This window comes from Rhincodon typus, chromosome 14 (genome assembly GCF_021869965.1).
Source record: "Rhincodon typus isolate 14 chromosome 14, sRhiTyp1.1, whole genome shotgun sequence".
Classification (NCBI taxonomy): domain Eukaryota; kingdom Metazoa; phylum Chordata; class Chondrichthyes; order Orectolobiformes; family Rhincodontidae; genus Rhincodon; species Rhincodon typus.
In genome coordinates, this window is record NC_063345.1 from 44,442,734 (window position 1) to 44,509,237 (window position 66,504).

Sequence of the window (66,504 nt, forward strand, 5' to 3'; positions counted from 1 at the left end):
AACCCCCTTCCCCTCCCCCTTTTCTGATGAAGGGTCTAGGCCCGAAACGTCAGCCTCTCTGCTCCTATGATGCTGCTTGGCCTGCTGTGTTCATCCAGCCCTGCACCTTGTTGTCTCTATAGTTCTAAGAAAACTAGTTATCCTCTGATAACGCACCTAAGTAGCCACTTTCTATGCTGCAGTGTAGGTAGTAATGTTTAAAGGATAGTCAAAGAGGCTGGGCCTGATCATTTCCTCCCTCAATATTCAATGATGAATACTTCCCAATTGGAGTCAATAATAGGGTTCAAGAAAGAGAACTGTGCCTGATTATTTCCCTTCTACATTTCAACTACCATGCCTTTTACCATAACTCAAGTTTATTTCAGCTAACCTACAAAGATCAGGTTTTGCAGTGTCCAGAACCACAGTGGGTGAACATATATAGAATGTCATTGAGAAAGACCTGTTTTAATTTTCATGATGACAACAAAGTAACCATTTAATACAGCCAAAGGCACAAATTCAATCCAGTATATGCTAAATATACACAGACTACACAAAATAATCTGATCATTTCAATGCCTGTCAGTGTATTTATGTTGATAGCTAGTAGAATTCTGTTATATAAACATAACAGTATACTAACAGATAAAAAAAAGTTGCAAAATGGCAAAGTCTATAATCGAAACTCGTGTCTTGGATCACAGAGTGCATCCAAGTGGTTCTTTTCAGGTTTGGTTAAACGTCGTTAAGAGAAGGCTCGACAACAGCAATTTGCTCAAATACGAACATTTATCGTGTAATAATAAAGGATGACAGACGATAAAAGAAAGGAACATTTATTAAGTAAATAAAACGAAAAAGAGAAGAAAAAATAAAATAAGTCCTTCTGCCTGTTAGGGTCCCCTCGATCGACGGGTGGTCTGGAGATTGAGGTTGTTCCTGGCATCGTTCACGATCCCGGTCTGAGGTGAAGTCCAGCGACTTGGAACAAAACTCTCTCTCTCTTATACAGTGTAACAAACAGCCAGTACAAAGAAAACAGATACAGCAGACAAAACTACTATATAGTACAGAAAACACAGCTACAGAAAAAACAAGCTGCTGGTGCTATCTTCAGCCTGTATAGAAATGTTCACAGGACTCATCCAGCTTGTTGAGTATCATCAACAATTTTAGCCCTTCAGCTCATCCTATACAATCTATTTTCTGTCAAATATCATCATTAACTTTTTGACTTTTGGCCCATCCTATACATTCCACCCCGATGATATTTGACAGCGCATGTTACAATTAAAGACGCTGATGCAAATCAGTGATCGCTGTGCAAGAACGTATAATAAGATTATGTAACCTACTCTAGAAGGTTACTACTACAATGAAAACTACAATGCAAACATCTAGCATCAATACAAAAATAGGGTGTATCATCAAATTATTGATTGTACTGGCCTTTGGGGACTGACCCTTAAATATATATAACCCACCCCTGGTGTACAGTCAAAGCCATGATGGAACCAGCAAGTAGTGCCACCTGAATGAGGTGACCAGATTATTGTCTATATTCTTTTTCAGTTAATCTACTTACATAATTTCCTCTAAAATTCCATATGTTCCAGATTCAGTATCCTTAATTTGTGTTTTTTTTTAAATTCTCCAGTTCCCTATCCACAGACTCCTGCATCACCTGTGTCTTAGCTCAGTCTATTTTCACATACACTATCTGTCCTAGCACATTACAATTTCACCAACTGGTTTAGTCATACAAATGCCCAAGATGGGGTATCTGTATGTCATCCCATGGGCCCTTTCACTCAGTCCACCATTACTTCTCCATATTCTTTCATTTCTGTAACATTTTGACATAATAGCCAATCACACTGTTTATTTTGATTGTAATTCTTTTTACATCCCTTTTACTAACACTACTTTCAGTGTTTTAAAGTCAGTTTCTCTATGGATTTTGTCTTAGTGTCTTATCGATTAAACTATGTTTTTGCGCTCTTCCAAGTCACACTAATCTTTTTGTCAAGTAGGTGTACATATCTGAGACCCGTTCTTCAGTGCATGTTTTTTACTGTCTCATGTTTGTTACCTCTGAGGTAACATTCACTTTTGCACACTTTTATCAGTATCCCAAGACCATGTCATGCTTTCTTGACTCCCACATAATCTTATCAAATGACCTATGAGGTTTTACTTATCTCTCCATGTATGGTCCCGATGTCTCAGATAGTGGCTTGATTACCAAATCAGTTCTCTTAAAAGGAAAGACAAGGACACAAACATAACCAAGAGAAAGCTATCAGTTTTGTGCTCTCATTTAAGCCTCCTTTTCACAACTGTAACATTTTAACTGGATTGCCGCTTCTATTTATTTTTACTTTCTGCCACCAGTCTCCACCCTTAATTACTTCATCTCATCCAATTTTGCAACTTAACTATTACCAAAATAACTAATTCCAGACATCTGTAGAGATTTGTAGTCCATGGAACACAATCTTATAATATTTTAAAACAGAAGTTAAATATTTGTTTGATTTAGGCACAACTACTTCGTTCTTTCTCTCAGATGACCCACATTTTTTGTGAAGTTACTTGATGACTCATTCCAGATATGTTAACATATCTCTAAGTAAATTTGTCACATTCAATATTCTGTTTACTCCATTGAATTCACTAACCATCTTCATATATTGAAACCATTGAGACTGTGTGCATGCACTTTATCATTTCCCAGAATCCCTTTAAATTTTCAGGTAACAATTTCATTTAAAAGTTTTAGAATACCAGGGCATGTGAGTTGTAATGTAGTCTTTGTCATGATGTGTTTAAGTGTACCCAGGCTCAGTGGTTTTGAAATTCCTGACACTCACCACAATTAATATTTCTACAGCACTTCCCCAACACTGAAATGTGTTATTGATGAATGGCTTGATGGGTTGAGGGTGTCTCATCCATCACTGTATTGCAGCATTGAAATTCTGTAAACGGGTTCAGCCTTCAGTGTCTCTAATTTCTCAAAAAAAACAAACAAGCTCCATCCATTCCACATCAAGCAGAATGGGTTAATTGGTATTAATCTTCTATGAATTCAAAAAAGGGGATGGGGCGTAAACTCTTGCATGTAACTATATCAACTGTCTCTCCTCCTCCTTGAGAGAAAGAAAAGCCCATCCCTTTGTTAAATTTGCCTTCCCAAACTCCTTGCACACAGGGAGTTACAATTTCAACATTCCAATTTCCTTATTACTTCAATGTTAACAATGAGTCAATCTTATCATCCGGAATTAAAGCTTTGTTCATTTTAAATTGTTTTTGGAAGATCACTCTGGCCAGAAAATGAAATTCCAAACATGGTAATTTCTGGGATTAAAATTTACCCATGTCTAAATACAACATGGAGCCAATTCCAAAAGATAAATTTTTACCAAGTTTTACAAACTAAATTTTTGAATCAACATTTCACAGATTTTTGCTTTACACAACCACTGATTGTTTCTTAAAAAGAACATTACATTAACCATACGTGCTCCACACAGATACAGGCACACAACACTTTCAAAACACCAGACATTTCCAAAATGCAAACTATAACTTCAAAGTATCCCCAGATCTCAAGCTCCAGGGAACAAAAAGACACAAATTATACAGGATGACATTTAGCAACCAACACACCAAGGTGCATTCAAACCAGACCACAAAGAGTTAACACTTCGACAAGGTTCTCTGCACTTGCACAGTGCAGAAACCTAGCCTCCAGTTCTCTCTTTTTCCGGTTATAAGTGTCCCCCATCCTTCTGTGGGTCCTAATCGTGCTAGCATATTAGCCACAGATCCAAATCCAGAGTCTGCCACATTCCACCCTGGAATACTGAAGGACTCTGCAGCATCAGGTTGCTTTTTCCTTCTCTTACATCATTTTCCCAAATAACATCCTCATTACCAAAAATGTCTTGGATCATAGAATGCATCCAAACGGTTCTTTTCTGATTTAGTTAAATGTAGATAAGAGAAGGCTCAACAATTTGCAAAGGAAAGGAACACTTATTAAGTAAATAAAAAGAATGAAAAAGAGAACAAAAAATAAAATAAGTGTCACTCCCTTCGAGCTGTGGGGGACCTCTCGATCAATGGCTGGTCTGGAGGTTGAGGTTGTTCCTGGCACCGTTCACGATCCCGGTCTGAGGTGAAGTCCAGTGACTTGGAACAAAATTCTCTTTCTCTTATACAGTGTAACAAACAGCCAACACATAGAAAACAGATACAGTAGACAAAACTACTGTATAGTACAGAAAACACAGCTACAGAAAAAACAAGCTGCTGGTGGCATCTTCGGCCCAGAAAGGAATGCTCACAGGACTCATGCAACTTGTCGAGTATCATCAACAATTTTAGCCCTTCAGCCCATCCTATACAATCTATTTTCTCATGCAGCTGTCGAATATCATCATTAACGTTTAGACCTTTGGCCCATCCTATACAACTTGTTGTATGAATAAAGTTACTAAAGCAACACAAAAAGAAGAAAATCAAGTTCATTTTTATTAGCTTCTTTAACACCTTCACTGTTGGCATGCATGGAGGTGTAAAGTGCACATACTCAGGTAGTCAAGATGCCAGAACATCTGATCAACATTCTGAAATACAGAACCCTTGGGGTGATTGTAATTGGTTCCCTTTGAACCTTAGCAACCTCTTTAATCTTCATTTTCCCTGTTCTCTGTGGTTGATAGCTGGTGGCTGCTGTTTAATTCTATTTGGCCAGTTTTCTGTCTGGCCTGATTTTACTAGCTGTGGGTCAATTTAGAATGTCTAATTTTGGGCATGTGGTCACTTTACTACAGGGTCATTAATGTCCTTTCAAGAGGAAGGATGTCAGCCTAATCTATGACTCCAGTCACAGTTGACAGTAAAGAAGGTTATCTAAGATTTCAAAGTGATCTTGATCAACTGAGCCAATGGGCTGAGGAGTGGCAGACAGAGTTTGATTTGGTATTGTAGTTTGGTAAAACAAACAAGGGCAGGACTTATACAGCTAATAGTGGGGCCCTGGATTGTGTTGTCAAAAAGAGAGATGCAGGTGTTCAGGTACATAGTTCTTTAAAAGTTACATCACAGGTAGCATGGTTAAGAAAGCATTTACCATGCTTGCTTTCATTGCTCTGACCAGTGAGTACAGGAATTGGGACGTCGTGTTGAGGTTGTACACGATATCAGTGAGGCCACTTTTGGAGTACTGTGCACAGTTTTGATCACACTATTATAGGAAGGATATTATTAAATTGGAAAGGGTTCAGAAAGATTTACCAGAATATTGCTGGGACTGGAGGGTTTGAGTTACAAGGATAGGCTGGATAAAGTCGTAGGGTAATTTAGCATGGAAATAGACCCTTCGGTCCAACTTGTCCATACCGACCAGATTCCTAAATTTATCTATTCACATTTACCAGCATTTCACCCATATCCCTCTAAACCCCTCTTATTCATGTACCCACCCAGATGCCTTTTAAATGTTTTAATTGTACCAGCCTCCTTCACTTTGTCTGGCAGCTCATTCCATACACGCACTGCCTGGTGCATGAAAAAATTGCCCTTTAGATCCATTTTAAATCTTTCCCCTCTGACCTTAAACCTATGCCCTCTAGTTTTGGACTCCGCTACCCTAGGGAAAAGGCTTTGTAGTAGATCTCATATTTTCCAATGAGAGTCTGAGTCGCAGGGCGGTGTCAAGTGACTTTTATTTTCAGTACAGCTTCTTTCTCAGTCCAATAAAGCACACAAAAACCTTCAGAATGCCTTAACTTATACAGTTTAAACTTAGAGTGCACATGCACCCCCCTCCCAACTCTTTGATTACTATTGGTCAGTGGTGCTGAGTTATCCCTTTGTAATTGGTTCTCTGGTACAACATCCGACATATTTCAAGCTTGCCTCAGCAATTTAAATTAATTTTCAATTAAGCTAATCATATCACTGAACGACAAAGAGATGGACAGACTTGTGGTCCACCCCCAGTCCTTCATGATGTTTTCCCAACTTTTTTATCTTTCTTCTTGAGGCTTTTCACAATGGATACTGAATTTGAGTAACATTTGCCAGTTACACTGTGTTAAACACCAATTAATTGGATACTTGCCTATCGCTTCAGAAACCTTTAAATTCCTCATTACAGGAAATACAAAAGAATATTAATTTTTGATCAGTTCCAACAAAGTTATGTGGTTACACCTAATGTTAGAATTCTTTAGCTAACAAGTTGTGTCTTAATGTCTTCATTCAATCCACATCCCAAAAACTGCTAAACTCTGTACCTATGATTCATTCCTCCCTGTAATGATATGGGGAATGCTGTTACTGTTTGAAACTGGATTGAATCTTTTCCTCTAATGCTTTTCGTGATTCTTTTTGTATATATGTGGATCTTTAACTACTTTGGGATCTACATCTATGATTATCTGAGGAATCTTAACTAAAAGCATCTCTTAATATTGTAACGGATCAATTAAATAATTCAAGAGAAACAACAAGTTAGTGTGAAATGTTCTTATCTATGTAAGCAACTACAGCTGCACATTCTATCTTGGTTCAGTAAACTTGATTATACAGAGCTACTATTGTTCTACTTGTGAACACTACATTAAGCAAATATTTTCCCAAGTGCTCTAACTACTGTCAGCCATATTCTGCTGCATTAGCCATGGGTAGTCGTCGGCCATTTTGTGCCACTCAGTCATGGGCAGCACTAACATTTTGATCATTCACCCTATCTATGCCCCTCATGATCTTATAAACTTCTATAAGATCACCCTTCAGCATCTGATGCTCCAGGGAAAATAGCCCCAGCCTATTCACCCTCTCCTCAAATCCTCCAACCCTCCCAACATCCTTGTAAAGGCTGGGACTTACTTCACTGGAGCTTGGGAGGTTGAGGGGTGACCTTATAGAGGTTTATAAAATCATGAGGAGCATAGATAAGGTGAATAGCAAAGATCTTTTCCCTAGGGTCGGTAAGTTCAAAACTAGGGGCCATATTTTTAAGGTCAGATGAGAAAGATTTAAAAGGGACCTGAGGGGCAACTTTTTCACAAAGAGGGTGGTCCATGAGTGGAATAGACTACCAGAGGAAGTGGAGATGCAGATATAGTTATAAGATTTAAAAGTCATTTGGACAAGTACATGAATAGGAAAGGTTTAGAGGGGTGGCCTATCAAATGCAGACAAGTGGGACTAGTTTAGTTTGGGAAACTTGGTCAGCATGGATGAGTTGGACTGAAGCGTCTGTTTCCATGCTGTATGATTCTATAAAATTGTACTAAATCTTGTAATTGCAAACTATAGTTAATTTTGTGAGAAATGTGAGAAAGGTAATTATATGTGTACTTACTTTCCGGGATTTGCATTTTTCAATCAACACAGCATTTTCTGCAGAGGTCATTTTCAGTCTGAATCAGAATGATCTCAATTGAAGGTGATGACCTACAATTTATTCTCATGACTGTTTTAATTCAGTGCAAGTGCCATGCAATATTACATTAACAGCTTAAGATAAGCACGAGGCTTTCTTTCCAAAGGGTAGAAGAGTGACACTAACCCTAGATTACATCAGCTGAGTTAAGGCCTCTTGTGAAGCACAGCCTCAAAGATATTTTATTCAGAACAGCAAAGGGCTTTTTTTTGCAACATATGCAATCACTTAATTGCTATGAAGACTAAACTTTGAACTGTAACATCATTGGCGATAATTCATAGAATCATAGATATTCATAGTACACAAATGCCATTCAGCCCATCATGTCTGTACTGGCTCCAGAAAGAGCTACCCAGCTAATCCCATTCTCCAGCCCTATCTCTGTAGACCTACAATTTTCTCTGTCAAATGTTTATCCAGCTCTCTTTTGAGAAGTCTAATAGAATCTGCCTCCACCACTCCCACAGACAGCATATTCTAAATCCTAATAACTCACTCAGTTAAGAAGTTTCACATCTCACTCCTAGTTCTCTTGCTGACAATCTTAAAATTGTGACCCCTAGTTACTAACATACCAACTAGTGGAAACAGAATATTGTTCTTTAGCCTGCCAATATTGATAATAATTTTGAATACCTCAATAATGTCACCTCTTAATCTTCTCTACTCCAAAGGGAATAAGTCCAATTTCTCTAATCTTTCCTTGTATCTAAAATCCCTGATTCCTGGTATCATTCTAGTAAATCTCCTTTGAACTCTCTTTGAACAGCTTTAATATTCTTCCTTACTTAAGATGTCCAGAACCAATCACAATACTTCAAATGTAGTCTTACCAATGATTTGTAAAGGTGTAGTATCACTTCCTTGCTTTTATAGTCTATGCCTCTATTTATAAACCCGAGGATCTTAAAAGCTTTCTTAACCACTATTTCAACTTGCCTGGTCACCTTCAGAGAATAATGCAATTGAACTCTGAGGTCCCTCTGCTCCTATACTCCCCTCAAAGATGTACCAAGTGTACAATAGGTGACTAAAGAAGCATCCTGGTTTATATCATATTCATATAAAGTTATATTGTGGCTAAAAATATCATATGATGTTTAAGCCATCACGAGGACAAGCCTCATCTAGTACCTTTGAACTAATCAAAAGAGCTTAATTTATAGGTCTTTCAAAGTGCCATAGGTAGGTACAATTCACAAGGTGCAGGGGGCTAATGGCAAAGTGGTAGTGTCCTTGCCTCTGAGCCTGGAGGCCCAGGTTCAAGTTCCACCTGCTCTAGATATGTATCATACTATCTCTGAACAGGTTGGCTAAGAAAATGCCTTAGTATAATTGACAGAATCTCATGCTGATTAATACCAATCTGGCCTGTTTCCTGCACAATGCTTTTCAAACCAGGCTAAACAGACTTTGGACAGCATGATGGTCAGCACTGCTGCCTCATAGCGCCAGGGACCAGGGTTTGATTCCAGCCTCAAGTGACTGTCTGTGTGCAGCTTGTCTGTGTGGGTTTCCTCTGGGTGCTCTGATTTCTTCCCACAGTCCAAAGATGTGCAGGTTAGGTGGATTGGCCATCCTTAAATTTCCCATAGTGTCCAGGGATGTGCATCCTATGTGGATTAGCCATGGAAAATATAGGGATGGGGTGGGTCTGGGTGGGATGCTCATCAATGTGGACTTGATGGGCTGAGTGACCTGCTTCCACACTGTAGGGATTCTATGGTTCCATAAAAGATCTATAAAATTTGAGTGTGCAAAACATAACTTATAGATGAAATCTGATCTTCTTTTACGTCAGTCTGTCCAATTTTGAATGAATTGCACTCCATCTTATGCAAACATAACAAGTTTAGAGTTTAATAATAGTCAATTGGCATCCTCAAAGTACCTAAATAATGTTATCATTGCGTGCATATGTTGTTCCTCCAAATGATTACATGTAAGGTGATAAATCCATCTGCACTTATCAATCCCTTATTATTTATAACATTTCTTTTTCTACTGAAAATTACAACAAACTCATGCGATGATCCTTTTGGAGCCTTGTGAACTGACTGGATCTTTCCAGGCCATCAGACCTACAACATAATTACGCATGAAGACAAATTACAGAAAGATTGAGATAAACCCTTTTTAAGCGATTTTATTACAGTTATCAATGTAAATAGATGATAGTATTGTGCATGTATAATTATCTAATCAGAATTGATTTATTTCATTACTTATAATTTAAATTAGAATTTCCATGATACTTCAATTTTCATTAGTTTATTAAACACAGTTCTGATGTAGAGTAAGCATCTTCAACAACAATAATTAGTCGAAGTGTGACACTGGCATAAGTGCCTTTCGATTAAAATTCCAAGATCTAATCAGCAAAATAATTTTAGAACAACTCCCTTGTTTTCAAAATCAAGTCTTCGAAGATACTGAGATGGAGTTTTCACTTGTTCTCCAGTTGTAAAGCAAATATTGTGTCAACTTAACATTAGTTTTATGAGAGGAAAGTTGAAAATTTATCTTTTGGCTCAAATAATACAATAGCTTCCTTTGTGTTGTATTTTAAAGACAACATCCCATAATGTGAATCCTATGTAACCAATGGCATCATTAGCATCTTTTAAGACTAGCACCCAGGAGGCATATGGCAGCTCGAATATCCATCTCTTCCTGTGGGTAATAGTGAATTTGTTGCCAGTAACATAGTAATGTCAGCAGAACCTATCATGGAAAAATAATGCGCCTCACAGTGCAGCTGTGTTATAGGAAGACTATTTCCAATATCTACTGGTGAATGCAGGAGAACAGCATTGTTAGTTCACTCTTCAAAAAGGCAGACAGCAGGAAAAAAAAAGCTTATATCTCATGGAATGTATGCAATTGATAGTTAGAAAAACATCAGTGCTCTATACTCATGATGATGGTTATAAAATGACAGTAATTGTATCCTCCTCTTCCATTCCCTCCCCAAGTAAACACCCAGACCACCATCACAACCCTCCTCACACCATTCCCACAACCCTCCTCACACCATTCCCACAACCCTCCTCACACCATTCCCACAACCCTTCTCATACCACCCTCAGCCTTCTTCGCCACGTCATTTCCTGGCAGAGCCAAAAGGAAGGAAAAAGCAAGGCTAAGTAAAAAGTAATGCTCGTAAAATTCTCTCAAATACCTTCATACACTTGAAAGCCATCTCTGATCATGTCCTTGTATCACTCACCACTCATTTCACATTCCATGCACCAATCTAATTGCATTTTATATCCATCCCTGGAAAAAGCGAATTTAGATATAACTGCACTTTCAAAGCCCCAATTATCCAGCAGTTTGCCATGTTTCTGAAGCAACTGATTTACTAAATCATACTTTCTCCTCTATTTTAGACATACCAGTCCCTAAAAAAAATTACTTACTCTCACAACTATACCCTCATGTCTACTCACCTCAGTCCAAAGGAGATAGTCCCAGATTTGCTTAGACTAATGGGGACTCCATGGTAGGTGGGACCCTGATGTGGTAGTCCCATCCATAGATCTAACAGATCCATTTGAGCTGGTAGAGGAAAGTGGGGGCAGGAGTGGCTCACACATTAGGGAAACCCAAACTCAGAAGGACTATTTGAACTGACTGCTAAATTCAGACAGATTCCATTTTGCTGTAACAAGGCCCTCAATCTGCAAAGTGTGAGATATCAAAATTTTAGTGTGGCTGAACCTCAGAGCTGCAGCCATTTAACTAGGAGACTTGTTAGCTCATTTGGCTAAATCACTATTGAGTGATGCTAACACTGTTTGTTCAATTCCTTCACCAGATGAATTTACTGAAGAACTCTCTTTCTCTACATTTTCCCTCATCAAGACACGATGACTCTCAGGTTAACCCATTTCTCTCGCAAATGAGAGACAATGGTGGCTTTATTTAAATAGACAGTACTTTAAACATTTAAAAAAAAAATAGGTACCTATGTCAGTGTGAGTTTAAAAATAATAGTTTTAGCAATTACAGTAACTGTTGACACTTTCTCAAGGGTAATCATTCTAGGAGATATAATTACCTCAGGTGGGGTCTTCACAGGCTTGTAAGTTGCTCTTGTTGAAACTAGTCTATGAAATTAATGGATCCAATCCCTCTTCCGTACCTACACCGGCCCTAAACCCCACCTCTTCCTCCGTTACATTGATGACTGTATCGGCGCCGCCTCGTGCTCCCACGAGGAGCTCGAACAGTTCATACACTTCACTTCATACACCCCAACCTTAAGTTTACCTGGACCATCTCTAACACCTCTCTCCCCTTCCTGGACCTCTCTGTCTCCATATCGGGCAACCACCTCGAAACCGATATTCATTTCAAGCCCACCGACTCCCACAGCTACCTAGAATACTCCTCCTCCCACCCACCTTCCTGCAAAAATGCTATCCCCTATTCCCAATTCCTTCGACTCCACCGCATCTGCTCCCAGGATGAGGCATTCCACTCCCGTACATCTCAGTTGTCCTTGTTTTTCAAGGACCGTAACTTTCCCCCCTCGGTGGTCGAGAACACCCTCAACCGTGTCTCCCACATCTCCCGCACCTTATCCCTCACACCCCGTCCATGCAATAAGAACCAAAAAAGAATCCCCCTCGTCCTCACGTACCACCCCACCAACCTCCGGATCCAACGCATCATCCTCCGACACTTCCGCCATCTGCAATCCGACCCCACCACCAAAGACATCTTTCCCTCCCCACCCTTATCTGCTTTCCGGAGGGACCACTCTCTCCGTGACTCCCTTGTCCGCTCCACACTCCCCTCCAGCTCCACCACACCCGGCACTTTTCCCTGCAACCGCAGGAAGTGCTACACCTGCCCCCATACTTCCTCCCTCACCCCCATCCCAGGCCCCAAGAAGACTTTCCACATCAAGCAGATGTTCACCTGCACATCTGCCAATGTGGTATACTGCATCCGCTGTACCCGGTGTGGCTTCCTCTACATCGGGGAAACCAAGCGGAGGCTCGGGGACCGCTTTGCAGAACACCTACGCTCGGTTCGCAATAAACAACTGCACCTCCCAGTCGTGAACCATTTCAACTCCCCCTCCCATTCCTCAGATGACATGTCCACCCTGGGCCTCCTGCAGTGCCACAATGATGCCACCCGAAGGTTGCAGGAACAGCAACTCATATTCCGCTTGGGAACCCTGCAGCCCAATGGTATCAATGTGGATTTCACAAGTTTCAAAATCTCCCCTCCACCTACCGCATCCCAAAACCAGTCCAGCTCGTCCCTGCCTCCCTAACCTGTTCTTCCTCCCACCTATCCCCTCCTCCCACCTCAAGCCGCACCTCCATCTCCGACCGACCAACCTCATCCCGCCCCCTTGACCTGTCCGTCCTCCCTGGACTGACCTATCCCCTCCCTAACTCCCCACCTACGCTCACCTTTACTGGCTCCATCCCCGCCTCTTCGACCTGTTTGTTTCCTCTCCACCTATCCTTTCCTCTATCCATCTTCTATCTGCCTCCCACTCTCTCCCTATTTATTTCAGAACCCCCTTCCCCTCCCCCTTTTCTGATGAAGGGTCTAGGCCCGAAACGTCAGCCTTTCTGCTCCTATGATGCTGCTTGGCCTGCTGTATTCATCCAGCCCTGCACCTTGTTGTCTTGGATTCTCCAGCATCTGCAGTTCCTACTATCTCTGATCCATAAAGTCTATTTGATTACTGTTCTGGATCCCTTTTGAAAGCTTGCACGGAGACAACAGCCACCACACCAATCTGCAATACTTTCCAGACAATCAGTATTATTTGGGAAAATAATAACCATCAAACAACCAGTCTGTTCTTATTCTTGCTTTTAGTCTTCCTAAATCCATTCAACTGCAAACAACATTTTTCTTCATTTTTTAAGATAGGAAATGGTTGTAAATTGTTTTCCAAGCAAACCATTTCAGAGATAATTTCAGTAAGGACATTTAAGACAAACAAAGTAATAAGGCAATTCAATCATTTCTATCAGTACCAGACAAATATAATTTTAAAATATGCTTCACAGTACTGTTGCGACTAAAAGAATTAGCTTAACTTTTAGAGCCAAACTGTGCAACTAAACTCAATTAGTAGAAATTCCCATAAGCAATTAATTCATCCTGAAGCTTTAGCTTATCTTATGGCTGAAGTAATCTTGTAGTATGATGTCCTTTAAACTAGAGCAAAAGATTACAGGAACCCAATTTGCATTGAGTAGAATTTGTACTGAAAGTTCCAATCTTTCATGCTAGTTAACACTGATTTCAGCTTAAATATGTTTGAAAAGCACAAACAAGTGAAATAGTGCTCTATTACTTTTATCGTATGTAGTATACTATAGTAATTGATTGTTACATGTATTAAGTTGCCATAATTAACCTGGCACCATGTTAATTACATAAATTTTAAGAAAGAAATAATGCATACAAAGTTAAGACTAATTTCATTTTTTGTCCCAACCACGGCTTCTTGATTTCATAAGAGGCTAAGGGATGCACCTTGCTCCACAGCTGCCAAAACAGTCCCAAAAGCCACAATACCAGTGAGGAAGTACGTTGAAGCAGCTCCCGCTGCCATTGAGAGCCACAGAATATCAACTCTGCCAAGCGCTGATGGGTTTTATACTTTTGATTTCCCTGCAAGCTGCTCACCATCCTGACTTGAAAATATATTGCCGTTCTTTTACTGTTCCTGGAAATCCCTTCCTAATGGCATTGTGGATCCACCTATACCACATGGACTGCTATGGTTCAAGTAGGCAGATCATCACCTTCTCGAGGGTAACCAGGGATAGGCAATAAATGTTGGCCAACCAGAGATGCCCACATCCCACAACTGATTTAAGAAAAAAGGATGCTGCACAGTTAAGATATGCCTGTTTGATATCTGGACACAATTTTGGTCCTAATTGCTAATTACCATAATTTGAGTTTGCCTGGACACTGTACCCTGTACATTTAGTACCAAATTGTTGATGATACAATTTTCACGGAACAGTATATGTGGACTCCTCACACCCATTTCCACCAGAGGCATGGTGTGTACTAATTGACACTCTGAGGCTAGAAGCAAAGAAGAAACAAAGATTTTCAAAGGTAACACTGGAGGTTCTGATGGATGAAAATCCAGAGTGGAAGAGATGAGTGGTGCCTTTAGGGAAGAATGCTATCTTACGCATTTGCCCTTGAGCCCCTCTATCCTGTAGCAGTTAGTGCTGTTTTAGTTGGCCCATATTCCCAGCCCATTCCTCAATCCCACTTAGGGGGAAAATCTGGCAAGATGCCCATGGCTTAAGCACTTGCCTTCTCCTAGTGACTCTAATAAGGCACCCAAAACATTAGAGTAGTACTTTTTTTTAGATGAAACCCTCAGAGAAATTCTGAACATGTATTGCTTCAGTGTTGGTCAACTCTTGTCACAGTTTATCAAACAATCTCACAGTTCCAGCAGCAAGTGAGCATGAAATGGTGAATATTCCTTTCAAATTTTATATTAATACTGTCTTTGCATCTAATAAGCATCTAATAAGCTTCTGGGTGATCATTCAAGTGCATATTTCAACTGCTTTACCAATAAATGCTCAGCTAACCATTGACTGAGTCAGCATTTTAGCTCAAGAACTCATCTTGACCACCTCAGTCTTTTAAGTGCCTGAACACAATATTAGTATTATTCCTATAAGCTTTCTGATTTTACAGCAAATTTCCAATGCAGTTTTCAAACAACAGTTCAAATTCCCTTAAGTTTGATCTGACAATAACAGCTCTTGAAGAGAACAAACTTTTCCCCCTCTTCTGAAATTGGTAATGATCTTTGAAGGAGTTTCTTTCCCTTTAGAAATACAAGTCAATCTGCATTTACTATTTATTGTGGGTGGAATCTCATAGGCTACAGCTGAGAACTGTGGCAGAATTGGATAAGAAGTCTAATGAGGGCTATCTCAACGTTGGGAGCATCTAGGCACACGTTTTGCGATTTTGCTGAGAAGAACAGTAACCTTCTTGCTAGGCAGCAGGTGATTTGCCAGTTAAGGATCATTATAGCTTGTTAAGTTCCTTATTAATGCCACAACTCATTTCATTTACATTCAGCTTCCCATCTTGACAAATAGATTCAATATCGAGAAATCTCAAAATTGGCATCAGAGTGGGTACCTGGTGATTAGCTTCTCACTTGCTCCGGATGATCTCCATACAAGGAACTGGGCATCAACATCTGCAGGGTACATCCCATGGCCAACAGGCACACACACTCCACAGCCACGGACACTGGCATCTGACATGTGCCAGCCGTTAAGGACTCCCAAAGCATTTACAGAACATTTCTGCATTTCAATGCTGCATCTTGGTCTACACCAGCAACTTTAATTGCAATCTGCTGCAAGGACTCACTGTGCTCAGGGACACACACTGAGCTCATGGCCTGGACCAGGCTGCATCTTCTCCGGGCTCTTCGCTCACTGGCATAGCACTTACCCATTCTGAGACTACCTGGATTCTCACAGCAACTTTGCATTGCCTTGCCTTACCTTTTTATGCTTTGCCCCTTCAGCAGAGGTACTAGGCTCATTTTACTTCTGGCTTGCCTTGCCATTTAGTCATGGTTGTCAGCAGGTCTCAGTTAAGTCAAGGTGGAATAGCCTTCACTCACGGGCTCCCAGACCAGTAAATGCAGGGCAGCCTCTGATGCCATTTCAGGTGCTTGGACACAGTCAGTAAGCTGCTAGGGGCAGTCATAGAGTTGTACAGCATGGAAACAGATCTTTGGTCCAACTCATCCATGCCGACCAGATATCCTAAATTAAGCTAGTCCCATTTGCTAGCATTTGGCACATATCCCTCTAAACTCTTGTTTATATACCCATCCAGATGCCTCTTAAATGTTGTAAATCTACTAATCTTCACCACTTCCTCTGGCAGCTCATTCCATACACACACCACCCTTTCCGTGGAAAAGTTGCCCCTTAGGTCCCTTTTATATCTTTACCTTCTCACTTTAAACTATGCCCTCTAGGTTTGGTGCCTACCCTGAGGAAAAAGACCTTGGCTTTTCACCCTATCCATGCCCCTCATGATTTTATAACCTTCTATGTAGTCACTCCTCAGCCTTCAATGCTCCAGGGAAAATAGCTCCAGCCTATTCAGTTCCTCCTATAGCTCAAACCCTCGAATGCTGGCAGCATCCTTGTAAATCCTTTCTGCATATTTCAAGTTTAACAACATCTTTCCTATAGCGGACAGACCAGAACAGAACACAGTATTCCAAAAGTGGCCTAACCAATATCCTGCAACATGATCTCCTAACTACTATACTCAATGCACTGACCAATAAAGGTAAACTTACTCAATGACTTCTTCACCACTCTGTCTACCTGTGACTCTGCCTTCAAGGAACAATGAACCTGAGCCCCAAGGTCTCTTTGTTTGGCAACATTCCCCAGGACCCTAAGTGTATAAGTGCTGCCATGATTTGCTTTGCTGAAATTCAACACTCAGAGTCAGGAAGCTCTACTCATATTGGGTGAGGGGCAGAACGTCTGTCAGCCCACGACCAGTCTTTCTGCCATGTGATGGCTGTTTCCCTCCTGGAATGAGAGAGGGGCAGGTATCATGGTAAATGAAAGTGGACAGCACAGCTGTTACTTTTGCTGCAAGTGGAGTGATAACCTGAGCAAGTGAATAGACAGTGCACACAGTATCCAGGATTAGTGGTGTCAGGGGTTGAGGTGGGAGATAGTGAGTGGAGAAAAATTGCAGGCAATAACAAGAGTGATAGACCATGTATCTTGATGGAAGGTGGACACAGTAGCAGAGATAGAATGAGTGTGGGGTATCAGACAGAAGAAGGTGGCACTTACACAGGCAGAGTGGAGAAGGTCATAGACCTTCTTCCTAAATTGCCAGACATTCATTCAGATGCCTGAGGCTGTTTTAACCTAATTGGCAATCTTGGACCAGGCTGGCATGGCCTGATGTTGTGACCTGTATTGTTGGACCTGAGGGAAGAGGAAGTCCCATCATCTCATCCAACAGCACCTTCAAAACCCTGCCTGCAATGTGGGGTCCCAATTTCCCCCTGTCTGATGTGCCTGGGACAAATGTCAGGAACCAGACATGGCAGCTTTGGACATTGCTAGTCTGGTTGCAAACCAGGGCTTTAAAAATAGTGTGGGCACAAGGGATGCTAGTCTTTTGGTGAATATTTGGCAAGTGGCGAGTTATTCTGAAAAATGCATGCTAAGATGGGAATAGAATCCTGAAGGACACCATGGCGCGAGGTAGGAAGATACAGCAAGACATCCTGCTGGGCCTCAAAGTGAGAAGCCCTTCAAAAACCTGCACTTAGTCAAACCTATCTGAGCTGACACATATTCCTTAGTTCTCCAATGCCTTTTTTCAAGAAGAATAACTCTGGGCAGAGTGCTGATGTTTTGCCAAACATATTTTCATGTGTTCAAGTCCCCTCTAAATAGCTTATAACTCTATTCCACTCTTAATAATCTCTCAAATCTTGAACATTTTACTCTTGACACAAGTAATTCTTGGATGCTGACTATGGCTGTGTCAATAATGCTGCTTAATGAACTACAGCTAATATACCCATCACCCCAGCAAGTGAAACCATGGTGACGGCTGCTACCATTTTGTGATCCAAAAATTTTAAGCTCCCGAGTGCAATGGTTATCTCATATATATACAACAATAATATTTATTATAATGCAGCATATAAAACAGAATATCAAAATATGATCAGAGATGGATTTAGCTTTATTTGATACTGCATTTTGTATTCCACTGCATTCTTGTTGACACGAAACTTGTAGAAAAAAAATAAAAATGTTGATAATGATATTAGACAGCTGTGTCATATCTCATTCATCAACGATACCTACAAAAAAAAGAAAGGTACAAAGTTAGTATGTGTGTTCTAGAGTCACGTTACAGAAACTCTGATGGTATAAAATGGCATGGTTGTACTGCTATCTACTACAATAGATAAAATAGTGCCAACAAATGTAGTATACCTGGTTTTCTCAACTATCTTTGATAAAGTGCCAATGAATCTTAATATGCAAGGTAAGTGTTTGTGGAATTTGGGTTGTATATTGTATATTAGTATGGATTGGTTAGAGATTTAATTGAAACTCGGCGAAAAGTAGGGATAAATGCACCATTTTCAAGCTAGTATGCTCTATGTATTGGAGTACAGTATCACTAAGATCTGTAGTCTGAAAGGTCACAATCACATTAAACATTCAGGCAACAAAATTATTTCACATGGGAATGGGTGACATAACAAACATCTCTCATTGCAATATCCATTGCTGCAAGTGAAAGGTGACTATGTAGTAATGAAGTGAGTGTGCTTTCTCCAAACTGCCAGGATAACTGGATCCAGGATTTTTAGTTTTAGCTTTCTGCAGTTACTGGGGTCTTAAAGCTGGATGTAGAAGCTTTTATTCCTCTCTCTGTCATAGCTAACAGCTAGGGTTCTTTTCCGGCTGATAGAATGTCATGTGAAACAATCTATTTTACTGAATTTTTCTTTGGCAAGGGTGTGTTTATAGGATATTACTATTTTGAAATAGTTAACTAGTAGTAGTCAATGTATATATATATAATTTTGCTAAGTATTTCAATAGAGTTATAGTGAAGTCAATTCTTTTCTTTTCTTTTTGTTTTGTCTCTATTTTAACTGTAGTGTAAAAATAAAGCGTGTTTTGCTTAAGGTCAAGTACTTTGATCAATTAAATTGCATCTAGAACACAACATCTTACACTTACCTTTAAAATAAGAAAAATATAGGATTAGACTATCATCTTAATATACTTTGAAGAGGTTTGGCCTCGATAAAATAATATGTTGCATCCTTGATCACCCTGGGTGTCGCTATGTGCCAGCCATATAAGGGGCAACTCAAGAAGCAAAGGAGAAGGAAAGCAGGATTGGTCTTGAACCTCTTTATTCTGGACAGGCTGTTGAAGACTGTCAACTCAGCAACCACTTCACATAGGAGAACTTCCTTTTATCATACTGGCCTACATTACCATGTAGTTTGATGTCCAATTCTTTGCCAAAGCCAGCAATGATAATCTTGTTATAACATATTTATCCAAAAACACATCCAGTTACCCATCTATAAATGAACTTTGTGCATTCCTTTAGTGATTATCGACTGACTGCATTCTCTGTTCTGCTGCTGTTTGCACAGTGGTACTTCTGGCACTTTCTTCTCCTGCACACTCTTCAAGAAAAACAAACTTTTACCTCACTGTTCTTACAAACTAATGCCCCACCTTCAACCTCCCATTCCCCTCAAGCACCTTTAAATATGTTTTTGCCTCCCAAATCCACTTACTTCTTTCCCAGAACTCCATATTCGAATTCCTCCCGTCAGGTTTCCCATTCTGCCAAAGTAATGAAATAGCTCTTATCAAAGTTGCAAATGGCATCTTACGTGACTGTGACAAAGGTAAACTTCTCCTCCTTGAATGGTCTACAGACCTTGACTCAGTTGATCTTCATCCAACATCTCATCACAGAAAACCAGACAGGGATTGCACTCATTTGATTCTATTTTTATGTATCTAATCTTGGCAGAATAACACTTTCAATGGCTCCGCCTCCTGCTCCCACACCATTACACTTGGTTGTCCCTAAGGATCTATCTTTGGTCTTTTCCTATTATTCAGTTACATGGTCACCAGCATCATCAAAAGGCACAGTGTCACTTTTCACATGTATACTGAAGACACCCCATGTGGTACCTCACCACCACCTCACTGAACCCCTCCATTGCTACTAAATTATCAGACTGCTTCTCTGAAATCCAGCATCAAATAAGTTCAATTGCCTCCAATTTTATATTTGGAAGACTGAAGCCATGGTTATAATCAGCACTCTGAACTTAATTCCTAACTACCAATTCCATCCATCTCTCTGGCAACAGTGAGATTTCGCCAGTTTCTTCACAAACTTGTATTATATTTGATAATGAAATGAGCTTCCAACCTCATTTTGTGCCATCTCTGAGATGGCCTATTTCTTCCTCTGTCACTTCACACCCTCAACAGCTCATCAGGTGCTGAAACCCTCCTTCAAACCATCACTATCTTTTTGACTATACAACTCCAACACACTCCTGGTTGGACTCCCACATTTTAACTGCTATAAATTTGAGGTCATCCAAAATTCTGCTGACAACATTAATTGCTCCACTATCTGTAGTCGTACCTGTAGCTGCCGAGGCAACTGATCTAATGATTTCACATGTGACTCAATTTTAGACTTTATTCCATAATGTTGCTGTGAAGCACCTTGGAATTTTGTGAATGGTGCCATATAGATATCAGTTGTAATGAAAGGCCACTGACTTACACTAGGGAGACTGCAGATGATCTTTGTAGTATCCCTTGCAGCAGCTTGACTTTGAGGGCCTGGCTTCAGACTGTGCCACCTTAGCAACGGTTGTCTGACTAAGAAGTTGGCTGACGGTTTTTGATAGTTCAGTTTCCAGTAAGCACAGACAAAGGACACCTAATATCTCAATGCTACAGTTGAAGCACAGAGGAAGGCCATGGAATCCATGTTGCGCATAGAACATAGAACATAGAACATTACAGCGCAGTACAAGCCCTTCGGCCCTCGATGTTGCGCCGACCTGTGAAACCGATCTGAAGCCCATCTAACCTAAACTATTCCATTATCATCCATATGTTTATCCAATGACCACTTAAATGCCCTTAAAGTTGGCGAGTCTACTACTTTTGCAGGCAGGGCATTCCACGCCCTTACTACTCTCTGAGTAAAGAACCTACCTCTGACATCTGTCCTATATCTATCACCCCTCAATTTAAAGCTATGTCCCCTCGTGCTAGCCATCACCATCTGAGGAAAAAGGCTCCCACTGTCCACCCTATCTAATCCTCTGATCATCTTGTATGTCTCTATTAAGTCACCTCTTAACCTTCTTCTCTCTAACGAAAACAGCCTCAAGTCCCTCAGCCTTTCCTCGTAAGACCTTCCCTCCATACCAGGCAACATCCTGGTAAATCTCCTCTGCACCATTTCCAACGCTTCCACATCCTTCCTATAATGCAGTGACCAGAACTGTACGCAATACTCCAAGTGCGGCCGCACCAGAGTTTTGTACAGCTGCAACATGACTTCATGGCTCCGAAGCTCAATCCCTCTACCAATAAAACCTAACACACCGTACGCCTTCTTAACAACCCTATCAACCTGGGTGGCAACTTTCAGTGATCTATGCACATGGACACTGAGATCTCTCTGTTCATCCACACTACCAAGAATCTTACCATTAGCCCAGTACTCTGTATTCCTGTTACTCCTTCCAAAGTGAATCACCTCACACTTTTCTGCATTAAACTCCATTTGCCACCTCTCAGCCCAGCTCTGCAGCTTATCTATGTCCCTCTGTAACCTGCAACATCCTTCTGCACTATCCACAACTCCACTGACTTTGGTGTCATCCGCAAATTTACTAACCCATCCTTCTACGCCCTCATCCAGGTCATTTATAAAAATGACAAACAACAGTGGCCCCAAAACAGATCCTTGAGGTACCTCAGTAGTAACTGAACTCCAGGATGAACATTTCCCATCAACCACCACCCTCTGTCTTCTTACAGCTAGCCAATTTCTGATCCAAACCGCCAAATCACCCTCAATCCCATGCCTCCGTATTTTCTGCAATAGCCTACCATGGGGAACCTTATCAAACGCTTTACTGAAATCCATATACACCACATCAACCGCTTTACCCTCATCCACCTGTTTGGTCACCTTCTCAAAGAACTCAATAAGGTTTGTGAGGCACGACCTACCCTTCACAAAACCGTGTTGACTATCCCTAATCAAATTATTCCTTTCTAGATAATTACAAATCCTATCTCTTATAATCCTTTCCAATACTTTACCCACAACCGAAGTAAGGCTCACTGGTCTATAATTACCAGGGTTGTCTCTACTCCCCTTCTTGAACATAGGGACAACACCTGCTAGTCTCCAGTCTTCTGGCACTATTCCTGTAGACAATGATGACATAAAGATCAAAGCCAAAGGCTCTGCAATTTCCTCTCTAGCTTCCCAGAGAATCCTAGGATAAATCCCATCCAGCCCAGGAGACTTATCTATTTTCATACCTTCCAGAATTGCTAACACCTCCTCCCTATGAACCTCAATCCCATCTAGTCTAATAGCCTGTATCTCAGTATTCTCCTCGACAACATTGTCTTTTTCCTGTGTGAATACTGACGAAAAATATGCATTTAGCGCCTCTCCTATCTCTTCAGACTCCACGCACAACTTCCCACTACTGTCCTTGACTGGCCCTAATCTTACTCAGTCATTCTTTTATTCCTGACATACCTATAGAAAGCTTTAGGGTTTTCCTTGATCCTACCTGCTAAAGACTTCTCATGTCCCCTCCTGGCTCTTCTTAGCTCTCTCTTTAGGTCCTTCCTGGCTAACTTGTAAGTCTCAAGCGCCCCAACTGAGCCTTCACGCCTCATCTCTACATAAGCCTCCTTCTTCCTCTTGACAAGAGATTCAACTTCTTTAGTAAACCACGGTTCCCTCGCTCGACCACTTCCTCCCTGTCTGACAGGTACATACTTCTCAAGGACACGCAGTAGCTGTTCCTTGAACAAGCTCCACATTTCAATTGTGCCCAGCCCCTGCAGTTTCCTTCTCCATCCTATGCATCCTAAATCTTGCCTAATCGCCTCATAATTGCCTTTCCCCCAGCTGTAACTCTTGCCCTGCGGTATATACCTATCCCTTTCCATCGCTAAAGTAAACGTAACTGAATTGTGGTCACTATCACCAAAGTGCTCACCTACCTCCAAATCTAACACCTGGCCTGGTTCAAGACAAGCTTGATGCCATACAAGTTCAGACTGCTCCCATGTTGGTTTTGGATCTCATTATTGCATTCTTGTAGCAATCCAGCAATCTGATCTCCAACAGATTACTAGAATTAGTGAGAGTCTACCATTCACTGCAACACTGACATTGTATAGCATGAAGCTGCTCTCTTTACTTAGCATGAAAGCATTCGTGCTTCCAGCATTGCCTTTGCTATTGCCTCCCAGTCAGCCACCAAGCTTGCAGTCACACTGCAGCTTTTGTTTTCCTCTCTTCTGTTATGCATCAGAATGCCTGCAATAGACTGAGAAGAATGTAATTGATTCTATTGTGATTGGATTCTGTGCTTGACATGTACAAATATCTGGAAATATATGGACGCATTGAGAGTAAATTTCAGGCTTGCATAATTGTAAGGTGGGTAAGGGTAAAGCGTAGTATTGAATGTGAGCCTGAGTTCTGACTTTTAGGGGCTACTAAAGGGCGAGATATAGGATTGCAGTGCATTGAGCAACCTGAGATCCTGGTGATGCGGTGCATATTAAATGCTCTTTGATGATGCTTTCTCTGACCGTAACTACCTCAATGAGGTCTTTGAACTTCTGTCAGCATTACTGTCAATTTCTCAGAAAAAACCTCTGTATTGTCTTTGCATGCCCTTGAGGGGATTCTTAGATGGCCTCCAGTTGAGTGTGGAAACTTGGTGTCTCTCCTCCTATATATCTAGATGACTAAGGCCTCCATTGCCATGTCTATGATTCTGGAAAGCCTCTTTTTGTCATGCTGCTGCATCTTCTTCACTGATTGCAGCGTAGAACTCAGAAGCAGGTTCTTATCAGTTAAGGCTTTAAAATGTACTGTCTGCATTTAAGAACTGGAGGCTATCTGGATGATGTGTTAGCCTGTATACTATTAGGTTCCTTGTTGAGCATTTAGCAGGCCCCCCCAAATCAATCATGTGAGGTTCCATGCTATAATTATTTTATGTAGACTCTTCTTTCATAATATTATGAACTGAGAAATCATTGAACCTGTCAGTGGAAAATAACTTTGTGCTGTCACTGAAGTAAGGATTATATTCAAGTTGATCCTTTACAAAACCAACCATAAAATTAATGGTTTTGATTATCTAACCAAGGCATGATGAACTACTGTGTTCTGAACATGTAGGCAGCAACACTGGATAGCCTCTGAAAATGAATGCAGAAATTGCAATATAACATCCTATCCTATACCTATTCAAAGTAATACAGGCAGCATGCAAACTTCATACCACCTGATGATTATAATGGTAGCAAACAACCCAGCAATTGGCCAATAAATGGTCACTTTAGGGCCTCTTCACTCCAGTGCTAGTATTTTAGCAGAGGCAAATAGTGCCCACATTTTGTAACATGTTGTGAATGAGGAGGTCAGGGGTGAGTGAGTGACCCTTCTGTTTGGTTACCCTATGCCCAAGAAAGGCATCCTCCCTGCCCCAACTTTTAATCATGATTATGCTCCTTGTCCAGGCTACTAATCGCAGCCCCCATATCCCCCTCCCCCCATCTTGCTGGGGTCTGCCTTACTAGCCCTGGCAAAGCCACCCCAACTTACCTAAGCGTCTGGCATGCTCTATGGCTCCTCAAGGGGATACTGCTGTAGTCCCAGCAGTAACCACCATTCCTGGTTGCACTGCTGGTCGGATTGGTGGCTGCAAGCACCAGATTGACCAGAAGATCTGTGAGATGGAGCATCTTCCAAATGAGGGATGAAACATAACTTCACATGGTTAACAATATGCACCTGTTCAATCTGGTTATGGCTTTCCGCAGAGACAAGTTCAATCTGACTTTTCGACTGGGATGTGCTGTCCACCTCCTGCGTGAAAATATCCCATTTAAGACTAAAAATTTCTACACTTCTAGCTACATTACAGGAGTGGACTAAAAGCAGCACGCAGAGCACTTTCAGACCATGCAAAAATACTTCATTTGACAGCATGTTCAAAATTAGGATTAATAAGTGTATATTTGTACATGAACATGAATAACATAAGCCCCAGATTTTCCTTGTATCTCAATCATGTTATAATAGTCACAGTGACCCTATGCAAAGTGTATACTGAAAGCAATTCATTTCAAGAGGCTACTTGCATAAAAGATAAAATCATGTAAATTGCTTAGGAATATAAACAAACTGAAATGACCGGCTTCAGTTCTATATGACACCATAGGAATCATTTTAGAGTATTAGGTTTGTATGCTGCAGACAGCAGTTATTTTATACATGTCACCTTTGAGGAAGTTTGTCTGTTTCTCTAGCTATTGCTTTGATTGACGCTGAGTTCTCCGTCTCTCTAGTTCAAGCACAGTCTGCAAGACATTATAACAGTTAGTAATAACGACAAATGTATTTCCACATAGACAACTTAATACAGCAGTACAGACATCCTTTAATAGAATGAGGAATCTTTTCTACCATTCGTTTCTAAGTCGGTACGTTAGCATCAAATGGGAACAAGCATGCACCAGCTTTTTTAAGCCATCCACTAAATCATACTAAACTGCCTTGAAGCTTCCATACATAATGGTTTCACTTCTATACCATGATCAGAATTTTTTTGGCACAGCAGGACCTCAGACATCAGCCCCAAAGCCAGGATCATGCCGCATTGGCCACTTTTGGAAGCTCTGAGCCATAATATCTATCACCATTCAGCGATAATTAGTTGCCATCAAGGCTTCCATCCCGACCCCAGCAATTAGCAGGTTAACACTTGGAAGACTGACAGCTGAGGGGTCTCAGTAGCACGACTGAGGACACAGTGGTGTGACTGCATGTGAAATAGAGCATGTCATGGGGCAGGCTGCTGGCAAATGCAGTCAGTGGAATGTGAGGTTGCAGGGAGAAGCCAGGCTTTAGTGACAGCAGATTGGGGTAAGACAGCGGTGGCCACTGCCACCTATTAGCCCCTTTAATGGTGACAGTAGGAAGCCCTTTATTGGTAACTAGGCAGAAGGGTGATCATTTTCCAGCACTGGTAAAATGCCACGGCAGCAAGAATTCAACATTTATTCCACCTTCTGTCTTCATGAATTATTTTACGGCACCTCCTCACTCTCTCCACATCTCTCAGAAGACTGATAAAAATCTAACCCCTCACATCAGATTACCAATATTATTTCTCCTGTTTTGTTTTTAGGGATTTAGTTTTTACTTTTCAGCTGGACACATTCATTTATTAGATGGCCTTTGTGAGAGTTAAAAAGCGACATTTTTAGCAGCTATTTGAATTTAAAAAGGTTCCCTAGACATGGAGATTGTGTTTATGAATTCCTGGCACGACACTGAAGGGTGCATACAACAGATTCTCTTCATGATCAGAAAGATCAACTGTTACATATAATCCTGTGGTTATTAAATGGACACAATACCGTAGTTCTTTTGCTACTAGATTAGTAAAGAGACGACTGAGGCTAATAATTCAGACCTGGAAATAGGAACATAGGTATATAGGAGCAGGAGTAAGCCATACAGACCCTCAAGCCTGCCTTGCCATTCTATATCATGGCTGATCATTAACGTCAACATCATCCACATATCTCTCAATGTAATCAAAAACTAAAAATCTAACAATCTCTGTCTTGAACTCGTTTAATGTCAGAGCTTCTACAGCCTTCTGGGGTACAGAATACCAACAATTTAACACCCTCGAAAAAAAGGAATATCCTCATCACTGTCATAAATATCTTGCTGTTTATTCTGAGCTGTGACCCCTCATTCCAGACCTCACAGCCAAGCGAAACGTCCTTTCTTCATCGAAACTGGCTGTCCCTTTAAGTATTTTGTAAGTTTTTATGACATTGCTTCTCATGCTTCTAAACTCCGGAGAATGCAGGCCAGTCTCCTCTATCTCTCATTATAGGACAGTCCCACCATTTAGGAATCTATCCAGGAAATTGAAGAATTAGTAGCATTTTGAAAGCTGAACACTAATGCACGAAACAAAGGACTGTGGATGATTGAAATCAGAAAGAAATACAGAAATTGCTGGGAAAACTCAGCAGGTCTGGTAATGTCTGTGGAAAGAAAGCAGAGTTCACGTTTTGGGTCGAGTGACCCTTCTAATGGGAGGGTTCGATGTGGGTGAGGGAGGGGTTGGGGGAGGGTAGAGGAGTAAGTGATTGGTGGAGAAGGAGCCAAGAGAAATAGAGAACAACTGTTGGACAGACAGAGGAATGGGTAAAGGTCAGCCAGGGAGAATGAATAGCTGCTAAAGGGGACCATTAATAGCTGACAATGGATTGGTGTTGGTAGCAGCCCATGTGATAATCAGGCCTGCTGTGTGGGGTTTGGGGTAAGGACATGGGAGAAGATGCTACGACCTTAAAATTATTATATTAAGTCCAGAAGGCTGCAGGGCTCCCAAGCAGAAAATGAGATGCTCTTCTTTCAGCTTGCGCTGAACTTCACTGGAGCACTGCAGCAAGCATGAGACAGAGATGTTGGTCAGTGGTAAGTTGAAGTGGCAGGCAACTGGAAGCTCAGGGTCATTTTTGCAGACAGAACGGTGTTCTGCAAAGAGGTGGTCCAGTCTACATTTCATCTTCCTAATTTAAAGAAGACCACATTGTGAGCAATGAATACAGGAGAGTACCTTGAGTGAAGTGCAGGTAAATCATGGGTTCACCTGTAGGGTGTATCTGGGGCCTTGGATGGTGATGGGGGAAGAAGTAAATGGCTAGATGTGACAGCATCTGTGATTGCATGGGGCTGTGGGAAGGTGGTAGGAGTGGAGGAGGAGTGGACCAAATGTCCTGGAGGGAATGTTCCTGCAGAAGGCTGACAAGGGAGGGGAATATGTGTCTGGTGTTAGCATCTCACTGGAGGTGGTGGAAATAGCAGCTAATGATCCTCTGAATGTGGATTCTGGCGGGATGGTAGGTGATTCGAGGAGCACTCTTTCACTGTTGTGGGAAGGGAAGAGAGGGGGTGGGGGAAGAACTGAGATGGGTCAGACACAGCTAAGGGCCCTGCCAATCATGATGGTGGGAATCCTTGGTTGGGAAAGAATGTGGACACTTTGGACGCCTCCTTGTCGAAGTTGGCATCATCAGAATCAATGTGACAGAAATGGAAGAACTAGGAGAGTGGAATAGAGTCCTTAAAGGAAGTAGTGTTTGAGAATGTATAGTCAAGGTAACTGTGGGAGACAGTGGGTTTGTAATGGATATTGGTGGCCAGCCTATCTCCAGAAATGGAAACAGAGAAATTGAGGAAGGGGAGGGATGAGTCAGAGATGGACCAAGTGAAGGTGAGAGCAGGGTGGATATTGGAAGCAAAATTGATCAATTTTTCCAATGCCGGATGAGAGAAGGAATCAGCACTGATGATGTAATCGATGTACAGGAAAAAGAGTTATGGGGAGGGACCCGAGTAAGATTGAAAGAAGGAATGTACCATGTACCCCCACAAAGAGACAGGCATAACTGTGACCCATGTGGGTACTCATGGCCACACCTTCAACTGAAGAATGTGAAAGAAGTTGAAGGAGAAGTTGTTCAAAGTGAGGATGCGCTCGGCCAGGTGGAGGAGGGTGGTCGTGGATGGGGACAGTTCAGGCCTTTTTTCCAGAAAGAGGCAGAGAGCCCTGAGACTATCCTGATGGGGGATGGACATGTAAAACTTTTGCACATTCATGGTAAAGAGGAGGAACCTGGAGCCTGCGAACTGGAAATTCTGAGACTGACATAAAGTGTTAGATGAATCTCTTTCTGCCCAAAACAGTGATAAGGTCTCCCGGTCCTCACTTACCTCCCCAACAGCAGCCACATACAAAGGATCACTAGCTGCCATTTCATTTACCTCCAGTGGGATTCCACTCTCCTCTTGTTCTTTGACAGCATTCCAGAGGGACCATTCCCTCTAGACTGCCTTAGTCCACTCTTCCTCCATTCCCCACATCCTCATGGTACCTTCCTTTGCAATCGCAGAAGGTGTAACACCTGTCTGTTTACTTCCTCCCTCCTCGTTATATAAGGCCCCAGACATGACTTCTAGGTCAAGCATCAATTTACCTGCACTTCACTACTATATTATACTAGGAGGTAGGCGATGGCCTAGTGGTATTATCGCTCGACTATTAATCCAGAAACCCAGCTGATATTCTGGGGACCTGGGATCGAGTCGCACCATGGAAGATGGTGGAATTTGAATTCAATAATCAGGGGAAAAAAAAAAGTCTGGAATTAAGAATCTACTGATCACCATGAAATCATTGCCTATTGTCAGAAAAACCCATGTGGTTAATTAATGCCCTTCAGGGGAAGAAATCTGCCACCCCTCACCTGGTCTGGCCTACATGTGACTCCAGACCCACAGCAATGCGGTTGACTCTCAATCGCCCTCTGAAACGGCCTAGCAAGCCACTCAGTTGTACAAAGCCTCAAAGAAATGAAACTGGACGAATCACCTGGGATTGACATAGGCACTGGAAAAGACAACGGCAGAAACAGCCCTGTCGACCTGCAAAGTTCTGCTCACTAATATTTGGGGGTTAGTGCCAAAATTGGGAGAGCTGTCTCACAGACTAGTTAAGCAACAGCCTGACATAGTCATACTCACAGAATCATATTTTACAAACACTGTCCCAGACACCACCATCACCATCCCTGGTTATGTCCTGTCCCACCGGCAGGACAGACCCAGCAGAGGGGGCGGCACAGTTGTAGACAGACGGTGTTGCTCTAGGAGTCCTCAACATGGGGTCCGGACCCCATGAAGTCTCATGGCTTCGGTTTAAACATGGGCAAGGAAACCTCCTGCTGATTACCACATACCGTCCTCCCTCAGCTGAGTACTCTGTGTTGAACAACACTGGGAGGAAGCACCGAGGTGGGCAAGAGCACAAAATGTATTCTGGGTAGGGGATTTGAATGTCCACCACCAAGAGTGGCTCAGCAGCAGTACTACTGATTGAGCTGGTCAGGTCCTAAAGGACATAGCTTCTAGACTGGGTCTGCGGCAGGTGGTTAGGGAACCAACAAGAGGGAAAAACATACTTGACCTCATCTTTACTAATCTGCCAGTTGCAATTGCATCTCTCCATGACAGTATCGGTAAGAGTGACCACCGCACAGTCTTTGTGGAGACGAAGTCCCACCTTCACATTGAGAATAACTTCCATCGTGTTGCGTGGCATTATCACCATGCTAAATGGGACAGACGTTGCACAGATCTAGCAACTCAAGATTGGGCAACCCTGAGGCACTGTGGGCCATCAACAGAAGCAGAATTGTACTCCAGCACAATCATGGCCTGGTATAGCCCCCATTCAACCATTACCATCAAGCCAGGGGATCAACCCTGGTTCAATAGAGAGTGCAGGAGAGCATGCCAGGAGCAGCATCAGGCATACCTGAAGATGAGGTATCAACCTGGTGAAGCCACCAAACATGACTACTTGCATGCCAAACAGCGAAATCAGCAAGTGATAGACAGAGCTAAGCGATCCCACAACCAATGGATCAGATCTAAGCTCTGCAGTCCTGCCACATCCAGTCGTGACTGGTGTTGGACAATTAAACAACTCACTGGAGGAGGAAGCTCCACAAATATTCCCATCCTCAATGATGGAAGAGCCCAGCACATCAGTGCATAAGATAAGGCTGAAGCATTTGCAGCAATCTTCAGCCAGAAATGCCGAGTGGATGATCTATCTCAGCCTCCTCCAGTGGTCCCCAGCATGACAGATATCAGTCTTCAGCTAATTTGATTCACTCCACGTGATATCAAGAAATGGTTGGAGACACTGGATACTGCAAAGACTACGGGCCCTGACAACATTCCAGCAATAGTACTGAAGACTTGTGCTTCGGAACTTGCCACTCCCCTATCCAAGCTGTTCCAGTACAGTTACAACACTGGTATCTACCTGAGAATGTGGAAAATTGCCCAAGTATGAGCTGTACACAAAAAGCAGGACAAATCCAACCCGGCCAATTATTGCCCCATCAGCCAACTCTCGATCATCAATAAAATGATGGAAGGTGTCATCAACAGTGCTATCAAGCAGCACCTGCTCAGCAATAACCTGCTCAGTGATGCCCAGTCTGGGTTCCGCCAGGGCCACTCTGCTCCTGACCTCAATACAGCCTTGGTTCAAACATGAACAAAAGAGCTGAATTCCAGAGGTGAGGTGAGAGTGACACCCCTTGATATCAAGGCTGCATTCGACTGAGTGTGGTATCAAGGAGCCCTACCAAAACTGGAATCAATGGGTATTGGGGGCAAACTCTCCAATGGCTGGAGTCATATCTGACACATAGGAAGATGGTCGTGATTGTTGGAGGTCAATCATCTCAGCTCCAGGGCATCTCTGCAGGAGTTCCTCAGGGTGGTGTCCTAGGCCTACCTATCGTCAGCTGTTTCATCAATGACCTTCCCTCTATCATAAGGTCAGAAGTGGGGGTGTTCATCAATGATCGCACACGTTCAGCACCATTCGTGATTCCTCAGATATTGATGCAGTCCATGTTCAAATGCAACAAGATCAGGACAATATCTAGGCTTGTGCTGACAAGTGGCAAGTGACATTTGCGCACGCAAGTGACATTTGCGCACACAAATGCCAGGGTATGACCATCACCAATAAGAGACAATCTAACCACTGTTCCTTGACATTCAATGGTGTTACCATCACTGAATCCCCCACTATCAACATCCTGGGTGTTATCATTGACCAGAAACTCAACTGGACTCACCGCATTAAAACAGTGGCTACGACAGTAGGCCAGAAGCTCAGAATACTGCGGCGAGTAACTCATCTACTGACTCCCGAAAGCCTGTTCACCATTTACAAGGCACAAGCCAGGAATGTGATGGAATACTCCCCATTTGCCTGGATGAGTTCAGCCCCAAAAACACTCAAGAAGCTTGACACCATCCAGGACAAAGCAGCCCACTTGATTGGCACTACATCCACAAACATCCACTCCCTCCACCACCGACTCTCAGTAGCAGCAGATGTACTATCTACAAGATGCACTGCAGAAATTCACCAAAGATCCTCAGACAGCATCTTCCAAACCCACAACCACTTCCATCTAGAAGGACAAGGGCAGCAGATATATGGGGACACCACCACCTCCAAGTTCCCCTCCAAGTCACTCACCATCCTGACTTGGAAATGTATCTCTGTTCTTTCACTGTCGCTGGGTCAAAATCCTGGAACTCCCTCCCTAATATAATTCTGGGTCAACCTACAAAAGGAGTACTCCAGTGGTTCAAGAAGGCAGCTCTTACCAACTTCTCAAGGGTAGCTAGGGATGGGCAAGAAATGCTGGCCAGCCAGTGACGCCCACATCACACAAAATGAATAGAGAAAAAAAAAATTGCTGCTCGCAATGTGGTCTCCTCTACATTAGGATGACAAAACGCAGACTGGGCAACCTCTTTGCAGAACACCTATGTTCTGTCTGTGAACACGATTCTGAGCTTCCAGTTGCCATGTTTCCAGGCCAACATCTCTATCTTGGGCTTGCTGAAGTGCTCCAGTGAAGCTCAGTGCAGCACCCCACTGCCACAAACCCATCTTCACCATATATACAACCTTTCTCCAGCTGAAATCAGTTCTGAGAAGGCTCATTGGACCTGACATTAACTTTGTTTTCTCCACAGATGCTCCACAGGCGTGTTGAGTTTTTCCAGCAATTTCTGTTTTAGTCACCAATCGACCCACTATTTCTGTTGTCATCTTTTTTGACAGCCTAGAGTGAAGATCAGTGGGTCCCAAGTAGCTGTTAACTACCTGCTTCATTAATTTTACCAATTCTACCTTTTTCACTAATATCAATTTCTTTCAATTCTGCATGCTCTCTGGTTCCTTAGATCTTAATTATTTCAGGAAGACTTTTTGTATCTTCCACCATGAAGACAGTTAGAAAGTATTAATTTAGTTCCTCTGCTATTTCACAACTTCCTCTTGTGCATTCTCCTATCTCTGCCTGAAATGGACTCATATTTGTCTGTGCCACTCTTTCCCTCTTAACATTCCTGGAGAAGCTTTTGTAGTCCACTTTTATATTTCTTGCTATTTTACATATATATCCTATTCTCTCTTTCTTTTCTAATTTCTTAGTCCTCTTTTGCTTAATTTGAATATCATCCAATCCCCTGACTCACATCACTTTATATGCCTCCTCCTTTGATACAATGTAACTTTATCTTCCCTTGTTAACCGTGGCTGTCTTGTTTTTCCATTTCTACTTTAAAGAAATTTATGTGTTTGGAAAGTCAAGCATTAATTCTTCAAACATTAAAACCTAGACAGTTGATAGGTAATGCCTCATGTATTTTTCCAATCCATCACAGTCAACCCCTCTTTGTTTTAATTTAAAAGTTAATATTGGTTAAGTGACCAAGCAGCTTCCTGGTTGTAGTAAATAGCCAACTATTGCTCTGTATGGAAGAAATCTTGCCATCCTTATCCAGTATGGCTTAATCATGATTCTTGTTGCAAGGCAGCAAACTTGACTCAACAGCACATTGAAGTGATCTAAAAAGCCATGTAAAGCATTTCCCTTTAATTCCAACCAATTCTGATGGAGTTCCTGATGCCAAGAGTCGCTTATGACCATATGATGAGAGGCACAGTTGTATAAAGGAGTACGCAAGAAATGCTATGATGTAATCGAAACTCCAGTTTATTGTTTTTTGATACCACTAGGGACAATTTGCTCGGTGTCATATTGCTGAATTAATTTAAGTTTAGACTTAATACAGTCATAATTCTAATAAGAGGGTATTGCCAAGGGGAAAATCTGGAATCTGTTGTCATTATATGGGGAAACAACTCTGAATTTCTCAGAATAAGCAATATATTAAGTGAAAGTGAAGGAAGGACTTGTGGCTCAGTGCATAGTGTGCCTGCTTCTGAGCAGGAAGATGTGGCTTTGAGTTCCACTTTGGACTTGATGGCCATAGAAGATGTGCTTGTATTGTGATCATTCTATCATTCTGTAAATCCTTCCAATGTGCCCATGGCAGGCAATGAGGGTCAGAGTATCTCATCAGCCATTCTTGACATGGAGTGGCACTCCTCTGGTAACAGACTAGTGACAGTCCAGTAAAAGCTATCTTTGGAAATGGACATTTTTGTTTGTCTCATACATGACTAGACATGGGAAATCTTCTAAGTCCAAATAGGTGAAAGAGGAAAGTGATGTTGAATTTCTTCTTGGGACTAAGTCATCCAAACATTTCAATAACCCTCAAAGAATGTTGTGAATATTTCTTTATGTGTAAGGGTGAACAAAGCAGAAGGAATGAACTAAATTTTGCTTCTGTTTACATTTACTTCAGATATAGAGGCCTTAAATCCATGGAAGTCTGGGCAAGATGTGAAGTTATCGCTTGCTCAAGAGTGTGATATTCAGTGGTTACCAGCCGATGGGAAGCCACAGCTTGCTGGAGCATAAATGGGTCCAAGTTCTAACTTTATGACCAATTGCCTAAGGGAAAACATCATTTAAATTTCAAACTGTGCCAATAGGAAATACCTTGTAAAACATACTTACACCATCACCTGAACTTAAATTTGGCCTGAATATTTTGCTTTTAATAATACATGTCATAGATTCCTCTAGCATAATGAATAAAACTTAATGTTGCTACATACCATGTCAGTAAGCCCTAGAGAAGACAATAATGCTGTAGAGTCAAAGTGTACATGACAGAATTCTTTTGGCCATAACTTCTTTCCCTGTGGTGGATGTGAATTGTGACCTTCTGAAGATCTTCCTTGACTATTTCCTGCTGCATGAAAATTAACATTGGTTGGATCTTCACGCAGGAAATCCTTGATATGTTGTATTGTCAGTTCATTTGTAGATTCCCACTGTCCTCTCTGGTGTAGAAGTTCTATGAAAGCCTCAAAACTTTGTTTTTTCTCATATTGTGCATTATTGTAACGCAGTTTCTCAACTGATAAGTCATTAGCTGTTTTATCTGCTATGCTGTCTCTTTTTTTCAGTGATGAGGGCTGAAAATTATCCCCTGCAAAACCATTTCTAACATTGTTGGTGCTCACGGAAATCAGAGGTTCTTCTTCATTTCCTATATCAAAGAGACCAACATCTTCATGTATTATTTCCTCGTCTTGGTTAACATTTTCTACCGCGTCTGATTCCTCATCTTCGTCTTCATCGTCATCCTCATCAGCACGTTCTCGATCTGCTGGCACATCATGGGCTACCAGACGTATAATTAATTCCCTTTTATCATTCACATCTTTCAAAAGTTCTACTTTTGAAATTTCAGGGTTGAACAAATTTGTGAAGGAGTTTCTAGCAAGGACCTGTTATACACAAAATATGCATGAGATTTTAGTATATACAGCAATACTGAAACAGTGCACTAGTTTCTTACATTGTGCACCAAATGAAAGAATACAATTATAGGTTGTTTACATATACAGAAGTCCATTTTGCCTTTTGTAACCATGTTGTCCATGTGTGAGATGAGGAGCTAGTCCCACACACCAGTCCTTTATCTGTACCTCTATAATTTATATCTGAGACAGCAAGAACTGAAGATGCTGGAGTCAGAGTCAATACAGTGTGGAGCTTGAGGAACACAGCAGGTCAGGCAGCATGAGAGGAGTAGGAAAGTCAATGCTTTGGACCCTTCATCATCGTTATGATGGGTCCCAACCTGAAACATCGATTCTCCTGCTCCTCTGATAATTTACGTCTGTTCAGTTAACTATCCAAATCCTTCCTGAAAGTCAGGATTTAGTCTTGATTATATTCTTAGGCAGTGCGTTTCAATTCCTAACTACTCACTGCTTAAGAAAAAGGCTTTACTTATGTTGGTTCTTTCACCATTCATGACCTTACAGTGTGCTCTTGTTCTTGATACTTCTACCAATGGGAATAGTTTACCTCTAATAACCCTGAGTAGAACCTCCTTGATTTTGAACACCCTATCAAAATTCTTCTCAAACTTCTCTCTTTTAAAAGAACACTCCAGCTCTTCCAATCTTTTCATTAAGTGATGTCTTTGGAATTATTCTTTTAGTCTTTTCTGCAGTCCTTCTAAAACCTTCTTATCCTTCCTGAAGTGTGGTGTCTGGAATTGTACTTAATCATTAGCAGCAATTGGAACCAGAGGAGGGCTGATGGGGGTGAGGATGAGGTGGACAAGGCCAGGATTGGGGAATCAGTGACAGTGGTAAGATCTTGGTAGGGCATTGGGTGGAAAGGCGAAGCTACAAAGACCACAGTAAGGGGCCTATCCTCTGCCCACCCACCCCAACAAAGCCCAGTTATCAGCCCAAACAATGAAATCTGCTGGGCTCAAACTTGGCATCAGCCTCTCCCCTACCGTAGGTAAAATCCCAGCAGTGGCTGGACAAGGCGTTTAAAGGCATACGTGCCTCACCACCACCCTGCACCAGGTAAAATTACAGTGGGAAAAGAGTGGTGGTGGAGGCGTACAGGCAGGCAAGCACAAGAAAGAATGTCCATGCTAAGTTTTAAACACTTCCCTGTCTGCTGGGTAAGACATTAAAATCCCAGCCAGCATCTTTATTTATAAAGCCCAGCATCCTGTATGCCCTTTCAGCCATTTTCATACTCCTGCTTGTCACCTTCAATATTTAGTGCATATATTCTCCCAAATTTATTGTTTGTGATTCCACCGCCCCCCCATTAGAACTTCGCCCTTTTATTTCATATTGATTATTATACTTTTGATCAAAACAAAATTATTCACTTGAAACTTTTCTACTTTAAATTTTGACATCAGTGAAAATTTATTGTATTTAAGAAAGGCCACTAATGTAGTAAAATATCTCAAAGCAATTTCATAAGTATTATCAGACAACAATCAGCATTAAATCAAAAAAAATTAGTAAGATTAACTAAAACCTTGACCCAACAAATCGGATTTAATTAGGTTCTTAAAGAATGTGACAGTCATCAGGAAAAAGTATTAAGGAGAGAATTCAAGAGCTCAGTACTTGGACAACTAATCATACCGCTATCAATGATGGTGTATAAGGCTCATTCTTCTATATTCCTACAGGTACAGTCCCAATCTACACAACTGCTCCTCATAAGACAGTTCCTCATACTTAATTCTATGCCTAGTGAACCTTCTCTGGACAGCCTCCAATGTCAGTATATCTTTTTCAAATCTGTGCATAGTATTACAGTTGGGGGTCTGACCAGTGTCTCGTATAGTTTTAGCAAAATCTCCCTGCTTTAACATTCCATTTCCTTTGAAAGAAAGGCCAATATTCCATTTGCATTTTTATGATTCATGGACGACAATCCCAAATCCCTCTGTTCCATAGCTTACTGCAATCTTTCTCCATTTAAATAATATTCATCTCCTCCGTTCTTTCTGCCAAAATGCATAACCTCACATTGCTATACATTTTATTCCATCTACCCAAGCTTTTGCTTACTCTGTTAATTTATCTATATCCCTCTGCATTCTCCTTGTGTCATCCTCACCACATGCCTTCCTGCCTATGTTTGTGTCATCTGCAAACATGGCTATAGTATGTTCACTTTCCCCATCTAAATTATTAATATATAGTAAACGATTGTGGGCCCAGCTCTGAACTCTGTGGCATACCACAAGTGCCACCCTGAAAATGCTCCCTTGATGACAACTTTGCCTTCTATTAGTTTGCTAATCCTGTATCCACGCTAATAAGTATTTCCAAATCATGGGCTCTTATCTTATTAAGTAGCCTCATGTGTGGTATCATGTCAAACCCCTTCTGGAAATCCAAATACTTCACATTTATTGAGACTGATGCTGTTTTTCCTTTATTTTCTTGATTTTGATTTGTGACTGCAAGCTGAAGTTGAGAATCAGACTTTTAAAACAAAAGCGAACAAACAGGATGATGTTTGCATATGTGAACTGGCCTGGAAAAATAATTGCAGCTTTATTATTATTCTATGAACACAGTAGATTTTCCAGCACCAAGACATGTTATATTCAGGGATTGACAGCTGGTTGGACGTTGCATTGGTCAATCAAGGGGAGGCCAACGCTGGCCAGCCAATCATGGAAAATGCTGAAAAATAAAGAGAAGCCAGAGACTGAATTAGATTTGACTGGGCAGTAGGGTGTATGCTTAGAAGCTGCTGGGCTGGAAAGCTGTGTTTGCGTTTCAGTTTCTCTGGTTTTATGTTCAGTTAAAGAATTGTTTAATGATCTAAGAAAAGATTCCCCATTATAAGAAATAAGTGAAAATTCCTCAAAACCTGTTGAACACTGTTGCATTGACCAGTGACTTTGGAATTCAGGCAAGCTACAATCCCATGTAATATAGTGTATTGTTCAACAATTCCATAACAACTTGGTATTCATTGTTGAAATGGTTATCAAACTGGCAAATTACAGCTCTTTTAATTTCTTTTCATTGATCCCTTAACTGTACCTGTCTGTCTATGTATGTGAATGAGTGGAGCCTATGATCAAAGTCGAATGGGTTTAAATCATAGACCTTAATTATATTACCTTGTTGTTTAGTTTTGCTTTCCTGAAGTGACAATATTAACAACATATTGTTAATTTTGTTCATGCTATAAACTTGGTGTCCAAAATCAGTTATTCATAAAGTGTGGTAAGGAACAATTAGACTATTTTGAAGGTTATTGAATACTTTAATTCAGTGTTAACAAGTCTGATTTAGTATCCCTGTGCTTTATCGCATCCGGTGATGCCCCTTTAACTATCCTGCTTGTTACCTCCTCAGAATTCAAGTCAATTTGTCAGATATGAAGACATGCTAACTCTGATTGATCATATGATATATTTTTAAATGCTCTGAAATGACATCCTTTATAATAGTCCAACATTTTCTGAATAACAGACATTAAGCTAACTGGCTAGTTACGTGTTTTTGTTTCTTTCCCTTATTAAATAAAGATGTTACATTGGCAGTTTTTCAGTTCTCCGGGCCTTTTCAAAATGTGGAAGATTATTACCAGTGTATCCACTATTTCTGTAGCTACTTCCTTTAAAATCCTGGGATGCATCTCATCAGGTCCAGGAGACTTATCAGTCTTTAGCCCCATTAGTTTTCCAAGCATTTTTTCTATCGATAGTTATTGCATTCATTTCACTTCACAAATATTTAGCAATATTAGAAAGCTATTAGTGTCTTTATCTTGAAATGCCAAGGCATACAAGGTTATTGGCCAAATGTTGGAAAATGGGATTACAATAGTTAGGTGCTTTGTTTTTGACCAGCATGGATGTGATAGACCGAAGGGCCTTTTCTGTGCTGTAGACCTCTACAACACTGAATGCAAGAGGTCAGAGCTTTTGAATGCTTGTAGGACTACTGGTGGTGACAGATATAGGGATAAGTTATGCCATAAAGGGATCTGAACATGTGAATGAAAGTATTAAATGACTGGAGTCAACAGGGATAAGTAAGCACATAGGTGAGAGGGATTGGTAGACATAGGAAAGTGCATTTTGGTTGAATTCAAGTTTATGGAACACAGAGATGACAGGCAGGTCAGGAAAACATTAATATATTCATGTCTCAAAGGATTCTTTATCATATTCTCTTATCCAAGAAGAATTTAGAGACCTTCGCTAACATTATTACTAAATTACCTATCACATGGAATTGTAAGTGTAATGCAATATATGCTTTTCTTGAAAGATGTTGGGCTGGAAACACAAGGTCTCTGTACTCATGCAGCATTTAGAATCTCCCACTGCCTCTTTGTGACGCGGCTGCTGTTACATTCATTGGAGATTTCCTTATTGGGAGTGCCCCATGTCCCACCTATGGGGAAGTATGTTAAACCATCATTTGTGAGTGATTTGAATGCCAATTGCTCACATTTCTAAGAACCTGTTCTGCTTGTTGTGTTCTTCACACAGATTCATTGTAAGTGTGACTGATGATTCCATGCACCGCAGGGATTGTTGCCACTATCGTTGCAATGCAACAAAAACCCAGAGAAGTGGAGAAGCAATAAACATACCAGCAATCCTAAAGTTAGTAGCAACCTCCAGCGGAAGGCTCCACATGAAGAGATCACAGCTGAATGGGCCCCTCAGAATGTGCAGGGGTACACTAGGGTATTTCATCCTTGATGTCATTGCCAATGGATGAGTGAGTCACTGTGTCAGCACAGACTGAGGATGTCCTGGGCCACTGTTACTGAATGAAGTCAACTGCTGGAATGTGACCTACAGCATGAAGATGTAGGCAGTCAGCCTACCTCAATTGCTGTCAAGGTAATAGCTGAATTAGTTTTTATGCAACTGGGCTGTATCCTTCCAAGAAACATATGGAATCTGTCAATTGCCCACCTACAAATATATCAAGGCTGTTACCAATGTACTTTGTGTCAGAACACACTGCTTCATCTCATTTCCCCAGGATAAGGTCAGTGTTGCAGACCAGGAAGTAGGTTTCGGCAACAAAGCTGGCTTCCAGCAGGTGCAGGGTGTGATAGAGTGTACAGATGTCACTTTGAGAAACCTGTTTCAATATGCAGCTGAGTTCATCATTAGAAAAAGGTTCCATTCCATCAATGTGCAAGTGACCTGTGATCTTGAGTACCACTACAAATTTGCAGGTAGACTGGGACCTGCCATGATGTCTATACCCTTGAGAATTCTTATGATCCTGCTGTGTCTGAGAGGCCAGAAACCTTACAAAGCTAGTTACTGGGGGAAAAAGCCTGCCTTTTGCAATCATGGCTGATTACTCTGTTACACAATTCCCTCACTGAGACAGAGCATAGATACAATGCAGTCTTCAACAAGGGCCATGGTAGAGCAGATAATATGCGCGCTGAAGGTGAGGTTCCCTGCTTGCATCAGTTTGGAGAGATCCTTAGAGTACAGTCTGGACAACTGGTGCAGGCAAAGAGGGCTGTGATGGAGGCCGAAAAGCCAGGAGAACAGAAACTGTCTTCAACAGAGGACACTGAGCAGAAGAAACACAACCTTCTGCATGATAGAGCACAGCAGTGTTGGGAGCTACAAGTCAGAAAGTACTTCATTGATGTCCGGCTCCTGTCAGTGGTGATTATTCACTGACTGCAAAATTGTTGGTGTTTCACAGACAAGCAGTCCATTTCTGCTCCAAAAGGTAAATGCAGTTTCTGTTTGTTTTGTTTTCTGTTTAAATTTTGATGTTGGTGACTGTTTTAAAGCATTTGAAGGCTTTGGTGTATATGATGGTCCCACATTGAACGATGATAACATGCTGGATTGCATTGGAAAATAGTGTATGAGTTGGCCCCTTGTTAAGGTCAAGCTGAGTGTGATCTACTTGTCCTATCAGGGACAAAGTCAGGAATTTGCACAAAGCACATGAGGACTTGCCCAGCAGTTAAATCAAGCAATGAGGCATTTAAGAGCTGTGCCATTGTAATCGTAAGTGTATTTATTTTTAAATTCTTCTTTTACAAGTTAACTGGCAGAGCCAAGATTAAGGTATTAGAAGTAGCAATGACTTAGGAGGTTGTAAGACGATGGCTAAACTGCGTGGTTTAGTGCCTAAATGGTGATAGGTGTAGGTATATGCATTTTGTATGTGAATGAAACATCAAATGTGGTACCTACATACCTTGAAAAGCATTTCTTTGTCGTTGTTGTCCCACTATTTTCATGATAAAAAGCAACTCTGGGCTGCTGATGCTTGTCCGGGTGTATGGCTGACAGTCAAAGTGATGACAGTGCCAGGGGATCCTAGGATCTCCCAGCAGTGGTGATTACTCCTGCCAACAGCGAGTGGTAGAATTGGGCCAACAGCAAACAACTGGGGTACCATAGGGACCTTCTACGTAGCTAAAAGAGGTGAGTTTGGAATGATGGCCACGAAAATGTATTGCCTCAGAAAGAAAGCCTTCGTGAAACTTGACAAAAATTACAATTGGCTGAATAAATTGCAAAATTCAACTAATGTCTGAGAGGGGATAAACAGAAGTTGGAGTTCCTGTCTTCAGGTTCTTCTCAGCCACTTAGGAAGAGGTAGTGGAAGTTGTTGCTAAGAAGAGAAAGAGCAATCATTTGTTGGTGGCAAGGCTGGACTAACCATGACAAAGGAAGGACAGACAAGCATCCTGCTGGAGGCATGTGGGTCGCAGCATGGATGTGAACGTTCTTCATGGGATTCTCTTTATTCTCTACTATAGGTTATAACCATCCATGAACCAAACTGCACCACAGCAGCAGTTGAAGACTCCATCTCTAGAGATGAAGAAATCACTCTCTTAGAGGTCACCTGCCTCATTCTGTACCTCCATCAGCACTGTCACACCCAGATGCCCTGTAGAGGGTTCAGCTGTACATTTGGGACGACTGTGTTGAGAACACCACAGACCCATCTCAATTGCAAATGGAGGATCTGTTAGCCATTCCCCTAAATTGGCAGGACTGCTGGGATGAAGGCCCCTGCTGAGCCCTATGATGATGATGGATTTTTGGTTGTGGCCACAGGAAGCCTGCCTGATATATAGCAAAGGCTAAGAGAAAATCTGTTCAATATGTAAGAATTTATTTCTAGTTTTACAAAGCATGGAAGAGTCCATGTGCACCGTGAGTTCTGTCATGCCTTAGGTTTCATCCACAGAGAGGTTGGAAACCTCTAAAGAGGACCAGGGAAAGCATTCAATGCATATGCATCTGGACCTGCATTTCATCACTCCAGCCTGAGTTTCGCTGCAACAGTTGTTTGGCAAGAGGGGTGAAAAGATGCACCTGGATGTGCCTTTAGAAGTCCTTTCTTCTCAGGGAGAAAGAGAGATACCATTGTGCACTCATAACAGGCAAGGCTGAGGGGACATCCCTGCACCAGTCCAATTAATCTCCAATAGGATGGAACTCTCAAAGCCACCTGCCTCCAGAGGAAACCTGCCATGGACATCCAAGGGAATGGAACATGACACTGAGTACAGTCTCCATCTCAACTACTGTTATCAGGGTCGCACTTTGATAAAGTGATAGTAAAAGTGAATTCTAACAAATGTGAACACCAGGACAGAATGGATGATTCATCTCTGACTTTCCTGCTTTATCATTTTTTAAAAAGGGTCAGCGCCTGTCATTGTATCATTGGTGGTCATGGCACAGCCATGTTTAGTCCTAATTTGACTAAAGGAGATATGGACATAGACATTCTTCCTCAATGAAGTCTACCGATTTTCCAGCATTATTATTTTGAATGTTGATATGAATTGTTACTTCTGTAATGAAAATTCTGTTGACCATGGTTTAAAATAGAGGTACAACTATTCCTTCTTCTATGCACTAGAGGATATTGGTCTATTTATTCTCAACAGGTTTCAATAAGACATTAGTAATCATGATCAAAGCACTTTGAACATAGTGCAGGATCAGAAGACAAGCTGTTACATGGATACCCACATACCCGTAAGATATACTTGGTACCAGCAACCACTAGCAAGTGTGTCAAAGCTCCTCTCCACATTCTACTCTATGTGATAGAGGATGCAGGTTAATTGTTAACTTGGCAAGTGACAATAGTCTAAACCCCAGGAGGGTGATAAAGGTCTGCTGATGGTTATGTGGAAGTATTATTGTTGAGGGTATCTTATGTATATCTGTTTGTCCCTGATATTCCTTGCACATCTCTCCACGCCTTGGCATCCCCCAAAGACTCATTTTAATATACGGCCCTCTCCTCATACTCTGACCAAATCTTCATAATATGAGGAGGACTAATTTTCCACATACTCTCCCTTTGCTGCATTGCAGTGCCAAGTTGTGCGGTATGCAGCACACCACTATTTGTGACATCCTCTTAGGTGCGTATTGTCATGCCTGCATGGACTGCAGAAACACACTTTAAGAGGCCCAAAGATGTGCTCAACGATGGCTCTGTCAGACACATGCACTGTAAGAAGTTGATTGTAATGCTCCTCTGCCTTGCTTTGGGGATGCTTCCCTCGTGTCATCAGCCGTATATGCAGGGGATAGACCTTGACCTAATTTATCAGCTGGGGCTTGGTCTTCAGGAAGCTTTGGGAGCTTGTAGAATAATTTGGATGGAGATAAGAAGTACAAAAGAAAGAATGATGTCGCTAGACAGACAGGTTACAGCCCCATGACAGTAGCTATACTTTAGGACAAAGTATAAATTATGAAATAAAAATTGGCCTGTAAGGAAGGTACTAAAGTAGACAGTAAGAGTTTCATCAAACATTTAAAAAGGAAAATAATAACTAGTGAGACTAAGGAATTAATACAGGAAGAAAAAGAAGTGGCTGACTTAGAAAATACTTGTTCAATCTGTCTTCTTAATAGAAGACATAAAAAGCAAAAGTATAAGTCAAAGAAAATCAGTGGGGGCTGGAAGAGAGAGATACATAAAACAATTACAAGCACTACAACAAAAATGTGAAGGAAAAGTAATAGGACTGAAGATCAATAAATCCCTGGGACCCTTAAAGGAAGTGACTGTAGAGATAGCAGATACATTTTTTGAAAAATTAAAGATTCCCTAGATTTAAGAAAGATCCCAAATAATTGGAAACCTGCAAATTTAACACCAGTGTTTAAGAAAGTAAGGGATAGAAAATGAAACCAAAACTTTGTTACATGGTTAACTCTAATACAATATGTTAAAACTCAATAATTGTATAATTCTTAGACTTCCATCACTATACTTTGAAAAGTAATTCATACTGTTTTTACAACCTCTGTATGACAATATGTTTAGTATTTTGTGATATTCTGTGCTAATTTTCTTTAGCTTTGAGTTTATCGGCAACTTTTTCACACCATATCATTTAATTTTTTCCTTAGCGAAAAATAATATACCTTTATAAAAAAATCAAACACCACACAAAGGACAAAGCATCATTTAACAAAGTACTCTAAGAAGAATATTATTGTTAATGAAAAGTAAGTATCTGATTTAGCAGAGAATTGAAACATGAGCCCAAGGCCATCAATCATTAGGCCTTGACTGCACAAGCCTCCCTTTTCTTAAACAAAAGGCTAAAGAACATTTCAAACTGTCCTCTTAGTAAAAAAGTCATGAAGTGACAATAATAAAAATTAATCAAAGGATGGATCCATGAATAATTGACAGCTTAGGGAACCAGTCATGACAGGTGGCATCATTCAATGTCAATGACTATTAAGAGCTCACTGGACATTGATGATGCATCGCTTAAACCAGTTAACAATATGGCCAATCAGAATGTAATGATGTAATTGATCATGTTGTTGGTTGTGGCTTGGAAAGAGTTAATAAGCGCTACTGAGAAAGCAGCAAAAGAAGCAGTAGCACAATGAAAGTGATTTTTTTTCTGATTTGAACTGGATATTCTACAAGTATTGCCTTCCAGCTACACATTTCCTAAGAAAAAGCTTTGGTATTGAGTGAACTGGCTGGATCCTACCCCAATCAATCTCCTTTCATTCCCCACCCATGTCTTCTACCCCAAATCCATTTTGTCCACTTGCCCTTCCTTTGGAAAGGGGATTGGGGAAAAGTCTACTGGCCATCTGGCTGGCTTAGTACTTCAGATGGCACTAACGACTTTGCTTGTCTCAAGAGGAGCCCAGAAAAGACCACAGGAAACTTAATAACCAAATGCAAGTAAATGGAGTGAAGATGTCAAGATCCTGTGCTCAGTTCGGTCAACTATGTAGAGTGCTATTTCATTAGGTCTCTTGGCATGCATAGTAACTGATTTTAGTTTCTGTTTTGCTATGCAAATAAACATTTGAAATCTAAAAAAAACAAGCAGTTGCTTTCAGTGACCAGAGTGTGCATGAAGTTTGAAAGTAAGGACTCTTGAAATGCAGTGCAAGTGTCCCTAAGTTTGAGCCAGGAGATCTATGTTCAAGCTCCACCTGCTCCAGAGGTGCATATTAACATCTCTGAACAAGTTGATTACAGAAGAACTAAAGGTTGAAAGTAAAGTTACCTTGGTGTCTGAGTGGAAACAGGAGAGCCTGGAGGTGTTGGAGAGAGACCAAAGCCTAAGTGTCAACCAACGCCTTAAACTGAACCAGAAAGCAAGATCCATTTTAAACCTGAAAGGTCGCAGGCCCGCTTTAATTGATATTGTTCATAACTTTAAAAAAAATTCCTTTGTTAATGCATCAAACTGTCTCCTGCTGCTTTATTGGTTCAGATCTTAGATGAGCAAATTAATATAGTGATTCAAGTTGTAGCTCTGAAGTCTCACTTAATACATAGAGCCAATAGATCTAGTGTATTTGGTTCTCCAAATGACATTTGATAAGGTGTCCTATAAAGGTTACTGAACAAGATAAGAGCTTGAGGTGTTCAGATAATATTTTAGCATGGATAGAGAATTGGCTAAATAAGAGGAAACAAAAAATTGGGAGAAATGGATTATTTTTAGATTAATGATCTACAACTGGTGGAGTTTTGCATTGATCAGTGCTGAGTCATAACTATTGATTATCTATATTTATGATTTGGAGAAATGGACAGACTATTGCAGTTAACTTCACTGATGATACAAAGCTGGTTAGGAAAACAAATTGCAAGGAAGGTACAAACAGGCTGTAAAAGAACTATAGATATGTTGGGCTGAATTTTCCCACCACTTAACAGTGATCAGTTTGGACATTATGGCAGGATTGGAAAAATGAGGCTGCTGACATTGATGGAATAAAAAAGTCCAATTTTGCACCGAAGGTTTGAATGGCAAGATGAGAATCTCCCTAATGAACTGCAAAAGGCTTATTTCCATGCATTAATGTATGATTATTATCCATTCTTACCTCCACTGTATGCAGTTTGCTATTATTCAATGCAGTGGAGAGAAACTAGAGTGACAATTGCTGACATGAACGTCAGAATGAGTACTTGGAGGCTCTAGTTCACCACTTGCTTCTCTGATTCTCTAACATGATCAGCAATCCCTAACACCTCAGGGCATGCTCCATAGGTAGTGATTGCCTTATCCCCTGTGAGGGTAGTAGAAGCAGGAAACTTCATAATCTTTAAAAGGTATGTGGTTGAGCACTTGAAATATAAAAACATTCAAGACTACAGGCCAACTGCTGGAAAGTGGGATTAATTTAGAGAGGTTAGTGCAGACTCAATAGGTCAAAGGGCCAGTTCTCTGCTGTGTGGCTATATAACTCTATGCGCCTGTGCTGTTTCCAGCTGCTTTGTACACTGGGACAAATGCACATCTCATGGATTGGAACAGGGTACATCTCAGAGTTCGTCGCTTGCTCTTTGCACACTCTGTGCACTCACTCTGTGCCCATCTGGATGTGCACAGAATCCCTGCCTTGCTTTGCCCGGTCTTTTTGTGTATTATCACATCAATCAGAATCAATGTATTTCTGTTTTATTTTGCCTCTTAGTGCAAACACGAAGCAAGGCAGCATGTCATGTTTGCAAGTAATGATCAGTCAAGGGAACAGTAAGATTGACTTATGGCAGTACGCTGCATCAATGTCACACCTGCAGCATGTGCCAGCAGTTTATGTGCCAAACACATGAATGTGCTTCAATCAAACAGCCATATGTGAAGGTTTAAGGGGAGTAGTCCCCAGTAAATTCAGTTACTGAGGGCGACTGTTGACAGTTAGGAAGCACTGGCATCATCCGTTCTCAGTCCAGGGGCTTGAATATAGTCAGTCAGGCACTTGGAATTATCAGGGTCAGGGGTTTCTGTATGAATACAACATAGAGTGTGGGCCATGATCAGTTCTACAAGTCCAGTACAACCACTTGGAAGATTGGTGATAAGTCAGTTGTGTCGGTGCTGCTAAGTCATTTGGGGGTAGGCCATATTTAATGTTGAACAATGACAAGGTGTTACATTACGCCAGGTATTAGGGAATGAGCAGCACTTCCTTAGACAGGCTTCTAAGATGTTAAGGCATCAAGGGTAGGCACTCTGCACACCTTCATTCTTGTAGCTACATTAACTATGCCAGTCAATCAGACGCATGATGATGTAAAGTAGCAACGAAAGGTCACCCATGCCACCCACATGCCCTCAGAACCCTTTCTTTTTTGTTTCTTTCTGTCTGTGTGCACTGTTAAGGACAACTTATAGCTGACTGACCTGATGTATAACTAGACTTTAATTACTGTGCCTGCGGCAGAACACCCAGAAAGTTACAATAATGGCAAGTACTTCTGTTGCTGGTGAGCACAAAAAGAGAGCAAGAGTGGCCCATAATACAGACATGGTACATGTATAATGAGGTGTGCAGCAGAGAATTGCGTGAGCTAACTCACTGGAGTTCAGGGAGGGGTAACTCTCCATGAAACCCTCTGAAAGTGACACTTAGCTGATTTTTGCTAAATCTTAGCCCTTTACGCAAATGGGCAAAAATATGCAGATGGAATGTAATGTCAGAAAATGTGAAGTTGTCCACTTTGCCAGAAAGAGTAAAGAAGCAGAATGTTATTTAAATACAGATAGATTGAGAAGGACCAGGGTGTCCTTGCATTGAACTGAAAAATAAAATAGCCCACTGATACATCAAATAAATGGAAAATTGGTTTTCTTTCCAAGGGAGAATAAAATTAGGGAAGTTTTGCCATAACTGTAATAAAAGCAGCTGAAGGAGATATTGGGCATTGATAGAACTACACCAGGAGTGCAATTTTACTCTTCTTAATGAAGGAAGGATATATTTGCATTGGAAGCAATGAACAGAAGGTTCACTTTGCTCATTCTGGGATCAAGGCATTGTTTAATGGGATAAGACTGACAAAGAATTGCCTCTCTGCACCTCAGATGTGCATTTGACCTTCATGCCTGTGGATCCATGTCCTAGCTACTCAGTTCTGTTTGTTTTTTACACAAGTAAGTCTCTAAGGTTGTCTCATTACTCTGTGATTGTAGAAGGGCAAGGAAGTCACATATATTGCGAGCTTTCACAGTCCAGAATTTGATGACGTCAGAAAGTGTATTAACACCGGAGCAAAACAGGCTGATTGTCAACCTGCAAATCCTTCAAATAAAACTATGGCAGGCAGAACAGTGGAGAAATCCTGGTCACCAAGTCTTGATACAGAATGGCCCAAGCTTACAGTCTCTGGTTTCAGGCTGGTGATCTGTTTCACAAAAAGCAAGCTGTGGAAAACAGATGTAAGAATGTGTTTTGTCTCCCTTAACCACCACTCGGCATGGGAAACCTTCTATGCTTATGACAAGTGAAAAACCACCAACACTTAAAAATGCTTCATTGATAAAGAGGTCAGAATTTGTTGCATCTGACTTGTCTTAAGAGTTACGCCTACAGAACAGAGAAAAAATTTCAGGCAATTCGTTTTTGGCCCTGATCTTCAGTCTGGAGAGGAATTACATTTTTAATGACCTCATCTAGTATCTATACAACTGCAACTGAACTGTCTAAGCTTCAAACTACAAGAGTTACCCAAGCAGGAGAATAATACATTGTCCTTATGAAATAGGCAGGGAAGATTTTTCCTAACCGTACTATATAGGTGAATGGCAGGACACCATGGCATTGAAAAAGAGGCAGAATGGGATTTTCATACCCTAGTTAATAAGACTCACTGGCAATTCATCCAAAAAAAATCAAAATGCAAACACAGCTGCAGATCAAAGAAATATTCAATTGCATCCCTGACTGCCTATATCAGGCTGCCACTGGGAGCCTCAGGGGTTGCTCCAATTTGCCACATCTGCACAGCTGAATAAGAAAGCATTTGTTATTTTGTGGTGAACCTGGTGAAGCATCCAAGCATATCAGTAGAAGGTAAATTTCTCTCAATAATTTCCCACTTTGAGTCTGATTTGTAGCCAGGCATTAGGGAAAGTGTCAAACAAAGGTAAGTCATTTTCACAATGAAAGGAAGAGAAAAAATATCAACAGCTACCACTGTCAGTTTGAGCACAAAGCCCTGGAAGTTATCACCAAGGAATGGTCTGTAGCATGCAGAGGATAAAAATCAGGACAGTTTTGCATCATGATAGAAATTATAGGTCATTTTTGTTTTAGAACGTACCTCTTTTCGTTTTACATCTAATCTCCCATAGTTGTCCAAAGAACCTCTTCTAAAAGACATGCCTTTGTTAAAACTGACATGTACTCCCTTCTCAGATTTTACAAATGATTCTGGATGTGCTATTGATGCCGTACGAAGAGCCTGCAGGTTCTGACCAGTGTGTAACAAGCTCATTTGCTGAAGCATCTCAATTGGCTGGGTTTTAATTGAAATAACAGATAAGTGGTCTGAGATGATCTCTGGATCAACTTTCAATTGCGTTTCTCGTTTATGTGGGACAATCTTCACAGGTACAGCTTCCTTCTCAGGGCCAAAAATTGCACTAATTGTGGTTTCATTGAAAGCATCATGAAGCACATCTTCTGCTTCACTCGACGTTGTGTGTGATGTTTCTTCACTTGAATAGGAGTCAGATTTATGTTGTGTTTTGATGATTGTATGATCTGAGGTTATCTCGCGAATTGGTGGTTTAATTGGAATAATTTTTTCTAATTTACTTTTGCCAGCATCATCATCAACTGGATGTTTATGTATGGGGTTAGTGGCTGACTCAAGGCTGCTTTCTAAAACTTGAATTATATTTGTTACAATTTTTTCTGAAATTAAACTTAATTGAGAGGGGCTTGGTCTATGAGATAACAAGCTGGGGGATTTCTGTAAAAGTGTATCAGCAATTTGTGAACAAATGCTAACCAAATCTTCCTTTGACAATGCTTCACCCAATGAATGAGAACTTTCACTCAAAAGGTCATTTCCACGTGGAGTTGCTGTTTGCTGCCGAATTGGCTTTTCATATTTGAATGTCTTGGAGCTCTGTGGATCCATATGAGGCCTACTTGATAATATATTACTTAGAACTGTTTGAACTAAATTTTCTGCATCGCTACTTATGCTTGAAGACGTCTCCTCTGTTGTTGAAGAAGAAGAAGAAAGCTTCTTATCTGCAAGCTTTTGTGCAATGGTAGAAGTTTTACCAAGACAGCTAATTTTTCCAGAAGCCCGTGATTTTGTTGATTTTTGTTTCTTTAAATTATTTTTGAGTAAAGCAATTTGTTTGTTATCTTTGTCAGATGATTCAGATGATGACGGTATAACCAATGAAGAAGTCGAAGATTCAGAGCAATGTTTTAATTCTTGCATAACATCAGAAACAATTTTTTCTGAAAGCAAATTTAATTGAGAAGAATGTGAACTTTCACTTGCTTTGTCAGATAGTTCAGGAAAGAGGGATTCTATCATTTGTGAAAAAATGGAAACTAGTGCTTCTGTTAACAGCTCCTCAGACAAATCATCAAGAGCAATTGAACTTTCAACAGAATGTAGTTTATCATGTTCATGTGCCTCTGAGGTCAGCTGTTCTTCAGAAGCAATACCAGCCCAAGCATTACATAGAGCCGATTGAACTAGACTTTCTGCTTCACTGCTTCCTGTTGAATAAATATGTTCTTCAGTTGAAGAGACAGAGAGTTTTCTGTCTTCAAAATGTAGTGGACAAGTGCAGGTTCCACCATATGAACTAGTCTTTCTTGAAACTGGTGGTTCAATGGCTGATAGTGTACATACACTCTCTTTGTCAGAAAACAGTATCGGACTGCTTTCTTCATCGGGATACTTGCAGACATCAGACTCTGAAGGCTTGAATGAACAGACACATGGTGCCTCAAAACTGCTTTCAAATCCTTGGTACATAGTTGAAATAATTGTATCTGAGAACTGTGAAGTACATGAACTGCGATCAGATACAATTGGTTTTGGTAAGACTGAATCGGAAACATGTGACAAAGCTTTTTCGCCTTCCATGCACAATACATTATTGAGTCCATCAAGTGACATAAAGTTTTCATCATAAAGTTCTGTATCACAAACTGGTGGCATTGTAGCCCATGATGTAATGGTCTCTTTTCGAGTTAGTGGACACACAGTATCATTGCTATCATCATCGGGAGTTGTGTATTCAATTTCCTTAACCTGGACATCTTTTTCTATGTATTGTGGTCGTGGCTTGTCAAGAAATGAGGCCTGTTTTTTGCATTCCATAATTTTCTGTATTATCTCTTTTGTTACTAGTTCCAGGAAGAAATCTTGCAGTTCTCGCCTTGTCATATCATTTTTAAACTTATTTGCTTCTTTTGTCCCACATAACTGGTCTAATTGACTCAGATATATACTATACTTCACATACTCAGTGATAGACTTCATCACATGGGGTAACAATATGACATTAATATTTTCATCCAACTTATGTCCTGAACAGGTCTTCTCAGCTTCTTGTTTCTGACACTCACAAACTGATTTTCCCCCACAGATCTGTTTTTCACCTGAATCAGTCCGTGAGGGAAAGGAACATGTGTCAAATTCATCAGTCATTCCACAAACAGCTTTTTCAGCTCTTTGATCAAATGGTGATTCTGAACGTTCAGAAACTATAGTATTTGAACACTGATATTTCTTTTTCTCTTCTAAGATGAAACGTACTAAATTACTTTGCATATCTTCATTGACTGAAACAGGTGCTTTAGCAAATGGACATACTCCACCTTCTTCACTCGATTGCTCAGACTTGAGTACTGAATTAATTACATTTTCAATCAACGTTTCAGACATCTTTGTCAACCCAGATATACCTGGCTCATGATAACACACTTCTGATGATTCCTCAGTCATACTATCTGCCATTGATGAAATGCTACTTGAGTATACTTTTTGACAAACTGATTCTTGAGGTATACTGAATGAGATCCTCTTTTTACTTGTCTTTGAGCTACAAGATGAATGTTCACTACAGATTGTTGGAGCAGAAGTATCCTTTGAACTAATATCGATAATGGATATTTCACTGCTTGTTGTTTGTGATTGGCTCAGTTGAATTTCACTTACAAATCCAGGGCAACTAATAAAGTGCTGAATTTGTTCCAGAATAAAGTGGATGAGGTCGACTGAAATTAAGTCCAAATATGATGCAATATCTTCTGTTCCAGAATCAGGGAATTGTATTTGGTGTTCTATAGGCTTTCTGAGAACTACCTGATTTTGCATTAGTGATTTTGCACAAAGAATTTTCTTGACTTGTTTAGTTACATCATTTACGAAGTCAAGTGAAGTAAGAGTACTGGCAAAAGTATTATTGTGACATGTCTTCTTTGGATGTAGTTCACAAGTATCGCTTAAACTTGAATCCTGAACTTCAAATGAATCTTCACAAGCATATTTCCTTTCCACCTCTGCAACAACAACATTAACAAGTTCTTGTGAAACATCGTTCACTTCACATTCAAGTGGTATGAAACTTAATGTGGAATCTATCTGTTTAAGTAAAATATTAACAGTTTTTAAAATAATATCTTGCAAAACACCTGGAGTAATTAAAGCCTCAAGGTGCCTTATATGGGACGAAATTATTTTTCTTTCGCCATCAATAATATTTGTGATTTCTTGGGAAAATTTTTCATCATTTAAAAGCTGCTGTAAGGCAAACTTAATGAGTTCCTCTTTCATACGTCTTGCAGTGTCTGTTGTCTTCGGCTCTTTTAAATCTTTTGCGTCAGAAACTAGCATCTCAGTTTTTGTTTGTAATATTTCATGAAGCCGGTTTGTAACTTGATCCCCAAATGTTTTGAAGTGCTTTTTTCCTTCAGGAGTTGTGCTGGCATTGTTTGCTATTTGGCCTGGTTCAGATTTTAGTTCTTTATGAGATGTTAATGACTTCTTTATTTCATAATAAATAGCATTTAAAAAATCTGGGGAAGTTAAGCCTAACTTACATGACTGAGAAACTGAGCTTGCCATATCACTGAACAATTTTGTAAAGCACTCTGTGAAATCTGATGTAGTTTCTGATGTCTCTGATGATTTAATGGGACACAATTGCTCCTTGTTTATCTCAGGATTTTGTTCAAGTGAATGCAGTGAAAGGTCAATGACTTTTTTGATGTGGTCCATAACAGATTTTGTGGTATCTTCTGAAACAAGGTCAAGGCAAGAATCGCTTAAATTAGTTGAAGAGCTTTCACGATCGATCTTTTTTTGTCCCAAAACCATTTCTGAAATCTCACATTTAAGTTGAGTTGTAAGCAACTTTACAAGCTTTTCATCAAATGCTTCTTGAACATGTTTATCATCTTTTAAGTCAAGTTGCTGCATCGCAGATTTGTCATCATGTGTATCCTTGAGAGGTTTATGAGGTTTACTTTTAACAGCAATTTTCTCTGTTTTATCATCTTTTATTACCTTTATTTCTTTCACCTTTTGGAAAACAGGAAGTCTGTCCCCAGCTTGATTAATGGGAGGTTTTTTTGAAGTACTGGTCTTCTTTTTTGTCGTAGGTTTTTTTGATTTTGGAATCGCTTCTGGTAAGCGTTCTGGTTTGTTTCCTAATTTTTGACTTTCTGATGACAAAGATTTTGTGGGACTAATTGCAATCTTAGTCAAAGATAATTTGCGTGGTTTGGCCAGTTTTTTTATAATAGTTTGTGGCAAAGCAGAGCTGCCTTGAGATTTTGGAAATGCATCATTTGGAATTAATTTGGATTCTTCTAAACGTGTTGGCTTTCCTTTGACAGATACTTCAGTGGTGGGTGTTGGCTTTTCCTTTACTAATGATGAGTCTGCTGTTAATTCAGCCATATTTTCATTTGGCAACTGTACTTTAAGTCCTAAAAGATCGGTGATTGCCTTCATTATTATAGTAAAGAGCCTCTCATAGTCTGAGTTGGACGTTGTTGATCCAATCAACACATTTTCATTTGGTTTGCTTTCACTGGCATCAGTGATTTGAGCTATTCCGACATGTGAATCAGTTGTGATGTGACCTTGAAACAGCAGACACTTATTTAACAGTTTTCTAACTAATTCTTCAGCAATTCTCATTATTAATTCCAAAGATGCTTGAGAAAACATTGGTGTACCTTGGGGCAGAGTGGCTGCAATTTGCTTAGCTGATTTCAAGTCACTGACAATGCCTGAAGCAGATATTAGCCCTGTTTGGGGCCTTTTTGTATCAACCTTCACATGTGATGATGAATTGGAAGCATCCAAAATTATTTTCAAAACTTTGTTAACAATATCATCTGAGACAAGATTGATATCTGGGCTTGATACTATCTTGTTTAATTTTGCTACAGTTGAAGGTGACTTTATCCATATCAACTCGATGTGTAATTTATTTGATGCGATGGCATCTGCTATTGCTTTTGCTGCGTAAAAGGATTTATCTTGGTTTTGAGCAGAGACTTCTGAGGCACCCATTATAGGAGGCAGAATCTTAGATGTCATCAGATCAACTTGGGACAAATTGCCAGACACAGACCCTTTCTTCACAGATGCCATCTTTCCAGGTGAATCAGCACTGCTAAACTGCTTATGGTGGGAACCTTGAATCAAATCATGGTCACCTTTTTCTGTTGAAGGAAAGAGATCAAATGTTTCAACCAATATGCAAACAATGGTACTCGAAATTACATGTAAAAAAATTGTGAATCAAATATTAAAATCAAGCAATTAAGAATATTTTCTAAACAACATTATGATAGAAGCTTCTCATCAAATAATAAAACAAAACACAATCAACCAACTATTTGAAAACAGACTGACCACGGAATGCATCCAACTCAATGCAACTTGTGGGCTTGGGAGTGCTTTGGTCAATTACATCACTCTATGGTAGTGGCAACCTTGGAAATGAGACTTATTCACAGAATGTGGGGTGTCATATTTATTGCCCATTTCCCTTGAGAAGATGGTGGTAAGCTGCCTTCTTGAACTACCTGCAGCATTGGGGTGTAAATATACTCATAATGCTGTAAGGGATTTCCAGAATTTTGACCTCAGAACATCGCAATAAGCAAATAAACTGTTTTGTCCTGGATGTTGTCAAGCCTCTTGAGTATTGTTGAAACTGCACCCACTCTGCCTTGTATATAACGGGCACGCTTAGGGGAGTCAGGACGTGAATTACTCACCTCTGGAGTCCAAGCCTCTGACCTGCTCTTGGAGCTACAGTATTTATTTATGTGGTCTATTTCAGTTTCTACTCAATGATAAACCCCAGGATAGTAGAGTATTCAATGCTGTGAACATCACAAGGAGATAACTAAATTCTCTCTTGTTGGAAATGGTCCTCAACTGAGAGGTTTGTGGTATGAATGTTTCTTGCCACTTCTCACCTCAAGCCCAGAAGTTGTCCTAGCTTTGTTACAATTAGACACTTGCAAAATTCTTCACTTCTTTATGCCAGTCTTCATAGTAGAGGACACTAATAGCACTCCAAACCTACTAAATAATCAAGTGGTTACAGAAGGGAGGAAGGACATTAACACACTAGCTATCACTCGAGAAAAAGTATAAAGGAAACTAATGAGGCTAAAGGCCAATAAGTCTCTGGACCTGATGGGTTGCATCCAGGATTTTAAAGAGAGTAGCAACAGAGATAGTGGATGCATTGGTAGTTATCATCCGAGAATCCTTGGATTATGGTACAGTCCCAGAGAATTGGAAAACTGCCAATGTAACACCTTTATTCAAAAAGGGAGGGAGACAATAAAGGTAATTATAGGCTAGCTAGCTAACATCTGTCACTGGGAAAATGTTACAGTCTGTTATAACATACATAATAGCATAGCACACAGGAATTTGTAAGTTCTCCCCGTGTCTGCGTGGGTTTCCTCCCACAACTCAAAGGGCTGCAGGTTAAGTGGATTGGCCATGCTAAATTATCTTTGGTGTCCAGAGATATGCAGACTAGGTGGATTAGCCATGGGAAATGTGGGGTAATAGGGACAGGGTAGGGGTCTGGGTTTGGGTGGGATGCTCTTCAGAGGGTTGGTGTAGACTTGATGGGCCTTTCTGTCTTTCTGCTTTGTAGTGATTCTATGATTCTGTGAATATATAATATAATCAGTCAATGTCAGAAAAGCCTAATGCAGGGGAAATTGTGCCTGAAAAATGTATTACAGTTCTTTGATGAGGTGACAAGTAGGATAGATAAAGAGGAACCAGTAGATGTAATATATTTAGACTGCCAAAAGTCATGTAACAAGACACTGTACATAAGGTATTAATAAGATTTGAGTATAGTATATTAGCTAGAATATTGGCTAACTAACAAAAGATGGTGTTGGGATAAAAAAAGAGTGCATTCTTAGGATTGGAACCTGCGACTTCTAGAATGCCTCAGTGATCAGTGCTGGAACCACAATTATTTACAACATATATTAATAAAGTGTATGACAGAATGAATGTGCTACTGCCAAGTTTGTGGGTAACAAAAATAATGTGGAATGGCAGGTAGTAAGGATGGAAGGATGACAAGTTGAGTGAGTTGGCAAATGCATGGAAGATGAAGTATATGCGGATAAATGTGATGTTATACACTCTGGTAGCAAAAACAGGAAGGTAGATTATGATCTGAATACTGATAGATTGAGAAAGAGGGAGGTGCAATGAGTCATGCATGTCCTTGTACACCAGTTACTGAATTGGGGTAGGTTAGCCTAGATAGCTTGATGGCTGGTCTGCAAGACAGAGTGATGCCCAAAAGCATGGGTTCAATTCCTGCACTGGCTGAAGTTACCCTGAAGGACTTTCCTTCTCAACCTCTCCCCTTACCTGAGGCACTGAGACCCTCAAGTTAAAGCACCATTAGTTACCTCTCTCCAATGAGATATTGGGACTATAGCAACTTTTACCTTTAGTCACTGAAAGTAAGCATGCAGGTGCAGCCAACAGTGAAGAAGGCAAATGGTATGTTGGCCTTCATAATGAGAGTATTTGAGTACACGAACTAGGATGTCTTGCTGTAATTTTACAGGGCTTTGGTGAGACTACGTCTTAAGTATTATAAGCAGTTTTGATCTAATTATCTGAGGGAGAATACTCTGACTATTGAGAAAACGCCATGAAGGTTTACCAGACTGTTTCCTGGGATGGCATGAAGAAAGACTGGATCAGTTATGATTATATATGCTGGAATTTAGAAGAATGAAGGGGGATCTCAAAATAGCCATGAAATTCTACGAGGACGAGACAGCACAAAAACAGGGAGGATGTTCATGATGACTGGGGAGTCCAGATGCAGGCATCACAGTCAGAGGATAAAGCATTGTTAATTAGGATGGGGAGGAGAAACGTCTTCTCATAGAGAATGGTGAGCCTGTGGAATTCTCTGCCACAGAAAGAGGTTGAGGTCAAAGAATTGGATATTTTTAAGGAGATATACATATATATATTTCCTGGAGCTAAAGGGATCAAAAGGTATGGGGTGAAAACTGGAACAGGGTAGTGAGTTGGAATGATCAGCCATGATAATATTGAATGGCACAGCAGGCTCAAAGGGCCAAAATCAAACTCGGGTCCCATGATTGATGCCCATAATTAGTTTTCTTATTGCTATTAGATTTAAGCCTTTATACATATCAGATTCTAGAGACTATCTGTTGCTAGTAGTTGCCATCAAACTCCTCCAATATGTTCACTTTCAATAGGACACTTACATCACACATGTTCCCTGAGAGAGCCAAAAATACTGAATAACATTCAAGTGCAAGACACTTGGAGGTGGGCTGTGAGGATAGAAGGACATCGGGACATGGCATACTGAAACATATGAATGTTGTTGCGATGTCATGTCATATGGAAATGGAGCCCGGGTCAATAAGATTCCAAAAAGTTATCATCTTCAACCTTCAGTGGCATGGTGACTCAGTGGTTAGCACTGCTGTCTCACAGTGCCAGGGACCCAAGTTCAATTCCAGCCTCAGGTGAACATCTGTGTGAGTTTGCACATTCTCTCAGTGTCGATTTGGGTTTCCTCTGGGTGTTCTGGTTTCTTCGCACAGTCCAAAGATATGCAGGTTAGGCAGATTGGCCACGCTGAATTGCTTATACTGTCCAGGGATGTGTAGGCGACATGGATTAGCCATGGGAAGTGCTAATAGGGATAGGTAGGGGGTTGGGTGTGGGTGGGATGCTCTTTGGAGGGTTGGTGAGGACTCGATGGGCAGCTTCCACACTGTAGGGATTCTATGATTCCCTGTAATATAGTTTTGATCAATAAAACCTGTTAAATGTTCCACCACATGAGTGCAGACCTGATCTTACAACAGGCAGGTCCCACATCTATCTCAGCTGGAACTGCTATTGGTCCCAATCTGATCCACATCAGACTTCCAGTCAAATAAGCTAACCAACACCCCACAAACTCCCAACCAAAGAGCCTGAGTTGCTGAAGCAACATGCACTTTAACATGCATGTTGTAGCCTGGAGGTTTAGGTAATCATGATAGAGGCTCCAATTTCTTTCCACCAGGTGACTGAACAGAAATCACAACCAGTCTCATCACCTGCCATTAAGATATGTTGGAAGGATTTAAATGTTGATCCACAACCTGTTTGGTCAGTTTAAGATCCTACCTTGGCCACCAGATCTTCAAGTGAGACCAGAATCCAAAGCTTCTGGATCAGTAACAGTGACACTACCCATTGTGTCATTAGACCTTCTGTTTATAATTAATTCCTCAGCATTAAGCCCAAATTTACATTGTCCTAAAATACTCAATAACTATAGCAAACAATAGCGAATCAGAAAGTAGCTTATTACAGTACTTATTTAAGCAGTTTAGTCTCTATTATGACTCAAATCTACCCAAGCGTGATGCAATGATAAAACACATAAATAGTTTTTCATACAAAAGGTTAGAATGCAGTTAAATAAAGTGAAAATATAATCGTTAAATTTACACCCTAATCACTTCCAATTAACATTGAATAATTAAATTTTATACATTATCTTCAGCTCAAAGCATTCATAGTTCCAAACTTATTTTTAATATTCAGACAGGTAGGTGTTTCTGCAGCCATAGCAATGACTCCTGGATGGGATATTGCCTCCCTGGTGCCAAGGTCAAGTATGTTACAGAGCGGCCTCAGGACATCTTCTGCAGGGACATGTGATCTGAGACAGGTGATCCATGTTGGTGTTAATGATCTCGGTAGGAAGGGGGTGAGATCTGAAAGCAGATTTTAGGGAGGTAGGAAGAAAGTTAAAAAGCAGGACTTCAAATGCAGTAATGTCAGGAATAGTCCTAGTCCCACATGACAGGAATAGGAGCAACTGAACCCTTGGCTGGAGAACTGGGGTAGGTGGGAGGGCATCAGGGTGGGTTCTGGGGCAGATCGGACCTGTAAAAGATGGACATGTTGCACCTTGGCAATACCAGGACTAACATCCTCAGATGCAAGTATACTGCCACAGAATAGAGAAGGTTTAAACTAGATTAACAGGACAATAGGAATCTGAGAGTGAGCTCAGATTGGAGAGAAGCAAACTAAAAACAGGTAATAGAAAGGCAGTCAGCAAACTTAGAAGACAAAGCAAAGATAAACATCAAATAGGATGAGGATGGAAAATAACATCATAAAGGCAAATTTAAAGGTACTCTAAATGCAGATACATTCATAACAACATTGATTGTTTGAAGGTAGAAATTGGGGTCATTAGTTATGATTTAATTGCCATTATACAAGGTACTGGAGACTGGGAGCTGAATGTCCAAGAATATTTTTCATGTAGGAAGGATAGGCAAAAAGGAAAAGGAGGTGAAGTATCACACGTAATAAGGATTGAGAACAGTACATGACTGCAAGAAAATCTTAGATCGAATGGTTAAGATATAGAAACAGTTTGAGTAGAGCTGAGGAACAGCGACAGAGAGCAAATATTGGTGGAAGTTGTTTATAGGCCAGCAAACAGTAGTTGTATTATAGGGCATGGTTATAAATCAGGAAGTTAGAGATGCATACAACATAGTTAATGCAGTAATAATGGGTGACTTCAATTTACATATAGACTGGATAAACCAAAGAAGCACCAATGCGGTGGAAAATGAAAGCCTGGAAAGTGTATGAGATGTCTTTTGAAGCAGTATATTAAAGATCTAACTAAGGATTAGGCTGTTTAAATGTAGTATAATATAATGGGAAAGGATTAATCAATAACTTTACTTTAAAGGGTCCTTTGGGAACTAATGACTATAATATGATAAAATTCGATATTAAGTTTGAATGTGGGATAGATCATTCTAGAATTAGGATCTTAAATCTGAACTAAGGAAACTGTAGAGGTTTAGGGAGCATGTTCGTTATGGTTGATTGGGAAAATGCCTTAAAGGATTTGACAATAGTTGGGCAATGACTAATATTTAAAGAGGTAACATGTCATCTACCACAAGTATGCACTCCTCTAATCACAAATACCCCATGAGAAATGAATCATGGCTAACAATAGAAGTTAAAGATTGTATAAAATCAAATGAAGTGCTTTATAAGGATGCCAGAACAAAATGGTAAGCTTGAGGATTGAGAGCCATTTAGAATCTAGCAAAGGATGACCAAGAACTGATAAACAAAGGGACAAGAGAATATGAAGGTGAGCTACTAGGAAACATAAAAGTGGAATGTAAAAACTTCTTTAGACACATAAAAATGTAAATTTAGCACATTTAGTGCTTATTATAGATGGAAAACAGGAAAATGGCAGAGGAATTAAATAAATGAGGAATTAAATTCATTGAGGAAGATGCAGAAAATCTCTCAGAAATACTAGGCAGCCAAGAAATTTGTGAAAATGAGGAACTGAAAGAAATTGGTATCAGTAAAGAGGAAACTCTTGAAAAATTAACTGGATTAAAGGTTCCTTGGACCAGATAAGATGCAACCCAGAGTGTTGAAGGGCATTGTTATAGGTATCATGATTGCATTGGTGGTTACAATTCAAATTGTAGAGATTCTGGAAAGGTTCCGACAGACAAAAGAAAAACCCTAACCTAAATGTTTAAGGGATGGAGAGGGAGAGGGAGAATCACAGAACTATTAGTTTAACATCAGTAGTAGGACAAATGTTATAATCTATTCTTATATTTGGTCACTTTGAAAATACTTGTAGAATGGGCAGAGTCAAGATGGATTTGTGAAAGGAAATCATGTTTGAAAACACTGTTGAAAGTTTTGATATGTCACTTGTCGCATTGATAAAGGAAAACCAACGAATATGGTGTAATTGGATCTTCAGTAAGCTTTTGATAAGGTCTCAAACAAGAGGATTGTAAACAAAATTAGCAGAATTGGATAGTCTAAATGAATGACTAAAAACATGTCAGATGTACTTTATATTATTAAGTGTGAAGTTATCCAATATACGACTCATCATATGACTCAGTGAAACTGTACCTGGAATAATATATACAGTTTTGGTGTTCTTATTTAAGGAAGGATATACTTACCATTGAGGGAAATTAACAGAAGTTCACCAAATTAACCCTAAGACTTTCTTACAAGGAGAGATTGAGGAAACCAGGCCTATATTCTCTAGAGTATAGATGAATGAAAGATTATCTTACTAAAACTTAAAAATTCTGACAGGTTGGAAGTAGGTATAATATTTCTTCCGGCTGGTGAATTTAGAATCAGGGGCCATAATCTAAGAATAAAGGGTATCCCATTTAAGACTGAGGTGAGGAGGAATTTCTTCACTCAGAGTTTGGTGAAACTTTAAAATTGTCTACCTTACAGGGTCATGGAAGCTCAACTGTTGACCATGCTCAAGACATGGTGACAGAGAAAGTAACTGTGACTAGAAGGATTCAAGATTAATAAAGAAGAAGTCTCAGATAGATTATTGTTGCTTAAAGTTGACAAAGCATTGAGTCCAGATGAGATGCATCCAAGGATTTTGAAGTAAGTGAGGGTAGAAGTTATGGGTGTGCTGGCCCTTTTAGTCTTCCCTGGACTTGGGGGAGGTGTCAGAAGACTGGACAATTGTAAACAAAATGGTCTTGTTCAAGAAAGGTTGTAAGGATAATCCCAACAGCTAGTTAAAATTTGGCATGGGGACGCAACTAGAAGGAACTATTTAGACAGAATTAGTAGTCACACGGATAAAGATGGGTGATTAGGATGAGTCAGCATTGATTTCTAAAGGGGAAGTTATATTTAATTAACTAGCTGGAGTTTTTCAAAGAGGTAACATAAATGTTTGATGAGGATAACACTATTGATTTTGCACACATGGAATTCCAGAAGTGTTTGATATAATGCCACACACAGGCTTGTGAGGAAAGTTATAGGTCATGGTATAAAAAGGAATAGCAGCAACATGGATACAAAATTGACTGATTGACAGGCAACAGTAAGTAACAGTCAATGGATAGTTTTCAGGCTAGAGGAGGATTGTTGTGAAGTTCCCCAGGGATCAACACTATATTAATGCTATGAATCATAGTGCATAGGGAACAATTTCAAAGGTTGAAGATGACACAAAAATTGGAACAGTTGTAAAGTGTGAGAACAATATGGAACTCGAAAAGGGCATTGACAAGTTGGCGGAGGCGGTGGATAAATGGCAGATGAGCTTCATTGTAGAGAAGTGTGAGGTGATGCAGTTCAGTAGAAAGAACATTGAAAGACAATGTAAAATGCAATTCTAAATAAAGACTGTGCAGGAACAGAAAGACCTGGATGCATACGTGTGTAGATCATTGAAGGTGGAAGAACAGTGGAGAGAGCAATTAATAAAGTATACAGTGTCTTCAGCATTAATAATAGGGGTACAGAGTACAAGAGAAAGGAGGTGATTTTGAAATTGTATGAGACATTTGGTAGACATTAGCTGAAGTATTGAGTACAGCCATGGGCACCACATTATAGAAAAGATGTGATTGCAATGAAGAGAGTGCAGAAGTGATTTACAAGGAATGTTCCTGAAATGAAAAATTTCAGCTATGAAGGTAGGTTGAAGAAACTGGGGCCCGAAGCAAAGAAGGCTGAGAGGAGTTTTGATGGAGGTTTTCAAAATCGTAAGCGAGCTGGATAAAGCAGATAGGGAGAAGTTATTCCTGCTCATGAAGGGAACAAGAACAAGAGGGCATAAATTTAAAAGCATGTACAAAATTAGCAAGGGTGATGTGAGAAGAAAACTTCTAATACAGCGAGTAGTTAGGGTATGAAATGCACTGCCTGGAAATATGATGAAGGCATGTCCAACAGAGGCATTCAAGAGGGCATCAGGTGATTATGTGGATAATCATAGCTTGCAAGGATTAGGGGGAAAAGCAGAAGATTGGCACCGAGTAATTAATGATGGTTGCTTGAAGAGCTGGTGTGGGTATGATGGGCTGAATTGCCTTCTTCTACACCATGACACTCTGAGATTCTGTGCCAGAAATCAATAGATTTCTGGAGACTGGTGGCATCAAGAAACATCACTGTTGCAGGAAAATGACATTGAGGTAGATGATCAGCCATAGTCTATTTGAATGGCCTACTCCTGTTCCTATGTTCTTAACTTATTTTGATTCCTCAAAATCATTTATTTTGCAAAAGGATGCTTACATGTTTGCACCTCCTTTATTTATGAATAATGAGGATATTTATACCCATTTGCTGTTAATAAACTGCTGTTAGTGCTGCTCAACAATCATACAGTTGAGGGCTGTGCTCATTGTGGAATGAGTTATAGCAAGATTCTACTCTTCCAGAAGATAAGCAGCTCCTCGTTTAGAGGCCTATTGAAAAGCCACTTTCAAGAAGTAACAAAACATACTCTGTCATTTCCATGATCAAATGCTTAGCAACCCACACATTCAAACCTAAAACCACGTACTTAGGAATACAGTGTAAAATTGGGAAACCATGTGACAAGGCAAACCTGACAGAGCAGGTCAGTATCAAGTTTGAAAAGAGGGTAGATGAGAATTAAAAACTATAGACTAGATTTGTCAATCTTGAAAGTTAAAAATCTGAGAATCACAGAAGGGAATGTAAATAAGTATCAAAAGATTTTCCACAGTTTCAAAATCCTGGAAAATATTGAATTGAAAGATGTTTCAATGAATCTAGTTTAACATTGTGAATCGGCAGAGAGATAAATATTTAATACAGTGTACTTACATGCTGTGAAAAAGACAGAAAAAACAAACTAGAGTTGAAAAAAATAATAATAATGGTTTTAATAAGCAAGGACAAATGAGAAAGGTTGTAAATGGGATTGGATGCTCGAGGCAAAAGTAGACTAGCTAACAGACAATAATTTATGCAGTCCAGGAGTCCAAAAGCAAAAGGTAGATGAACTTCACCAGATATGGAATAAGTATTTAGTCTTAAACTTGGGTGATACAAAGGTAAGAGGAAGAAAGATAAATAATAATTTTGGACAGGATGAGGTCACTGAAAGTCTTGGAATCAGCTTTAAGAGATGTAAAAATGTGAATTTAGAACAGCAAAGACAATCAGGATAAGTTATCAACAGATAAAGAAAGAATGAAGCGCAGGTAGCCTCTGTACTGGCTAAGTGAGTAGTTCACTAGTTGTAATATCTTATTTATTGTAATTTAACTACTAAAAACAATTAAACATTTTGAATATTTCCTCACTTTAGCTTAATTTTAAAAATTTTATTCAATTGGTATTTTACTTATGTATGAATGTCATTCAAGTACTTCAAATTGTCTTCATGTCCCACGTTTTACGCTTTGAACTTAATTATTGTCTTGACTGGACTAATCAAGATCCTCATTCAAGAATTTAATTAAAAGCCATTTTATTCTACTTTACTTCTTTTGATTTAATCTATGCTGTTGACATGGTTTATGTTATTTTTATAGAACTAAATTATCTTCTATTGAATCCAAATATTTCTTAAGTTTTTTAAATATACATTTGGTGGGGGTGGGGGGCGGGGGGTGGTGGGAAATACCTTTTCCTGAATGCTGTTGACTTCTTGCTTCATGTGCATCCGATAAGCCAAATCTGTCCAAAATGAGGCCCACAATCATTTGACATAGTGCTTTGATAGCTTCTGGACTAAGTTGTAACTGGTATGGGACCTTATCAGCAGCTGATGTTTTTAAAAGTGATTTTATTTCTTTGCCTTTTAGAGATTTTGATTCTTTGTCTGCTCCTGGTTTTGAGTCTTTCTCTGTTGATTTTTTCATGTCCTTCTCTGTTGGTTTCTTCATGTCCTTCTCTGTTTGTTTCTTTGCGTCTTTCTCGGTTTGTTTTTTCATGTCTTTCTCCGCTTGTTCTTTTGCCTCCTTCTCCGCTTGTTCTTTTGCCTTCTTCTCCGCTTGTTCTTTTGCCTCCTTCTCCGCTTGTTCTTTTGCCT

At 40.4% G+C, this 66,504-nt stretch overlaps 1 protein-coding gene across 1 annotated transcript; it reads right to left on the minus strand.

Moving 5' to 3' along the window:
• Nucleotides 1-18,255: 18,255 nt before the first annotated feature.
• LOC125484903 lies at nt 18,256-50,636 on the minus strand. The gene is made up of 4 exons (XM_048605495.1): nt 50,355-50,636; nt 35,022-35,699; nt 25,638-25,716; nt 18,256-18,362 (listed from the first exon to the last, which is right to left on the minus strand). Exons 1-3 carry the CDS (start codon nt 50,538-50,540, stop codon nt 25,666-25,668), a joined length of 915 nt encoding a protein of 304 aa, XP_048461452.1. The 5' UTR covers nt 50,541-50,636; the 3' UTR covers nt 18,256-18,362; nt 25,638-25,665.
• Between the last annotated feature and the right edge of the window lie 15,868 nt (nt 50,637-66,504).

Excerpts from the sequence above, each read along its gene's own strand:
- LOC125484903 (XM_048605495.1), bottom strand. The coding sequence starts at position 50,540 with ATGCTTCAGCAAATGAGCTTGTTACACACTGGTCAGAACCTGCAGGCT. Across the intron at positions 35,700-50,354 it reads TAGATGTAAAACGAAAAGAG|GTCCTTGCTAGAAACTCCTT; the intron begins GTACGTTCTAAA and ends TGTGTATAACAG. Across the intron at positions 25,717-35,021 it reads CTCTAGGGCTTACTGACATG|ACTGTGCTTGAACTAGAGAG; the intron begins GTATGTAGCAAC and ends AATGTCTTGCAG.